The sequence below is a fragment of the Gorilla gorilla genome, chromosome 4 (assembly GCF_029281585.2).
Source record: "Gorilla gorilla gorilla isolate KB3781 chromosome 4, NHGRI_mGorGor1-v2.1_pri, whole genome shotgun sequence".
Lineage (NCBI taxonomy): Eukaryota > Metazoa > Chordata > Mammalia > Primates > Hominidae > Gorilla > Gorilla gorilla.
The window spans coordinates 41,918,859-41,981,954 of NC_073228.2; the positions used below are offsets into that span (position 1 = coordinate 41,918,859).

The 63,096-nt window shown below is 56.5% G+C and overlaps 3 protein-coding genes across 5 annotated transcripts; 2 read left to right on the plus strand and 1 right to left on the minus strand.

The window, feature by feature from the left end:
- Window positions 1–3,093: 3,093 nt before the first annotated feature.
- On the plus strand, window positions 3,094–20,336 carry PPP1R9B (protein phosphatase 1 regulatory subunit 9B). Its single transcript, XM_004041324.5, has 10 exons — window positions 3,094–4,949; window positions 8,833–8,965; window positions 10,360–10,480; window positions 12,695–12,799; window positions 13,841–13,976; window positions 14,488–14,640; window positions 14,753–14,806; window positions 17,876–18,105; window positions 18,424–18,520; window positions 18,689–20,336. The coding sequence occupies exons 1-10, from the start codon at window positions 3,579–3,581 to the stop codon at window positions 18,740–18,742; spliced, it is 2,454 nt and encodes an 817-aa protein (XP_004041372.4). The 5' UTR covers window positions 3,094–3,578; the 3' UTR covers window positions 18,743–20,336.
- Window positions 20,337–23,873: 3,537 nt separating this feature from the next.
- On the plus strand, window positions 23,874–42,733 carry SAMD14 (sterile alpha motif domain containing 14). The gene is made up of 10 exons (XM_019027244.4): window positions 23,874–24,528; window positions 29,069–29,123; window positions 35,697–35,863; window positions 36,329–36,617; window positions 37,953–38,040; window positions 38,139–38,213; window positions 38,320–38,479; window positions 39,738–39,857; window positions 39,965–40,120; window positions 40,996–42,733. Exons 2-10 carry the CDS (start codon window positions 29,081–29,083, stop codon window positions 41,149–41,151), a joined length of 1,254 nt encoding a protein of 417 aa, XP_018882789.3. The 5' UTR covers window positions 23,874–24,528; window positions 29,069–29,080; the 3' UTR covers window positions 41,152–42,733.
- A 249-nt stretch (window positions 42,734–42,982) lies between these two features.
- On the minus strand, window positions 42,983–58,939 carry PDK2 (pyruvate dehydrogenase kinase 2). 3 transcript variants are annotated; one of them, XM_004041320.4, is made up of 11 exons: window positions 58,510–58,939; window positions 56,498–56,639; window positions 48,599–48,670; window positions 47,972–48,156; window positions 47,167–47,256; window positions 46,895–46,972; window positions 45,812–45,888; window positions 45,627–45,725; window positions 45,325–45,432; window positions 44,641–44,754; window positions 42,983–44,084 (listed from the first exon to the last, which is right to left on the minus strand). In XM_004041320.4, the coding sequence occupies exons 1-11, from the start codon at window positions 58,625–58,627 to the stop codon at window positions 43,944–43,946; spliced, it is 1,224 nt and encodes a 407-aa protein (XP_004041368.1). In that variant the 5' UTR covers window positions 58,628–58,939; the 3' UTR covers window positions 42,983–43,943. The 3 variants fall into 3 exon arrangements, with proteins under 3 accessions (XP_004041368.1, XP_055243664.1, XP_063561838.1); XM_055387689.2 differs by lacking the exon at window positions 58,510–58,939 and adding an exon at window positions 58,253–58,342; XM_063705768.1 differs by lacking the exon at window positions 58,510–58,939 and adding an exon at window positions 57,780–58,147.
- Between the last annotated feature and the right edge of the window lie 4,157 nt (window positions 58,940–63,096).

Here is a 63,096-nt window from a genome sequence, read left to right on the forward strand (position 1 = left end):
GCCTTGGCACCCAGCCCGGGCCTGCGCCCAGGGCGCTGAGGGCTCAGGACTTATCGCTCATCAGGCCTCTCCCTGCCTTCATCACTATCTTTGCAGTTACACCTGGTGTTTAAAACTAGCAAGCCTTGGGGAAGAGTCCTAACAGAGCATCTTCCCAAGGGCCCTAATCAGATTTGGGGGGGTGTGGGAAAGCTGTGGCAGGGGGGCGGTTACCAGGAGGAGAGTTGGGGGTGAATTATCTCTGCCTATCGCAGCCTCTGGCCTTTTTAGCACAGGCTGGGAAAGGCGTCTCCTCCCCCACACCCTATCTTCTGTGTCCGAGCCACTCTCGTCTCTTTCTGGGCCTTCTTTTATCCTCCCAGGGCACAGAGGAGGATAAGTGACTTGTCCAAGGTCACACAGCCAGGAAGCAGTGAAGCCAAGATTTGAACCCTAGCAGCCTGGCTCCTAGGTCAACCACTCTATGCCAAGGCAAAGGTAAGGAAGGAACTTCCATCCAAAGACCACTGGGCAACTTGGCCATCAAAGTCTCTTCCATGAAGACAAAGGAAAGAGAAAGGGTGGTTAAATTATCCTGGAGTGCTTCCTCACTGGAGGATGTAGGTGAAGATGACAGCCCAATGAATGAAAATTCTATTTAAAGCCTTCAGTTTGGATGGTAACCCTCCCAAACCCTCCTTGTTCCTATCAGGTGCGATTACTGCTCCAGACAGGCAGAGAAGGGATTGAGGGAATGAGACCCCATTCTTCACCCATCTCACAGGCCAGCCGGCTTGGTGCCTGACACCAGAGAACAAGTGATGGTGAAGCACTTACCGCTCCATAAAAGCGTCTTTGGGAATTCTGGCCAGGGTGTTGCTCTGCTAACCAGGAGCCCATGAAATAATAATCCCACTGATTAGCCTCAGTCCCCCAAACTCTGGCTAGCTCCACCCTCTTGAAGCCCAAACCCCCTAGAAGGGTCTGTTAAAGGGGTTTGTCCAGAGATTCATAATCCTTTGGACAAGGGAGACCCAAGAGCACCCCTGTAATTCCAGTTTGCTCTAAGCTGCTACCGGAAATGCTGGGAGTCCGAGGGTCTCTGGGCCTAGTAGCTGGTTCTCAGCTCCTTCTCCCACCCTCAGAAACTGGGGGCTTCCCCACCTGGCCAGACGCGTGGGCACAGACCCTTTGGGCTGGGACCAGTTAAGATGACCTACCACCAAGGGTGTGGGAGATTCTGGGCAGAACACAGGGGCCTGCGCCCTCCTCCAATCCACACAAGAGCTTCTGAGTACACTGTACAAACTTCCAAACCCCAACTGGGTGAGGTTTCTGTCTTCTCTGGACTTCTATATTGGGGTTGGGGGGCCTGTGGGGAGGGGTTTTCAAGACCCAATCTTGAGTTTGGAAATCTAAGTCCCAAAGCTTGCTCCTGACAGACGCCTTCTAAGAAGGGTTAGGAGACAGACTTCTTCACCCTGCACCATCCCAAAGTGCAAAACTGGGGAGGGGTAAGTTTCCTGGGCAGCTGGGCAAAGATGCAGGTGGCATTTGGAAAGTGTGAGGTCTGGGTTCACTTCCGGCTCTAGCTCACAACCTAGATCTTCCCTCTTCCTTAGCACCAGCCTCAGGATCAGTCCTGCGGTTCCTGGCCCCTCCCGATCCCAATATCCAGGGTTCCCAGGCGGCTTCCCCACACCCCATCCCCCACGCTGTACTCTAAGCTCTTTTGCACATGGTAACGCGTTAATATCCCACAAAACCCACACACACCCCTGCAGTGGAGTGGTAGGAGGGCTCCCTTTGCCAGCCCTTCCAGGCCAGGGGGGAGAGAGTGGGAGATTAGGAAAAGGAGGAAGAGGATGGAGGGGAAGAGGGCGGGGGAGGAGGCAGAGGCCGCAGAAAGGCCTGAGATGCAGGAAGCAGCTGGGAGTGGGGGGAGGCTTTGTGCCTGAGTTGTTCTCTGGGTCCTAGGGCCCATTGTGTTCACCAGTTTCTGGGATGTGTGGACTGAACCAGCTCACCTGGACCTGTCCAGAGGGCGGACTCTCACACCCAGGGCCCAGGCAGCGCCAGCACCCTAGCTGTGTATGCGGGGGGGGGGGGGGGGGGGGGGTGCAGAGAGCATCAAACAGCTTTCTGGGTTGCCAGGACAGGGGATGTGTAAGTCACTGTCACCCTCCCCACCCCCCCACCCCAACCGGAACACAGTGGCCAGGATCCTTTAAATCAGAGACCCAAGTTACAGCTCTCACTGGGGAAACTTTGGCCCCAGGCCTCTCGAATTCCTGCTCCCAAACCCTTCCTTCCGGTTTGAGAGGCAGGAGTGCCAGGGTAGGGGCCTGAAGACGGGTGCACAGCAGACAGGCGACAGGACATCCTTTCCAGACTTCTAAACGGCAGTTTTGGTGATCCCCTGCTACTTGGATGACGGGGTTCACCTCCTTTCTTCACCACCCCTCCCCCACCATCGAAAGGTCACCAGCGCTGGGCCAAGGTTTCACACCTCCAAGGGGGCCAAAGATTGCCTGTAGTGAAGTGTTAAAATGCAGATTCCTGGGTTCAGCCTCGGAGATTCTCCTTCACAAGGTTCGAGAGAGATCCCAGAAATCTGTATTTTTACCAAGTGCCCAGAGATTCTACTGCTAAAGGCTTGAAGCACACCAAAGAGCTAGCTCCGAGGACACTGAAGAATGAACCTCTGCCCCTCCCTACAAACCCCCTCCCCTCACACTGAGACCATCGTGGATGTACTGCCTCCCCCCAATATTTCATGGAGGTGCGGTTCTGTGGGTTGTGACCGCAGTCAGAAGTTGTGATGGAAGCAGGTTGAAGAGTGCTAGCCAACGTCCGGGGGCAGCGGAAGGCTCTCCGCGAGGGCTGGGGAGGGGAGGGGATCCGTTCGGGTGGAGGGGAAGGGGAGGGCTCACAGGCTCCGGCCCCGGAAATCTGATCCCTTTAGGACCCAGAGGTGCCAGTCCCCCAGCGGCGGCTGCGAGAAGGGCAGCCGCTCGGTCTCCGGCAGCCGCCGCTCGGGCAAAGCCAGAGAAAGACCGAGGCTCGGGGCACGGGGGGGAGGGAGGGAGGGAGGGAGGCGCGGCGGCGGAGCGGCCCGGGCCGGCGGAGCAGCCATGGGCGTTGGGGTGCCGGGCCCCCCGAGAGCCGAGGCCTCCGGCCGGACTGGGGGACGCCCGGGCTGCCAGCCCCGCTGACACCGCCTCGGACGATGTGAGCCGGCGACACCGCGGCTGCTTCGCGGGCAGGGCGCGCGCTCCCACCGGCCCCAGCCGCCGCTTTGCTAATTTGGGTGGGGGCGACCGTACCAGGCCGCTCGGGCTTTTGAAGCGGGGCTGGCTGTCTTCGGCAGCTTGACTGGGGGAGGCGACCCACACACAGGGCGCTTGGAGATTTTTTTTTTCATTTTTTTTTTAAAGCGGGATTAACTGTTTTTGGCAGCCTGGTTTTGGGGGGACCCTAAAAAAGGCCTTCTGGGGTTTCTTTTATCGGGGGGAGGGGGCGGTGGTCCCGACTTGGCCAGCCGCCTGTTGAAGCGGGGGAGCGGGGAGCAGGGGCATGCGAACCCGGCTCCCCCCACCATGATGAAGACGGAGCCACGGGGGCCCGGGGGTCCCCTCCGGAGCGCCTCCCCGCACCGCAGCGCCTACGAGGCGGGCATCCAGGCGCTGAAGCCGCCCGACGCGCCCGGGCCCGACGAGGCACCCAAGGGGGCCCACCACAAGAAATATGGCTCCAACGTCCACCGCATCAAAAGTATGTTCCTGCAGATGGGCACGACGGCGGGGCCCTCGGGCGAGGCGGGCGGCGGCGCGGGCCTGGCCGAGGCCCCACGGGCGTCCGAGCGCGGCGTGCGCCTGTCGCTGCCGCGGGCCAGCAGCCTGAACGAGAACGTGGACCACAGCGCCCTGCTGAAGCTGGGCACCAGCGTGTCGGAGCGCGTGAGCCGCTTCGACTCCAAGCCCGCGCCCTCCGCGCAGCCTGCGCCGCCGCCTCACCCGCCGTCCCGGCTGCAGGAGACGCGGAAGCTGTTCGAACGGAGCGCCCCAGCGGCCGCAGGCGGCGACAAGGAGGCCGCGGCGCGGCGGCTGCTGAGGCAGGAGCGCGCCGGCCTGCAGGACCGGAAGCTGGACGTCGTGGTGCGCTTCAACGGCAGCACCGAGGCGCTGGACAAGCTGGACGCTGACGCCGTGTCCCCCACGGTCAGCCAGCTCAGCGCCGTCTTCGAGAAGGCCGACTCGAGGACCGGCCTCCACCGCGGGCCCGGGCTCCCCAGGGCCGCAGGGGTTCCCCAGGTCAACTCGAAGCTGGTCAGCAAGCGGTCCCGGGTGTTCCAGCCCCCGCCGCCGCCGCCGCCCGCCCCGTCGGGGGATGCCCCGGCCGAGAAAGAGCGCTGCCCCGCAGGGCAGCAGCCCCCGCAGCACCGAGTGGCCCCTGCCCGGCCGCCCCCCAAGCCCCGGGAGGTGCGCAAGATTAAGCCGGTGGAGGTGGAGGAGAGCGGGGAGTCGGAGGCCGAGTCGGCGCCTGGGGAGGTGATCCAGGCCGAGGTTACGGTCCACGCGGCCCTGGAGAATGGCAGCACCGTGGCAACTGCAACCAGCCCCGCGCCCGAGGAGCCAAAGGCCCAAGCGGCCCCGGAGAAGGAGGCGGCGGCGGTAGCGCCGCCAGAGAGGGGGGTGGGCAATGGCCGGGCCCCGGACGTGGCCCCTGAGGAGGTAGATGAATCCAAGAAGGAGGACTTCTCGGAGGCGGACTTGGTGGACGTGAGCGCCTACAGTGGGCTCGGGGAGGACTCTGCGGGCAGTGCCCTGGAGGAGGACGACGAAGAAGACGAGGAGGATGGGGAGCCCCCCTACGAGCCCGAGTCGGGGTGCGTGGAGATCCCGGGGCTGTCGGAGGAGGAGGACCCAGCCCCGAGCCGGAAGATCCATTTCAGCACGGCGCCCATCCAAGTAAGTGAGCCCCCCCGCCCTGCCCCCGCGCCGCCCCTGCCACGTGCACGCGGCCGCCCCCGGCTCGCCAGCCAGCCGGGTTTGGCAGGCTGAGTCAGCCCCTGCCACCCAGCCCCCTTCCCAGAAGTTCCCACCCTCAGGGGGGCGTGGGGGAGTTCCAGCTGTTTGTCAGAGAGGGATTTTCAGGTGTGCGAGGGGGGTGGCCTGCCCCGACCTGCCCTCAGGTTCCTCCGCCTGCTGCCCCGCCCCGCCGCTCCGCGGAACCCGCCCTGCCCCACGCGGGTCCTGGGACACCTGCTTTCCCTTCCTCACCCGGACATTCCTTCCTCCAGAGGCTGCCAGAGGCTGGGGTTGGGTAGTGTGAAGGGGTGTGTGTGTCTTCAGGAGAGACATTTGCCCTTCACTGGGTAGAGAGGGGACCGGGGTGCTTTCCCCCTGTATGGGAGCTGGATGAGGTGAGAAAGGGGAAAGCCAGGAACTTCTCAAAACGAAGCTGCAGGGGACCGCAGCCCTTCCTCTATTCTGTTTGTACCCCCACCCCAACTTTGCAGAAGTGAAAGAGGGAAGCAGATCGTGAGGGTGAGCTGGTCTGTGGCCATGTGACTGGCTGGCGCCGTGTTCCCTGGGGGTCCCTGCAGGCCAGCTGCCCGGTTCTGCTTGCACAGGGAGGGGCACTTTGTGTGGTCCTTGATGGGGAGAGGCCTTCTGTAGGCATGGAGGAGGAGGGGGTGGGGCTAGGATCCCCCTGGGTGCCTGGCAGTAGTGGGCATGCCTTTACTCTTGCTGCTCAATAGGACAGACTCCCATGGCCTTGGCAGGCCCCAAGTGTTCTTGCCACATTCTCTGGGAGCCCTGAAAGAGGGATGGGAGCTGCCCCTTTTGGGGGTCTCATCCCCACCGCCACTATTGGTGGTTGGTTTGTGGGTTGTGCCAGAGCTTTGAGATCCTCAGAACAGCCCTGATGGGGAGGGAACATCCCCTGGGGGAAATCAAAAACCCCAGGCCACCCCTCCCCCCACTTCCCACCACCCTCCACTCTTGGCTAGCACATTCAGCCTGCAGGGTTCTTCCTCACCGCCCCAGGCTCAGCTGCACCCGGCCCCAGGTCCGCCCCATGGAAGTGTCCAGGTCCCTGGACTCTCCTTGGCCTGGACCCTGCCCTGCCTTTACCCTTCCCTAGCCAAAGCACCATCTGTTTGCTTGTCGTTTCCATAACTACTCCTGGACTCTGAAGCTTCCCAACTTTCCTCTCACTCGCCCAGAATGTCAGCCTCTGCCCCTCTCCCACCTCCCACCCCAGCAAGAGGCCTGAAAGGTTAAAAGTGAGTGGCTCTCAGGCCAGCCCCTCCCCTGGGCTGGGACCTGCGGGGTCCTCTCCCAACCCCTTTCCCCTCCTGAAGGCAGTGGGGTTCTGAAGGGAATGGGGGACTGTAGTGTTTCTTGGGACTCTGAAGCAGAGTCTGGATCCCCCCACCCCACCCCCACTAATTTTGCGAGAAGTCCGATTCCCTCAGAGTTGGAGTTTGGTCTGGGCCTCTGACTGTCTATATTTGATGCCTTACCCTGATTTTTCAGTAAAAAATAGCACATGATTTGGAGCAGTGCTTCCCGGCTCCCTGGTGACTTTGGAGCTGGCCCGCCCTGTGTGAGAGCCAGGGTGTGTGGCGGGCCCAGTGTGGCTGGCTTTCAGCCTCACTGGGGATTTCCTCCTCCCCACCCTGGCACAGGGGCCCCACTTTTTCTTCTTCCTGCCCCTGCCTTGATGCCAAGTCCAGGGTCCCGGGCCCCATGGATGACCCAATTGTTGCCCTTCTGGAGGTGGAGGCCTCTGCTGAGGGCAGAGAACCCAATTCCAGCTTGGCCTCGGGGAGGTGGGACCTCCCCTAGGGCCCTCTGCTAGACTGGCATATCATGGTGGGCAGCCCGAGGAGGGGTAGGAGGTGGTCTGGGGCCTCTGAGCCCAGGCCTGGGATTCCTGCAGGGGGCAGGACCAGAAAGGGAACAGGATTTGATAGGCTGAGAGAAGAGGGCAGGGTGCAGCCCAGGACAGGCTGTGAGGGTGTGTTTTGGAGGTCACAGTGGGCGTGTGTGTCCGTGTGTGTCAGGGAGGGGTTTGGTTGACCCAGGAGACTGTAGAGACTCAATGATGAAGGGACCGTGTCTCCTAGAGCAGAGGGTGAGAGTCAGGGGACTCCAGTGCAAAGTGGGCCAAATCCCACTGCTGAGTCCAGGCTCACACCAGCCCTGTCCCAGAGCCTGGGGCATGTGTGCAGTGGAAACCAAGTCACCGGTGACCCACCCACCTGTCCCAGCTGGGTGCAGTCTCATCCTGCCTGGCTACAGTTTAACCCTTGGGCAGTGGGCCTGGTGCCCTGGACTATGTGCAAGGTAGGCAGCCTGTTTGTTCGAGGGGTGCAATGGACAGATGAGCTTTAAGGGCTGGAGCCAGAGTTTCTCTGATGCTGTGAAATTGAGGGCATTGAGCTAAGTGACCGGAGGGGTCCCTCCCACCTAAGCCTTCTAGTCCTATGAGCACCCCCTCCCTCTCCCACTGTGGCAGTGAGCCTCTCTGGTAGGGGGTGGGGACGACACGGAGCAAACCCAGACAAAGGCTGGGACACAAGAGTGCTGCTGCCCACCAGGATGCCCACAAGGTCTGCTCCTGGAGGAGACAGGGCCCTGACAAGGGTCCTTGGGGGAGATGGGGTCCCAGTCTGACTCCTCGGGGCTCAGACTCAGCCAACTGATAGAGCTGTTCCCCATCCCTCCCCGCCCCTGCCTGGCTCCAAGTGGTGCCAACCTGTCACTGCAGGCGATGAAGCTTGAGCATGTCATGGTACCCCAAATGGTGCTCATTAACCTCCCACTGGGGGCACCCCTGCCTGGGCCCAGAATTAGACATTCCCACAGAGCCCAGCCCCACCTTCTCTGTCCTTCTGAGAGGGTCAGAGCTGAGGAATTCCTCTTTTTGCTGAGAGACATTGGAGAGAGACAACAGAGGGGTACAGGAGATGCCAAGGCAGGGGTGGCCTCGGAGCCCCATGGCGCCTGGGTTCGCTGTGGGCAGTGTCAGAGGCTGTCCCCTCCTCAGTCTCCTGGGCCCCCTAGCACATGGACAGGGGGTGTAACTTAGAGAGCTGCAGTTGTGGAGGGAGAGCGGCCTGGGTGTGCAGGGAAGGCCAGGCCCAGCTTTTTCCCCTGCTCCTGCCACCCGAGGGGCTCCTGGGGATGGAGGGCCTGCCTCTTCTCCACAGGGATAGAGATGGTCTTTCCTGCTTCCCTCCCCTGCTCCAACATCCACTTGAGCAGCAAGTCAGAGCCAGTCCTGGGTACCTCTCCCCTTCCACCCCTCCTGCTCCCCTCCCCCTCTGCTGTCTCACACCCGCTCCCCCCTCTCTCCCCATCTGGCATTCTCCAGCATCTTCTCCATCCTCTCTCCCCTCCTCCTCTTCCCCTCTTCTGCTCAGCCTGTTCCTTCCTCTCTGTGTCTGTCTTTGTGTCCCCTCTCGCCTGTCTGGCTCTCTGGGTCCTATCTCTCACTTTCCCTCTATCTGGGTGTCTGGGTTCCTGAGTTGGACGTTTCTCCAGGATTCCCCTTCTGTGCCTATGGCAGACCATGCTCACGCTGGTTGGAGCTGCAGAGAGAATAGCAGTGCAGGTCTGCCAAGGCTGGGTCCCTTTCTGTCTTGACCCTGGGCTCCAGAACTATAAAGGCCTTTGTTTTGCTCAGAGCTGGGGTCTCAGGGGACTGGGTGAGGCCTCATCTCAGGGCTGTCATGGGGAGGCATGGGGTGGGTAACTTGGCCTGCCTCCTCGGCCTCCTCATGCCAGTTCTGCCCTTGTCCTCCTGCCGGCCTCTCTGACCAGCTGCCTCCCTTCCCAGGTGTTCAGCACTTACTCCAACGAGGATTACGATCGTCGCAACGAGGATGTGGATCCCATGGCAGCCTCTGCTGAGTATGAGCTGGAGAAGCGTGTGGAGAGGTTGGAGCTGTTCCCTGTGGAGCTGGAGAAGGGTGAGAGGCCAGGAGGCCAGGTCACTTGCGCACAGCTGGGGTTGACCCGGGTCTCATCTCTGGCACCAGCTCCTGCCCTGTGCCCTCAGGGGCTCCCACAGACTTGCTGGGCCTCTCCCTCTGACTCAGGCCCTTGGTGACCTTCCCCGCTCCTCCCTTGTCAGCACCCAGAGCAAACAGGGCCTCCAACCCAGGCCAAGCCACACTCCCACCACCCCGGTCATGGAACCACATTTGCACATTCAGTTAACAGGTCTCTGTAGGGTACTGTGTGCTAGGTCCTGGGCTCTGTGTTGGGGACACAGTGGTGGGCTGCTGGGGAGATGGATGGGGGAGGCAGACATGGAAGGCACAGTCACATCTAATCCCACCCTTAGGCGCTGGAATAGGGGCTGGGGAAGGTAAGGAGGGGCCACTGTAAAAGCGTTTAACAGGTGATCTAACCAGACTGTGCTTGGGGGCATTCTCCAGGGAAGTGAAGCTTGAGTTGCACTCTGGTGAGGAGGAATTAGGGGAGTAGTCAGGAAAGGGGCTTGGCTGCATTTGCACAGGGAGGGCAAGAAGAGCATGCAAATGAGGCCTTGCAGACCACGTGGTCTTATTGCTAAGATGGATTGGGAGCCATTTCGAAGCACAGGAAAGGTCTAGAAAGACCACACCAGGCTGTGATGTAGGGAGGGGGTCACAAGTGGATGGAGAAACGCCATTGTGGCGTGGACAGGAAGATGGCAGAGCGGGTGTGGGTGGACTGGAAAGATCTCCAGGGGTAGAATCCATAGCATCTGGGGGTCATTTGGCTCAGGTGGAGGCTGTGAGTGGGAGGGAGGAATCCAGGTGCCTCCCAGGTCTGGCAGGTGGCAGGTGGTGGTACCATCCCCCATGAGGGAGTGTTTGTGGGGGAAGGTCATTAGTTGGGACATCAGAGGGCCGTGAGTCAGGTAGGGGCAGGTGTGGATAGGGGAATGGACCTCAGGGGAGAGAAAATCTGGAGGTCTTTGGTCCTTGAAGCTGTGAGTACACATGAGACTGGCTGAGAGGGAGAAGACCAAAGGCTTAGGGCTGAGTCTCATCCTGGCTACCCCCATCCTGGCTACCCCCATGCCGGCCACACGCCCTGGTCTGCATATGCAACAGTCTTACCTGCCTGTGCCACCCTTGGCACGCTCTTCTGCCCATTGGTTCTTTGGAAGGGACAAAGGGCAGGGAGCGGCTCAGGAGCCATCCTAGTAGACTTGGCAAAGAAGGTGGACAGAACCATGTCCCTTCTTCAGTTGTGGGACATCCCCTAATGGGGACTGCTTCCTGATGGGGGGGCTGTGCCCTGGAATTCGGGGTGGAGAGTCTCTCGTCTGTCCCCTACAAGCCCTGCCATCTCACCACTCTCTGTTCCACAGACTCCGAGGGCCTGGGCATCAGCATCATCGGCATGGGCGCCGGGGCAGACATGGGCCTGGAGAAGCTGGGTATCTTCGTCAAGACCGTGACGGAGGGTGGTGCGGCCCATCGGGATGGCAGGTACCAATCCTCCCCAGTTTCGCCTGACCCTTTTTCCCTCTCCGACCGGCCATCCTTGGTGGGGTGGGCCACTGAGCAGGGGGTGCGGCGGGCCTTCCCTGGGAGATTTCCGTGCTGTGTGTGCAGCTGAGATGTTCGGGGAGCACTGCCATGCCAGGTGCTGTTCCAGGGCCCAGAAATACAACAGTGAGCACGGTCAGCCCCTATGCCCTGAAGGAGCGTGTGTTCTCCAGGAGGGGCTGGTGACCATGGGGGCTATAGGCGTGTGTTGTGCATCCTGGTCTGGAGTACGGTTTGGGCCCTGGTAGGGAGAAGACAGGCGTGGAGTATATTTGAGCTTTTTTTTCGCTGAACATTGAGTCTCTGACAGTGTTGGGCCGGTGCTGGGCCCTGGGAATTCAATGGTGAGGGCCTGGCACACTTGAGAAGTGTGCAGTGTAGTGTGAGGTAGACATTGAATAAATGGACACACAAAAGGTAGTGAAATGGAGGGAAATGCAGACTGCTGTGAAGGCATACAACAGGAGGGTTTAACCTCTCTGGGCATTAGGGAAGGCTTCCTGGAGGAAGTAGTGCTGGAGCTGAGAGCTAAGGCTGAGCAGGAGTTAGCTGTGCTGAGGGAGTGAGTGCAGAGGTTCCAGGCAGTGGAGCCACGAGCAGGCAGGTGTGGCTGGGGCATAGAGAGCAGGGGCCAGGAGGCTGTGACTAGACCCATTGATGGCAGTGGCTCTGGAGACAGGCTGTCTTTGCACATGTGAGTGTGTGTGCCTGTATTGAGCATCTGTGGTTGCAAGGGGTGAGTTCTGTAGGACAGAAGGTTCAGGGAGGGCATCCTGGAGCTGTGTGCCAGCCAGGGACCCCTGTGTTAGCTGTGTATTCCAGGGGTGTGGGGAGTGGCAGTAGGAAGGGCTGTAGGGCATCCCCCAGGGTGGCTGTAAGTTAGAGTTGACATTGGGGATCTCTTGTGGTGGTACCTCCAAACCCAGACCCCCTCCATGTGACAGAGGTGAGCAGGTGTCCTTTGGGATCTGGGTGACTTTGGGATCTTGTTTCTAGAGATGGGGCTGCCCTGTCAAGGGGCTTCTACCTGTTGTGGCCCAGGTGGCATGGAGAGGGGCCGGGAACAGGATACCCTTTCATTTACCCCTTCCCCTCCCAATGTGAACTTCCAGAGCCTTTCCCATTGTTGCCTGTGGGTTGTCTAAGGAGTGAGTGTGCATGGTGGCCGTGGCCACTCACTCATGCCCACCTGGGAGTGGCATGTGTTGGGGTGAGCTGTTGACAATAGGCCATTTCCTCCATTTCCGTGTGGGAGTCCTGAGAGAAGGCCTGGAGCTCCCAGGGAGGTGGAGTGGAGGAGGGAGGTGTCTGAGAGGCCCCCCACCCTCCATCTCCCTCGGCAGGCCAGACTGAACCTCCCCTTGTATGGAGAACACGGGCTTCAGGGGACACAACTGGAGTGTGTCGGCAGGTGCACCTGTATCAGGTGTGTGTGGGACAGTGTGTGAACTCGAGAGAGTGCCATTCGGTCTTGGGGACTTGGGAGGACATCTGTGCACTCAGTTCTGTGCAGAAATGTACACGTAAGAGGGTGGCATGTCACTTGTGTGCTGTGGGGCTCCTGGCCAGTGTGCATGGCAGAGATGAACTCTGAGAATGTCACACCGCTCGGTCAAGTATGATGAAGGAGGGGACAAGAGTGTGATTGTCACAGGAAGTGTGCCTGCTGCGTCTCCTGGTCCTGGACGCCTGTGTCTGCTTTGCTTGCCTGGCTCTCACTGCCCGCACAGGTGGGCCGCTGACACTTAATCCTCTGGCCTTGTGAATGTTACGCAGGTAGACAAAGTACCAGGTCCCTGTGAGGACAAAGTATCTGTGAGGTTTTTTGTTGTTGTTTTCTTTTCTTGTTTTTTTTTTTTTTTTTTGAGGCAGGGTCTTACTCTGTTGCCCAGGCTGGAGTGCAGTGGCACAAACACAGCTCACTGCAGCCTTGACCTCCCTGGCTCAAGTGATCCTCCCACTTCATCCTCCCAAGTAACTGGGACTACAGGCACGTGCCACCATGCCCAGCTAATTTTTCTTTTTATTGTTTGTAGAGATGAGTTCTCACTATGTACTCAGGCTGGGGAGCCTGGAGTTTCTGATGGGAGGAGGCTACCTCTACCCTCGTTCCTCGGTTCCCCTGTGACCCCTTAACCAATGTCACTCCGCTAGGATCCAGGTGAATGATCTCCTGGTGGAGGTGGATGGAACCAGTCTGGTGGGAGTGACCCAGAGCTTCGCGGCGTCTGTGCTCCGGAACACCAAGGGCCGAGTGCGGTGAGAGCCCAGAGGGGTGGGGCGTGGGAGCGGGCAGGAGGTCCTGGTCCAGGCACTCCGTTCACCTGCCTTAACAGCCAGTTAAGGTTCTGGTGGCCCAGCTCACAGAGGTTCTGCTGACTCCTTGGCTGCAGGAGTTGCTGTGCCTGGAGTCCCTCGCCTCACACCTGCCTTCTCATCCCAGCTCCCTGGCAACAGCTGGCCACCAGTACTCAGCCTTCCTGGCCCACTGTCCACCAGCCCTCCAAACTGTCCTCTAGGGCTTACTCTCCTTCCCCCTACCTGTCCCCGACTCACTGACTGAAGAACTAGGACGTCCAGGGTGAATGCTAACCATATTGGGGTCCCCTCATTGGGACCTCATGCCCCCCACCCCGACCAGCCCTGTGTCATCCTGGGAAGACTCCTCCCCAGGCCTGTAACCAAGGGGACTGGATCAGAAGCTCCCTGTGTCCACTCTACCTTTGGCTTAACATTCAGGGATCACTCCCTGCCCCCCTGCAAGAGGGGTACTACCCCCAGGAAAGGGTGGTGGAGAGAAACAGGATGTGGGTGGCCACCGGGAGGAGGGGCTGGTGCCTGGAAGTTCCACTATTTCCTCTCCATCCTAATCTCCAGTTGCCATCATCCCGCCCCTTCCTGAAGCTCAGGGGCTTGGAGCATACCCAAGAAACACCTCTGCAGCCCATCCCTGCTGGGAGGGTCATCTTCACCTTTCCCTGCCTCATTTTCTCCCCTGTGGCAGGGGAAGAGCCTCCTCAGTGCATGTCCCCTGCAGCCCAGCCTAGAGGTGGGCTGACATTCTCCCTCCCGCAATACTGGCCAGAGGGGTGAATGGGCCTTCCTGCCTCCCTTGGGAAGGAAACCTGATAAGGGCCCCCATTCCCCCATTCATTATTAACACTGCAGCCTTCGGACTCAGCCCTCTCATCTCTCCTCCCCCGGGAGGGCCTGAGTTTGGAGAGGGGAGCATCAGCAGGGAGGATGATGGCATTACCTGGCTGAGGACAGAGGCAGCGGATGATGCCGGTGCCCCTGCAGGTTTATGATTGGCCGGGAGCGGCCAGGAGAGCAGAGCGAAGTGGCCCAGCTAATTCAGCAGACTTTGGAACAGGAGCGATGGCAGCGGGAGATGATGGAGCAGAGATACGCCCAGTATGGGGAGGATGACGAGGAGGTAGGGAGTCCCTGCCTGGCTGGCCGCGTGGTCGCTCCCTGGTGGCTAGATGAAGCATTACAGTCATCTGCCTCTACTGCTTCCCTTGCCCTGGTAAAAAGCCCACAGTGCCATTCCCTGTCCTCCAGTCACACTCTTTGTCCTCAGAGGCCGGAGAAGGAATACACAGTCCTCTCAAAGAGCCCCCAGTCTGAGGGGAGAGCATAGCCCCTAATCTTGGGGGACCTAATCTGAAAGGGAGATAGATCCAGAAGGGGAAAGACAGTACAGGCTGTTTCTTCAGAGACCCAGGCTGATGAGGAACTGACCCCCTCTGTCATCAGGGGACTACCAGGCTGTTGGGGGAAGACGTAAACCGTGTCTCTGGTCCAGCCTCAGGCTGAAGTGGGAGGCACGAACCACATTCCTGGGTAGCTCTCTGTCTGGCATGGGCAACTGGTCCCAGCCCTGGTCATCAGGGCTGAGGGCAGCTGGGAGGGGTGGGCCCACAGTCTCCGGTCTCCCTTCGCAGACGGGAGAGTATGCCACTGACGAGGATGAGGAGCTGAGCCCCACGTTCCCGGGTGGTGAGATGGCCATCGAGGTGTTTGAGCTAGCGGAGAACGAGGATGCACTGTCCCCTGTGGACATGGAGCCTGAGAAGCTGGTGCACAAGTTCAAGGAGGTGGGAGGAGGGGCTCCCTGGAGTGGTGGAGGGAAAGGCAGGCAGGTCTCCTGCCCTTGGCACTGCCTGCCCCACCCTGCTGGAGCTGAGTGCCTGCCCCTCTGCCCAACAGCTCCAGATCAAGCATGCGGTCACTGAGGCAGAGATCCAGCAGCTGAAAAGAAAGGTAAGGGTGCGTATGTGTGTGTGTTTGCGTGCGTGCTTGCGTGTGTTGAGGAGCAGGGTCCCCCTACCCTCACACCTGCACATGCTGACACTTAGGCACAGGTACCCACAGAACAGGCTGCTCTAAAGCAAGATGATATGATAGATATGATATTAAGAGCTTAAGCTCTGGATCCATCTGCTCCAGCATCACTTGCTTCTCTGTGCCTCAGCCTCCTCATCGATAAAATGAGGTCGTAATAGCACCAACACCACAGGGTCGTTGTAGGATTAAATGAGATAATACACGTCAAGTCTTTAGCACAATGTCTAACATAATAGGAGCTCAATAAAAAGTCAAAGTAGGCTGAGCGCAGTGGCTCATGCCTGTAATCTCAGCACTTTGGGAGGCCAAGGCAGACTGCTTCAGCCAGGAGTTAGAGACCAGCCTGGGCAACATGGCGAAAACCTATCTCTACAAACAATACAAAAATTAGCCAGGTGTGGTAGCACACACCAGCGATCCCAGCTACTTGGGTGGCTGAGGTGGGACGATCACTTGGGCCAGGGTAGGTCGAGGCTGCAGTGAGCCGTGATTGTGCCACTGCACTCCACTCCAGCCTGAGTAACAGAATGAGACCATGTCTCAAAAGAAAAAGAAGTCAGTATATTAGCTGTGATACCAAAGCATGCTAAGTTCTGCTCTAGATGTCTCTATGTTTGTGCTGTCCCACATATGTCTGCTAGATATAGGCCCATTGATAAGTACAGACCACCCAGAAGTACACACACTGACACAGCAGCCTGGCCCCAGGCACATAGTACCCACAGACCCCCTCACCCAGACACACAGAGACACCCACTCTACACAGACACAGTCACAGAGACAATGGACCTGTGCTTCACATTACACTCGAGGCTATCAGCCTGGATATGCAGACCCACTCTGCACCTATCTGCTCTGAAACACACAGGCATGGCCATCGATCAGACCACCTGGTCTAGGAAGAGTGTCACAGGGCATGCACATTCTCATCTGGGCAAGTAACACAAAGGTGCTGATGCTGACCGCAGATGGAGACGCATGGCACACACACACACACACACACACACACACACACACACACACACATATGTAGTATACACAGATGCTTACACAAGCATGTCAGGTGCCAGCACCCTCACAGGCATGCAGATATACAGACTTCATATTAAAAGTCTGTATGGAGCCTCTGCTGGGACCTAGACTATAGGAGTCCCAGTACCTATGGGGCTTCTGCCGTGGTGGGGAGAGACAGATCTATAGGGGTCTTGCAGACATGGGAGTGTGTGTACCCTCCCACATGGGGGTATGCAGGAGAGGAGGCCAGGGTTTGGATGGCTGGGGCAGAAGCAGGGGCATTCCTGGCAGGGAGAGGAGCTCCATGGAGCTTGGAGGCTGGCTTTGAGGGGAGGCCAGTCAGGAGGTGGCAGCATGCCTGTCGGAGAGAGGTGGAGGCAGGGCTGGACTGCCAGAATGGGCTCTGGCTTGCAGTATCCTGCCTCCCCTCTAAAGACTCTGGCCTTGGTCCTACAGATAGCATGGGGTATGTGGCCATTGGGATTTTTCGGAAAGCCACTGCCTACAAAGTGGGAGGGCATGAAAGTGGGCAGTGCTGGGAGGCAGGCAAACTGGTTAGGGGCCCAGACAGTGTCCTGGCAGGGGTAGGCCAGGACTGCTCAGAGTATAGGCAGAGGGTCTGGAAAGGAAGGGTAGGTGAGCGCTGCATTTCCGGGGTCAGAGTGACAGGCCATGTTCCTGAGGTGTATGCAGAGTATGAAAGGGAGGGGCACGCCAAAGGTCTGTTAGTGCATTCTACTTACAGACATCCTCTGGGTACCTTCTAGATGTCCAGTATTGTTCTCATCACCATGATGGGCAAAGCCAGAGTTGATCGTTGTTCTTGTGCATATGCAAACTAGTGACTGTGTCATCATCACACACTGGCATGGGGCTCTGTAGGAGAGAACAGGCTTACTGAGCTGCTAAAGCAGGAGGAACCTGATTCGGGTGGAGGTGGGAGTAGGGCTGTGCTGTTGGAGGGAGCTGTGGGGGCTTTTTTGGAGAAGTGACACACAGCAGAGAGTTGAAGGGTAAGCTAGAGGGAAATAACTAGGCAAGCAGGAGGGTAGATGGGGGACATTCCAGGCAGAGGGGACAGCACACGCAAAGGCCCTGTGGCAAGTCTGAGGATCTGCAGGAAGGCCTGTGTGGCTGGGGGACAGAGAGCAAGGGATGCTTGCAGCAAATACTGGCCTGAGACTGAGTCCCAACATGGCTATGAGGTTGTGGCACCTTTTAACAGAGCAAGTCAGGAAAGGAGGCATAGGTTTGTGCAGCTGCGGAGGTCTGGTCTGGGGCATGGTACCTGGGAGGAGCTGGGAGCTAAAGCTGGGAGTTGGGAGCAAGGGTGGGCTGGGACTTGAGATTTGCAGCTCAGAGTGCACAGAGGTAATGTGGGAGATGGGCCGGTGCCCCAGGGCAGTGAGTATAGAGAGAACAGAGGATCCGGATCTGAGCTGTGGGGGACTGGAGGTCTGCGCTGGGGTCACCTGGAAGCTGGGAGAGAACCAGGATTGTTCAGGAAGCCACAGGTGCAGAGACTGGCGAGCAGGGCTGGGGCTGCAGAGAGGGGACAGAGAGTAATGGTGACCCTCATCTGCCCTTTTACTTCACATGTACTGTCTCACTGGAGCTTTTGTGAGATTGGGAGGCACATATCACTGCCATTTTACAGATGGGATAACTGAGGCTTGGGACATTAGTTGCATTGCCCCAAGTCAGAGTATCAGTGACTAACCGAAGCCTCCAGCCTCCCTGCGAGTGGGGTGCAGTGACAGGGAGTCTGGTGGGAGCTCTGAGGCTGAGCTCTACTTCTTTCCTCTCTGGGTTTCAGTTCTCAGGCTCAGCCAAAGAGGGTTAGTAGTTGGGGTGCAATGGACTCCACAACGGTAGGAATCCCCTGGCGACTCTGGCCCCAGTGCTAGGATGGGGGTACCCTTTGGCTCCTGCTGGCCCCCACCAACCCAGGACCGTGCCTTTCTCTCTCAGCTGCAGAGCCTGGAGCAGGAGAAGGGGCGCTGGCGGGTGGAGAAGGCGCAGTTGGAGCAGAGTGTGGAGGAGAACAAGGAGCGCATGGAGAAACTGGAAGGCTACTGGGGCGAGGCCCAGAGCCTGTGCCAGGCTGTGGACGAGCACCTGCGGGAGACTCAGGCGCAGTACCAGGCCCTGGAGCGCAAGTACAGCAAGGCCAAGCGCCTCATCAAGGACTACCAGCAGAAGTACGTGGCTGGGGGCTGGGCGGGCTGGGCCCAGGGAGCATTGAGAGGCTTTTGGGGACAGTCCCTCCCCATCCCTCCAGCTGAGTAGGGAGGCACAGAAGTTGGAGGGCCCCATGGTGGGGACACCCGGTCCGGAATGACCAGGCATCAGAGCCAGCAGAGAGCCAGACCCCCAGAGGCTTTGGGAAAACCTGGGGCCTCCCGACCTGAGAACAGGGAAGGACAGAGTTGCCCAGGTAAAGCTGAGGACCTGGGTCGCCCTGGATGAAAGCCAGACCACACACCCTTACCTGCCATCTGTCCCTTGCCTGTGCCCAGGGAGATCGAGTTCCTGAAAAAGGAGACTGCACAGCGTCGGGTTCTGGAGGAGTCGGAGCTGGCCAGAAAGGAGGAGATGGACAAGCTCCTGGACAAGGTGGGCCCGGGGCGCCCTGTGGGCAGGGCCCAGTGGAGGGAGCAGCACTGAAGCCCCTACCCTGTGGGTCCTGGAGGGAGGGGATGCCATGTCCTCACCGGGGGGCGGAAGGGGCTGGGATCATGCCTGGTGTCCAGACCTGACCCCCTACCCTCCTTTGTTTTCCAGATCTCAGAACTGGAAGGAAACTTGCAAACACTGAGGAATTCCAATTCTACTTAACAGGAATCATTCCATGACTGGACAATAATTAACCCCCCTCCCATTGTCCTCCCTCCCCTGTCCTCAACACCCCACCCCTCCCCCTACCAGCCTGGGGACAGGTGCCCCGACTCCCCCCACCCCTCCACCCCACCTCCCCCAGCTTCAGGGACCAGAGGGCTCATATCACAGGCCCCCTTAAGATGGCCTGGGCAGACAGAGGTGGCTAGAAGGGCAGCCTCTTTCTTGCCCCATGGGGCTGAGGCACAGAGGCCGAGGGCTGCCGAGGGCTGGCCTGGTGGTTGATGGACACAAGCACCTGCAGATCAAACTGCCAGACTTTACACACTCCAGCTTTTGTCTCTGGACTGGAACGGGGCTGGGGCTCTCCCAGCATCTGCCAACTGGGGGCTGCTCCCTGCCCGTGGGGCACCTGGGTGGCCCCTGGGCCTCTTGACTTGAGATTCTACCTTCTCAGCCCTTCCCTCTCCCCCCATCATTGTGCCGTCTCTGTTGCATTCTGACCCTCCTGCCTGGGGGGTGGGGGCGTTGCCTCAACACCTCCCCCATCCCTGTTCCCTGTCCTGGGAGGGATAGAGTCCACCCCAGAGCCCGGAGGCTGGGCCTGGCCCTGGCCCTGCACTGATTTCTCATGTGTCCTTCGGGAAAAGGGGAGTGAGAGTGGGAAAAAGGGAGAGTTCAGGACACCTGGTCCCCAGCTCCCCATTGCCTGGGGCAGCAGCCCTCAATTTCTCCTTGTGCCTCCCCTCTTCCAGGTGCCAAATAGCCATAACCTCCTCTTGGAACTGTTATGTGGCCTCTCTGGGGTCCAGGTTTCCTGGTCAAGGCTGGGAATGCCAGGGAGGAAAAGGGGGTCTGGCTACAGAGACCCTGGTCTTAGGCAAGGGGAACATTTCTCCCTGGAGAGTCAGGTCCTATCCTGTGCTGCCCTGTCTGCCCAGCCCAGGGCGATGCCTGGAAGCCTACTGACATTGCAGGGAGTCAGCCTCACCCCCACCCCCTACTGTTTTTCCAATGTTTTGACTGGAGGGCAAAATTTTACTACTACTCATCTTTTTGGAGACCAGGGCTGCCCTGCTGGCAGCCTGCCTTCTAAGTGAAATCGACTCTGTTTCCCCACTTTAACCCCAAATTGGGGCTTGGACCAAGGGAGGTGAGACCCCCTCCCCCAGGTCCCCTCCCCTTTCAAAATCCATCTCATTTTGCCACTTCATGCCCCTGCCCTAACTGGGTTTTTGTTCATTTTTTAAAAACAGACCACCCATCCCATCCGTTCTGGCTTCTTGTCCCCTGTAAATAGACCATGACTTCGATCAGTATTTCTTGTACCCACCCCTTCCTATCCCCAGATGTGCCCCCATCCCCTGAAGGAGCTGGCTGTCTCAGTCCTGGGCTCACGCACTTCACCCCGGCAGATGGAGGGGGCGGAACCGGGTGGGCGGGGCCGCTTCCGGTTGCTCGGGCCAGCGGCCACCCCTGCCCAGCCGTCGGGAGGACCGCATCTCTGTATATAATATATATATGTATGTATTGTTCCCGGTTTTGTACGGACCATGCCCTCTGTCAGGTCGTCCCCATAAAAGCAGCCCCCAGAGCCTTGCTGCCTGGTTTCTTGATTCACTGAGGTGGGGAGTGGGCAGGGATCAAGGATGCCAGGCTGCCCCAGTGGTCCCCTCCCACCAGTGCTGCCTCTAACCCTGAGGAACTTCTTACAGTGTCCCCCCGTTTCCGGTTCCAGCAAACTGCTTTTCTACCCCCATTCCAGCCATCAGCACCCATGCTTTTTGTCCAGTCCTCCTGGGCAGGGCTGAGGGTTTCTAGAGAGTTCGTTTAGTCTGCATTCGTTTTTCAGGGCCTCTAAGAAGTTCAAAGGATGGGCTAAATACAGCAAGGTGAACCCCAAGTCCCTCCCCCAGAAGGCCTTTAAACTGTGGGGACACTCAAGAGGCACCCGGTGTGAGGCAGGTAAAGGATCAAAGGATTGCTGGGGGTGGGAGGTGACTGCCTGGCAGCTTAGTACCCAGGGTCCTAGAGGATCTGTTTGCCCTTTGGGGCGGGCCAAGTGGCCTGAAATAGCCCCAGCCCCTGTGCTGGGCCAGCAGGCCTGTGTGCTGACTCACCAGCTCGAATGCTAATGGGTCTGGGAGTATAGGTGCCAGAGTTCCAGGGACAAGCTTTGGTGAAGTCCCAAAGGGGTGAGAGCCAGCAGGGAATGGGGCAGGAGCTTATGGCAGGCCCCAGGGCCAGCCTTTCCTTGCCGGGGTGCTGGTGTGCAGATGTCAGAGACCTGAAGCATGGAGGCACTTGCACTCAGTGGTGTGGCCCTAGGGGATTCTCACCTTTGCCATAAGGAATGAAGTCCCAACTTCAGAGCCCTTCAAGGTCACCTTGGTGGGCCCTTAAGAACATCCAGATGAGTGGCCAGCACCCCCAGGGGACAGTCTGCTCCAGAAGCTTCCCTTGTAGATGGCCGTGCCACACAGGTCACATTCATGCTAAGCCAAATTCTGGCTTCCCATAGCTATCCCTCAAAAACCCTAGGTCTACACCTCAGGCCAGTCCAATCCTGCCTCCCACCTGAGGGTTGCCTGGAAACCTGGGGATAGTGAATACTCTTCCCAAGGCATCTTTGCTATGTGGACGATTGTTGGAACACTCTGGGAGCCCTAAGGATGCTGAAGACCGATCAAGGTGTCTGATCCCCGAGATCAGAGACCACCAAACCACAGGGTCAGAGGTCATGGCTCCAGAGTTAGAAGTCACTGAACCCCAGGGCCACCAAGGCCCTGCTCAGGAAACCTAGCCAAGAAGTGAAGTGGCGTGACCTTCCTGTAATCTGTAGTCTTAATCTGGGTGGGGAGGCAGGCATGAAGGTTTCGAGGGTTTCTGCTGGGCTGATGGGGGCTGAGCATCCAGGGCGGGGTCCCTCTGTCCCTCCCCCACTCCCCGTCTGTCCTGTGTGTTAGGTGAGGGGCCTATACATTGTATGTTTCAAACGGTGGGCCAAGTAACCCCTCACATTTAAGCCCAAGTGTGTTGTGTGCCTGGAGGTGTGTGTGGCTTTGCTGTGAGTTTCTCAAGCCTGAGCTATGACTTGCCCATGATACACAGTATGTCCATGTTTGGGACTTTGTCAAGTAGCTGTAAGTGGGCCTGTCACCTTAAACCCTCCTTATCCCCCCACTCACTTGCCCAATTTTGGGCTTGAGTAGGTTTGCCAACACTTGCCAATAAGGCAACTTATTGCCAACCCTCAGAAGCTTAGGCCTCACTAGGAATAGGGGAACAGGGGCTCCTCCTGGGTCCTATGGCCTGGCAAACATACCCATCATCTCCCCACCCCCTTGGGATGTACAGGGTCTATATAATCAAGCCCCCCACTACAGCCCACCACTCAGATCTCACCAGATGCCTACAAAGCACATCCCCTTTAAGACAGCCAGATGCAGCCCCCACAGCTATCAACAGAAACCCCACCCCTTCCCCAGATTTCCACAATCTAGCCTCATGGCTGCCAGAAGATTCTGAAGACACCCAGAGACCCCCAAACTCCCATAAATCCCCTAAGATACCCTCAGACCCTAAAGGCTGTTAATTCTGTCCTCACTCATAGTCACAAGATTGTCCTGGTTCAATAGGCCACTTCCCGGAGGCCTCAGACTGCAGAGTCCTGTGGGCCATCAGGGAACTCTGTCCTATAGACTCCACACCTCTCCTCTGACTCTAGACCCCTGATCCAGCTTCACCACTTGCCTTTTTTTTTTTTTTTTTTTTTGAGATTTGAGTCTCACTCTGTTGGCCAGGCTGAAAGGCAGTGGCACAATCTCAGCTCACTCCAACCTCCACCTCCCAGGTTCAAGCAATTCTCATGCCTCAGCCTCCAGAGTAGCGCCACCATGCCTGACTAATTTTTGTATTTTTAGTAGAGACAAGGGTTTCACCATGTTGGCCAGGCTGGTCTCGAACTCCTGACCTCATGTGATCTGCCCACCTTGGCCTCCCAAAGTGCTGGGATTACAGTCGTGAGCCACTGCGCCTGGCCTTTCACCACTTGCTCTTGAGCAAAGCACTTTCCTTCTTCTAAGTCTCTGTTTTCTCTGAGGCAGTGGGTAATGGAAACACCCACCTTGTGGGTTTATTGTGAGGGTGACAATAGATGATCTGAGAGCGCCTGGCACCTGCCAAGCTGTGACGTGCGGTAGCTGGTTGTGGATCCCTACATTGCCTCCCTGGCTGGCCTGCCACTACCATCAGCGCACTGGGTCCAAGTCTGATCTCATCCGTCCCCACCCCCACCTGCTCCAGGGCTACCTGCCTCAAGCCAAGGTCCACAGCCATCCTAGACCCCTCCTCCCTCACCTCCTAGTCCAGCAGGTCCCCAAATCCTGTCAGCTTCTTCAGTGTCAGCTTCTTCAGGCCTGCATCCCGAAGGGCTCTCAGCTTAATCTGTAATCTTTATGCCCACTGCCACCGGCCCTCAATAGCCTCCAGCGGGTCTCCCTGCCTTCAGAGTGCCCTCTGTAACCCTGTCTCCAGGGGAGCCAAGGGTGCTTCCTAAATGCACACCTGAGCCCCTCCCTCCTCTGTTTATTTTGTGTGTGTGCGTGTGTGTGTGTGTGTGTGTGTGTGTGTGGGCGGCGGGGTGGGCGGCTGGTAGAATAAAGTGCAAGCCCCCTGCACTTCCCCAGCTTCAATTTATCTTCCCCTCTTGCCCTCCCACCCCCAACACCCCCTGGCACTTCCCTACCCTGGCCCGCAGTTGTAGCCAACACTTCACATCCTCTGGGAATCCCCCAGCCCAGCTCCCGCCGCGGCCGCCTGGACCCAGGCCGGGCCAAGGGTGCGCTCTCCCTTCCGGCAAGAAGTGCCCTCTGTTAGCTGGGCCCATGGCGCCCGGGCTCGTGAGGGTCTCCCCACTCGTCTGAGCCCCCGACTGGCCCACTGGCCTTGAGCGCACTTAGGGGGCGGGGGTTCTGTTCACCGCTGTCCCCTCCAGCCTCGGCGCCACGGCTGCTCGGCGGACGTTTGTTGAATGAATGAATTAATCGGGAGCCGTGACGGACCCGGCAGAGGAGGCGGAAGCCCCGTGGGTCCCGTGGCGGGACCGCCCCGGAGCCGCTCCCACCTGCGCAGACTCCGGTGCGCCGCGTCTCCCGCGGGCAGAGAAGTAGCTGCAACTCCGCTCCCCGGGCCCAGCCGCCTCCTCCCCGCCGCCCTCCCCCGCCCCCGCCCCCTCGCTCCCTCCCGCTCTTTGTCTCCTGGGCGCCCGGCTTCCTCGCCACGCGCCCCCCCCGCGACGCCTCTTCCCCGGAGACCCCCGCGGACCCCTGCCGACGCGACGCCGCGCGAATCGTCCCTGCCAGGCGGGGGCCCCGCGTCCGGCCAGGCCTGGCGGGCGGCAGGGGCGGGGAGGGAGGTGGCGCTCGCTCTTCGCTCTTCTCTCTCTCTCTCTGACACACACACACACACGCACACACACACGCACACGCACACACACACGGAGCATCCTCCCGTCAGGTCTCCTGGTCCAGCCCCGCCCGCGCCTCCTGCTTCCAGCGAACCTGTTCCCTCTCCCCACATCCCCCGCCCTCCATCTCCCCCGGCTCTGGGACCCTTCCCGCCGACCTCACCCCCACCCCCGGGATGGAGCGGCTCGAGCCCGCCCGGAGCCCCCCGCGGCCGGGGTGACGGTCCCCCCACCCCTCTCCTGCCCGGCCCCCGCCTCGAGCACCATGGGCCTGAGGGGTTCCCGGGGCGCCAGACGCTGAAGATGACCGATGCCGGAGGTGAGGGGCCGGGCGCCCTGGGGTGGACAGGGAACTGGGGCTAGGGCCACTCGGGCCCGCGGTGGGACCCTGAGTGGGGTTGGGCAGGGCCAAGCGACAAGGGCCTTTCTTCCCCTATCCCTAGGGGGACCGCACGGGGCTGGGGTGCCGGGCTGTCAGGGGAGGGGGCGGAGATAGGATTTATGGCCCTAATCCCCTCCCTCCCGCCCGACGCCCGGAGAAATTAATAAAAAGCTGGTGTGGGGGGAGGGGGAGAGGGTTTAACTCTTTCTTGCCCGGCGGGGAGTTGTGCTGATGGTTTGGAGAGAAACTAGCCACCGGGCTCTGACTGGGGAGAAGGGCTCTGAGAGTGGAGTAGGTGCCCTGTCCCCAACCTCACCCCATCTCCAACAGTGCTTTGAGGGGGTGCCAGACTCCTGAGGACTACCCCAAGCCTGGGGCCAGTGGACGGCCGGCGATATGGGAAGGGGGGACCACCTCTCTGGCTCCACAACTGCCTCCCCGACCGCTAGTCTCCTTTCCCATCCACCTCTTCCCGGCCTCTCCCAGTTGCACTTCTCTCTGTCGCTTTCTCCTCTTCAGGGGCCCTTTCCTATCGCCTGCCCGAAGGGCTTCTCCCTTCTCTCCCACCCTCGGGCGTCACTTAGAGCGGCGGAAGCCCTTGTCCCCAGTGCCAGTTCCCGTGGCCCCACTCTCGGTGTGATCTCTTTCTTCTCAGCAGCCCTGTGGACTCTCCGCCAGTTTGTGTGTCTGTCTCTGCTTCTTCCTACTCCTCACTTCCTTCCGCTCCCGCTCCCGCTCCCTCCCCAGGAATTGTGCGCCCTTTCTTCCTTTCTCCTTCTCCTGGGTCCCAAGAGGCTGTGAGCTCACCTGCCTCCCTTTCTCCCAGAGAAGGGTCAAAGGTCATTGGTGCTCCTTCTCCGGGATTGGAAGCCTTGGGGGGAAGGGTATCCAGAGGAACCGGTTCAATCCCACCCTTGTGCAGTTACCTGGCTGAATGGGTGTGGGTGTGTGTGTGTGAGTCTGCGGGGTGTGTGTGGGAGTGAGAGTGGGGGCGGGGTTTGGTGTCTAATTTTTCTAGGCTCAGTTTTGGAAGGAGAGGGTTGGGTGGGAGGGGTCTGGTGACCCCCTGGAGACAATGTAGGGAGGGTCCCCCTACACACCCCAGAAAGTTAGTTGTTGAAGGGAAGAAAAGAGAGCAGTTTGTGCTGAATCAGGATGGACCAAGAATGGCTTTGAGCAGGAAACCCCAATCCAGCCCAGAGGGTGCCTGGAAGAGGAGGACTCCAGCCAGCAGAGGATCTCGACCCTGGAATGGGCTCTTGAATAAAGAACACAGGATCTTCATTCTCAGAGGCAGAGAGGAGACAACACTACTGCCCTCAGAGAGCCTCCATTCTGATGGGAGAGGCAGTTCCTGTCTTCAGAGTCCCTAGTCTGACGGAAGAATACGTGGACCCTTTCTTCTCTGGGCTCCCATCTATCTGATTGGTGGGGGGGAGATGAGACCTATTTAAGGAATCAGTGAAGTATGAAGAATTCCCCATTTCCCAGTAGTTGGAGAAGGGTGGATTTAGAAATTACGAAGACAAATGAGAGGAGGGAGGGCTACCTAGGACAGCTTCCTGAAGGAGGTGGCGGCTGGGTCCTAGCCAGATAAGGCTTTGTGGTTGAATGAGGAAATGTGGTTAATTCTTAGGGTCAGCCTCCCTTCCCATCTGGCCTGTCAGGACAGGAAGAAATGTTCCAGATCTTTGCTAGTAGCCCCCGGAGTTCAAGAATGGCAGGAGGGTTCTTGGAGGGTCTGCTTCCCTGATGACCCCTTCCCACACCTCATTTTCTGCTTTCAGCCCCAGGCATTTATGGAATCTGGAGGTGGTTTTGTTTTTTGTTTTTTTTTTTGAGACAGTTTTGCGCTTGTTGCCCAGGCTGGAGTGCAATGGCACGATCTCGGCTCACTGCAACCTCCGGCTCCCAGCTTCAAGCGATTCTCCTGCCTCTGTCTCCCGAGTAGCTGGGATTACAGGAATGTGCCACCACACCTGGCTAATTTTGTATTTTTAGTAGAGACAGTTTTTTCCATGTTGGTCAGGCTGGTCTCAAACTCCCGACCTCAGGTGATCTGCCCGCCTCGGCCTCCCAAAGTGCTGGGATTACAGGCGTGAGGCACTGCGCCCAGCCTAGAGGTGGTTTTGATGCTTCTCCCAGTCCTGGTCAGTGTAGAGCAGCTTACCTCCCTCTATGCTTATCTCTTCCTCCACCCCTAAACTGAAGATCATCACCTAGGATAGTGCAGAGGGGCAGGAGCCCTGGCTCAAGGCTGAGTTCTGCCTCTTTTATTATTATTATTATTATTATTGCTTTTATTTATTTACTTATTTACTTAATTTTTTTTTTTTTTGAGATGGAGTCTCCCTCTTGTCACCCAGGCTGGAGTGCAATGGCACGATGTTGGCTCACTGCAACCTCCACCTCTCAGGTTCAAGTGATTCTCCTGCCTCAGCCTCCTGAGTAGCTGGGATTACAGGTGTGCACCACCACACCCAACTAATTTTTGTGTTTTTAGTAGAGACGGGGTTTCACCATGTTGGCCAGGTTGGTCTCAAACTTCTGACCTCAGGTGATCTGCCCACCTCGGCCTCCCAAAGTGCTGGGATTACAGGCGTGATCTATCACGCCCAGCTACTTACTTATTTTTGAGATGAGGGTCTCACTATGTTGCCCAGGCTGGTCTAGAATTCCTGGGCTCAAGTGATCCTCCCACCTCAGTCTCCTGAGTAGCTAGGATTATAAGCATGCACCAACTTTGCCTGGCTTCCTCTCATCTCCTGTTTCTCAGTTTTCACATCTGTAAAGTGGCGATATGTATCTGTAAAGTGGGGATATGAAAATTCCCGGGCCAGGCGCGGTGTCTCACGCCTGTAATCCCAACACTTTGGGAGGTCGAGGCGGGTGGATCATGAGGTCAGGAGATCGAGACCTCCTGGCTAGCATGGTGAAACCCTGTCTCTACTAAAAATACAAAAAAATTAGCCAGGCGTGGTGGTGGGCGACTGTAGTCCCAGCTACTCGGGAGGCTGAGGCAGGAGAATGGCGTGAACCCGGGAGGCAGAGCTTGCAGTGAGCCAAGATAGCGCCACTGCACTCCAGCCTGGGCGACAGAGCAAGACTCCGTCTCAAAAAAAAAAAAAAAAAAAAAAAAAAAAAAATTCCCAAGGCTGGCCACAGTAAAGGTAGATGATGTCTATGTAATAACAGAAAAGAAGAGTTGGAAAAGACCCCAGCAGGCATGTGGCCTAGCCTTCCTACATCTGACACATGTATGATGTAGCTCAGTGCCTTGCCATTCTCCTGGGGACCTGAGTGTTAGAAGTAATTGGAGGTCATGTCTCAGCCATGCAGCGTCCCCTTGCCTTAAACCATCAATGGCCCCTAGGCTTCCTCACTCTCCCCCCAGCCAGTATCCCCTGGCCAGTGGGCTCCCTAGGGCTACTGGAATCCTACATCTGCTTGAAAGCCTATTCAAATGGTTTCAGCTATATATATCCTTCCCTATCTGCCCTCTCTTCTTGCTTCCCACCAAAAAACCTTGAACCAAAACAAAAAAAACCCTACCCATTCACACTTCTTCCCAGAACATAGTTGCATCATAGAGGTTTGGCTGTCCATTGTGTGCTGTGTATATTCCTCGTACCCTCCTACATCTATGAGTCTGTCAAGAACTGTGAGAACTGTGTCTGGAACCGTGGCCCTGCTGATGGTGCCAGCTTCCTGAACAGCTCTTGTTCAGAAAGGCAGGTGGTGAGGGCACCAGTGATGGGGGTGTAGGGAAGGGGGAGGCAGGATTGGAAAAGAGATGGAGAATTGATGGATGCAAAGATAGGTGGATGGCCAGATGGCGGCAGGTGTTGGGTGCATGGGAGCAGATGTGGGATGGACGGATGGGTGGACAGATGGGTGAGTGAATGGATGATGAGTAGGCAAGTAGATAGGTGGATGAGCACATAGGTGGGTAGACGGATGGGAGAACCTGGGTCCTGGTCCTGATTTTGCCATTAACTTGCTATGTGATCTTGGGCCAATCACTCCACCTTCTGTTTCTTCATTTGTAACATGAGAGGACTGGATTTAATAATCTCCATGACTTCTCCCAGATTTGATTGGACAGTTGATGATTGAAAGCTTTTAGGGGATGCTAATGATGCGAAGGCCCAAGACAGTGAAGGGGAGTTCAGTGACCCACGTGAAGGCACACAGCAAATCAGTGGACCAGGATACCGGGACCACAGGGCTCAGCCTGTGTCTGTGCCTTGGTTTTGCGTCTGCCCCCACCCTCCTACTATACCTCCTGCCCCGGCGCCCACCATCAGGGTTATGATTCCAATGGCTTCTCTTCCAGGGGACAGAAGAAGGGTTCTAAGGTAAGGGGAGGGGCCAACAGGCCTGGAGCAGGTAGCCTTCCACATCTCTTCTGCCTCGGTCAGCCTGAATCTCTAACCCAGGCTCTCTTTTTCTTTCTCTCCCCTCTTGTCCTTCCCAGCTCTCTTGAGTCATGGCTTCTTCAAAGCTCCGAGAACCCGTGGATGAAGTTTTTGGTAAGTTCTGTGTGGCTCTATCTCTAGTCAATAGACACAGCCATAGAGTACTTCCTTCCTGGGCCACCAGGCATTGAAGGGGATAGGGTGCTTCTTGGCAGCTTCAGTGTGTGTGTGTGTGTGTGTGTGTGCACACGTGCAGGTATTGTGGCCTGACCCTTTGTCACCACTATCTTAGTGGACACACCAGTTATAACAATAAGGGTCTCCATTTATTAAGTGCTTATCTTATGCCAGATACTAGGTTAAGCACCCCCATCTCACATGCACTGTGTTAGTTAACCCTTACAATAATGTAAGCCCAGTTTACAGACCAGGAGTGTAGGGTACAGAGGGCTGAAGTGACTTGCTTTCAAGATCACATTGCAAGTTAGTGGCAGGGCTGGGACTAGAACCCCAAACTGCCAGACTTCCTGCTCTTAGTGACTATCCTATACGTCTGTAAACTCCAGCCCAGATGACACACGTTACCTCCAAGTCACATAAATAAGTGCAAGGGACCTCACCCTGCTTGGATGTGTGCTGAAATCAAATGCATAACATACACAGCCTCAATACCCCCAGGCTGGCCCCCTCATGCTGGCCTGCACGCCCACGTCCTCAGTACACACTGGGGTGCATGCACACACCACGGTACCATCATTTACCCCCTGCAATCTTCTCTTGTGTGGACTGGAGAAAGAAACCACCCCAGCTGGGCAGAGTTCCCAGCATGCACTGGGGCGGAAAGCCGGTTTCCCAGCGGGATTCCGGTGGAGGAGTCAGGAGGAGCCCTGAGCAAAGGAACTTGGAGGAATGAGGGAGAGGGTGAGAGCGGCCTGCTCCTCGAGGGACTCCTATGCCAGAGGGTCCCCAGCTTCTCCTCATCTCTCCCTTCTTCCCTCTTCCCCTGGCCATGCCAGAACTGCTGCTTCCCATCCCAGTCTCCTCCAGCTCCCCTAGCCTTGAACTGCCTCAGGGCCTCAATCTCGAGTGTCTGTCCCTACTCAGGCCTGACTTAAGCCCAGGCCTGATGGAAATGAGCTCTCCCTTCCCTGGGCTTTTCTGCCCCTACTCCCCCATCTCCCTACCCTCTACTCCCTACACCAACCCCTGCCTGTTTTCCTCACTGCTGAGGTAGCTGGGTCCTCACTGCTTCCTGATGTGAAAGGCCATTAAATATTTATGAATTCCCACTGCCCAGGGCTGGGAGGAGGAGGAAGAGGGAGAGAGATGGGGGAGGAGGATAGGGAAGGAGGGCAGGAACAGAGAAGAGGGAAGAGATAGAAGCTGGAGGGAGAGCCTCATAGAGCACAGGACCCAGGACAGGCTGGCCCACCTTGCCTCAAAACCACCAAGCCCCTTAGGAGTCCCCTTGCTCCCCAGCCCCTCCAAGGTAAGATGGCCATGGTGCTGATATGGCCCAGAGTCAGGAGCAAGGGACCCCTCTCCCTGTTTTGAGTTGGCTGGGCACCAGCTAGGTGCCAGAAGGGTAGAGGATGCCAGATCCCTGGCCTGGGAGCCACTCTCCTTAACTCCCTCTGTCACCTTGGCCAAAGGTGTCCTCCTGTCCTCCTTGAGCCTCAGTTTTCCCATCCATACAATGAGAGGTTGGACTCAAAATTCCTTCCCATCTCTGCTTCAGAGAGGGTGTAGCATGCTTAATGCTTACCAACAGAGCTAGACTGTCTGTCTGTAACCCTGACGGCCTCCTCACCAGCTTTATGCCCTCGGGCAAATTAAGGCTGCCCTGGGGATTCCTGGAGTCCCTTCCTTGTAGGGCTGTGGGGAGGCTCAAATGAGCTAGTAATTGTAAAGCACTTAGAACAGTGCCTAGCATAGTAAGAGCTCAATAAGGATTAGCTCTTATTTTTCTGTGGTTCAGCCTTCAATCCTTGCTGCTGCTTCCAGGCAGTGCCTAGAGATTCTGTGTCAGGGGGCTGGGAACAGAGGGCTTCCTCCCGCAGCTCAGCCCCAGGGGCTGGAAACACCAGCAGGTTGCCCCCTGGACAACTGCAATCTCCTCTCAGTGTCCACCCTCCCTTTTCAACCAGACCCTTCCTTCCCCTCGCAGGCTGTGCTGGCCCCCTCGCTGCTCCCCAGATGTTCCAAGACCAAGGCTGCACCATTCTCTCTCCTTAGAATGCTCTTTTTGTTCCTTCTGCAACCTCGGCTCTTTATGGTTACCCAGACCTCAGCCTGGCTGCCATATTTGAAGTAGTAGCTTCCCAGTCTCCCCATCTTTTCATCCATTCGACAAATATTTATAGAGCTCCTAATATGCATCAGGCTCTGTCCTTGGCTCTGGGGAGACAGCAAAGAACAAGCCAGACAAAATCACTGTCCTCATGGAGCTCAAATTTTCGTGCAGGGGCAAGTAGGGGGACAGATGATCAAACCACACATAAATAAACAAGGAACATACTAGATGGTGGGGAGTGCTGGGCAGAGGATTGAAATGTGGACGTGATGGGATGTGGGCATGGGCATGGAGGTGACCTTCATCAGCACCCGTGTGTGTCTGGAGTCCATCTCCGCCAAAGCATGCACTGGTCCATGGAAGTGTGACTTTGCTTCAACACTTCCTGAGCACCTGCTCCTTGTCAGGTGCCACACCAGGCTCTCATGATACACAGTGGACAGGGAAGGGTTTCACCCTCTGCAGGTTGCAGGCCAGCATGAGGAGACAGTCATTGGCGACCATATCCCGACCGTATCGTGACCATATGGTAGTGTGGTGCGGCTGTCAGACGGTGCTGTGTCAGAGTTGATTAGCCGGACAAAGAAGGGCTGGAGAGAGATGGAGCATAGGGATGGAGGTGGGAAGTGAGGTAGAGGCAGGTACACATATAGGTATCAGTATAAGCAATCCAGTTGATCCCACAGACGCCATCACCAGCGAGCGCCTGTTGAGCTCGTACTAAGTCATAGCATTATGGCGAAGTACTGTATATGGATTATTTTATTTGATGCTCACAACCACCCTATAAGGAAGATAGTGCTAGTATAATCCCATTTTACACATGAGAAAGCTGACACCTAAAAGGAAGTAACTTGCCCAGAGTCACCCAGCCGGCAAATGATAGAACTGGCTTCAGCCTGGCCATCTGGCTCCAGGGCCAGTGCTCTTAGCCATAGTCATGTAAGAGGAGGAATCTGTGGGGAGCACAGAAAGGGTGGGCTGGGCCCCTCAGGCCTTGAATAGAGAGCTGAATAGCATGGACTTTATATTGTTAGCTTTGGGACCCCTTCTGCTAGAGTTTCAAAAGCAGGAGAGTATGGGACATGGTCAGAAATGTGTTTCAGGCCGGGCGCGGTGGCCCATACCAGTAATCCCAGTACTCTGGGAGGCCAAGGCGGGCAGATCACTTGAGGCCAGGAGTTCAAGACCAGCCTGGCCAACATGGCGAAACCCCATCTCTACTAAAAATACAAAAGTTAGCCAGGTGTGGTGGCACACACCTGTAGTCCCAGCTACTCGGGAGGCTGAGCCAGGAGAATCGATTGAGCCTGGGAGGTGGAGGTTGCAGTGAGCTAAGATCATGCCACTGCACTCTAGCCTGGGTGGCAGAGCAAGATTCTGTCTCCACAAGAAAAAAAAAAAAAAGAAAGGTGCTTCAGAAAGTTTCTTCTAGTCACATGGAAGGTACGAGGAGAAGCCAGACAGGAGGCAGGGAGCGAAGGAGGGATAGTTGCATGTTTTGGGGTGGCAGGGGGTGGGAGGTGGGGGCAGCTCCCCTTCACTCAGGTGAAGGCCTGAGCTAAGGCAGTTTGGTCCAGAGGAGAGGAGAGCCCAGGTTCCATGGGTGTGAGGAGGCCAATCAACAGAACATTTTTCTTTCATTAAAAGGGTATGCTAAGCACCTACTGTGTGCCAGGCACTGTTCTCTGCCTGTGGTAGAGCAGTGAACAAAGCAGAAACCTGTCCTCATGGAGCTGACATTCTAATGGGTGGAGAAAGACAATAAATGATATAAGCAAAATATATAGCATGCCAGAGAATGAGAAATGATATAGGAAAAAAATGGGAGTGGAGTTTTGGAGTGGGGGGGGCTATTATAAATTGGGTGGTCAGGGAAGGCCTCAGTGAGAGAAAGCATTTAAGCAAAGACTTGAAGGAAGTGAGGGAGAGAACCACGCAGAAATCTGTGGAAAGAGCCTTACAGAAAAAGGGCAGAGGAGGTGCAAAGGCCCTGCAATGCAGGCTGGCTTGTGTGAGGATGAGCCAGGCGGCCAGGATGGCTGGAGTGGAGGGACAGGAGTAGTGCTCAGAGAGGCAAGGGAGCATAGGCTGACTCTGGAAGGCCACTGGGAGAACTTTGACTCTTAATCTGCATAAGATGGAAGTCACTGGAGGGTTCTGAACAGGGGAGTGATATAAACTGACATGTTTGATCAGGATCACTCTGGCTGCTGTGTTGAAAATAGACTAGATGGGAAAGGGAGGCGGAAGGAAGACCAGCTAGGAGGCTGTTTGTAATAATCCAGGCTAAAAGATGATGGCAGTTTACACCCTCTGGTCTAAGAGACTGTGAATTCTCCCTCTCACTTCCCTCCCTTTCCTCCCATCCTCTCCCCTCTTTTTCTTTCCTCTCCCTTCCTCTGCTCTCCTCCCTTTCTCTCCATATGTACGCATGTATAGGAGTATGTGTATACATTCGCATACACAAACAATAATTTATTAAGGAAAATCTCAAACAGATTCAAAATTAGAGATTACAGCAAAGTGTAGTCTATCATGCACTCAAGAACTCATTACCCAGCCTCAACAATGACCTAGTCATAGCCAGTCTAGTTTCATATCTATCCCATCCACGCCCTCCCCCTATTGCCCTGGATTATGTGGAACTTAGTCCAAAACATCATATCCCTTCACCATAAATATTTCAGTATGTCTAGCTATTTTTTGAAAGTAGAGCTAACTGGAATTGTGGATGAATCAGTTTGTAGGATGGTAGGGAAAGCAGTGAAGAATGACTCCAGGGGTTCAGCTGAGCAACTAGAAGAATGGAGCTACTGTTCACCAAGACTGGGAGGAGCAGCTCTGGGGTGGGAGAGATCAGGAGATTGCAGCACCTGTAGGCTGAAGACCCCTGGTGGACATCAAAGTGGAGGTGTCAACTAGACAGTTGGACATATGAATTACCAACCGGGTCTGGGGCTGAGAGAGAAGAAGGGTAGCTTAGGGCTGTCTGACTCGGGCGACTTGGGTGGACAAGGGAGCTTTTCACTGAGTCAAGGAAGAGAGTAGAAGCTGGTTTGAGGTTACATGATCGGTTCATTTTGATGAGTTGAGCTTGAGACACCTTGGGGTCTTTGACGTGGTAACTTCCTTGGCAGGTGCCTGAGTGCCCACACTCAGAATTCAGGGGAGGGGGTCAAGGCTGGAAATAGAAATAGGTGGTAGTTAAGCCAGGAGAGCAACTGGGGTGGGTGGCTTAGGGGTTGTCTACAGAAGGAAACAGGAGCAGACAAGGCAGGGTGGGCATGAGTGACAGAATAGGGCCCCTGAGATCATGCTGGGTGGAGTGGGGAGGAAAAGTCTTGACCCATCTTGAAGCCTGGGAAGACTCTTTCTGTTTGGAGACCCCAGTGCCAAGCTCAGGACTGGTACAGCATGAGGGCTTCATTCCAAGGTGCAGCACATGACAAGTGGAGCTATGAGCAATAAGGACTTTAACGCTGGACCCACTGGGTCTGCCCACTCTTCCTCCATGTCCTCATGCAAGACCTAGCACAGGGCCACAGACCCAGGACAGAAGAGAGGTTTCGGGGACTATGGGGCTTTCCTTCCTGCCACTGCCAGTGGATTCTGGGGGTGTCCCTTTGCTCCACTCCCACTGCAAGCCCTCTAGATGCTCAGCAGTGCTATCTCTGAGTGAGACCCTGCGCGTGGCACAGCAAGCCAGTGTCCCCAGTAGGGCCAGTCTCTAGAGCCAGCCTAGCCAGGCTCAAATCCTGGACCATTGCTAGCTGGTGGCTTTAGTCAAGTGACTTAACCTCTCTGAGTTTTAGTTTGCTCAGCTGTAAAGTATGCATAGTAACTGTCCTAACCCCACCGGGTTGTTTTGAGTGAGAGATGATGTATGTACACTGTCTGGTGTGTAGTAAGTGTTTCTTAAATGGCGGCCATTATTTCCATCATCGCTCCAGCCTCATCCCTCAACCCTTCTCTCCACAAAGCTACCCTCCAACTGTCCCTGGAGGTACCACCCTTGTTTCCCTACTTCCTAGCATTGCATATACCTGTTTTGCCCACCTCATCTCTTACAAACTCCTACCCAGACCTTAAAACCCAGCTTTGGTGTTTCCTCCTCTGATGCATCCAAACAGGGCTGCCGTTCCTCCGTGTCTACATGAGGGTTCATCACACGGCGCTGTATTTTAGCGCCGGCATTTCTGCTTCCCCTGCACACCCGCCCACTCCCACCTGAGACGGGGAGACACCCTGTTTTTCATCTGTCTGTACTCCCAGCGCTCAAGAACACGGGTTGAATGCCTGGGGTGTGGGTGCAGGTGGCCCCTGAGGTGGGCCTCTGGGCTTGCCGTCACCTCTCATGTGTCTGGTCTCTGCTCCCTTCCCCCGGTTCGCAGACCTGGACTTGGCTGTGCCAGAGACAGCCAGACTGGACAGCAGTTTACACAAGGCCCGGGCCCAACTGTTGGCCAAGGGCCGGAGACACCGGCCGTCCCGCTCCAGGCTTCGGGACAGTGCCAGCTCCGCGGAGGATGGTGAAGGCTCCGATGGTCCCGGAGGCAAGGTTGGGGCAAGTTAGGAAAACACACATACACCCTCCCACCCGTCCCTCTCCTCCCACCCCTGGATAATCTCTCCAGAGTGCTCTTCCAGGGAAACCACATCCCCAGACTCCTGACCTAGTAATGCTGCCAAGTGTTAGCTGCAGTTCACTTCTGGCTCATTTAATCCTGTGTAAAGAAGATATTATTAGCCCCATTTTACAGCTGAGGAAACTGAGGCCCTGAGAGGTCCAGTAGCAAAGTCACAGTAAGCGAAGGAGGGGGAATTCAGCCCCAGCCTGTGTGACTCAAAGCTCCTGTTTCCCACCTCTCACTCTCCAGCCACCCCGCTGCCTAAGTCATGAGGAAACCCTCCCTCTAGGCCCCGGAAGGACCCTCAGGGCCCGCAGTTTACAGGGTGAAAGTCTCCCAGCTCCTCCGGGAAGGGAGGAGGAGGGTTCTCGGTGAGCGGCTGCCCCCTCGTCCAGGTGACCGATGGCTGCGGGAGCCCCCTGCACCGGCTGCGCTCGCCTTTGCACTCAGGCCCGGGGTCCCCGGCCGGGGGCTCTTTCTGCCTGGATCCTCCGGGGTTGCGGCACAGCCTGGACGAGGACGAGCCGCCGCCCTCGCCGCTCACACGCTACCGGCCCCTGCACAACGCTGCGTCGCACGAGGGCCTGGCCGCTGCCTCCTGCTCTCCGCCGCGCTCCGCGCCCTCCTCCGACAGCTCCCCCAGCTTCGTGCGCCGCCACCCACGCGCAGAGCCGCACAGCGAAGGTGAGAGGCGGCCAGCGCCGCACCTCCTGCTGGTCGCTCCCGGGCGCAGCAACCTTCCCGGTCTCGGCGCGCACCGCAGCCGCGGAAGGGGCAGCTGGGCAGGGTGGCTGGGGGAGGTGAAGAGTAAACGCCGCCGCTCACTCATTCTTTACCGAGCGCCTACTAAGTGCCAGATCCTGTGGGCTCTGGGACACCCGGGTGAGCAAACACATGCAGTCTTTATCATCATAGTAGTTTAGTGGAGAAACAATCAAATCAGGCCTGGCTGGCGGCTCACGCCTGTAATCCCAACACCTTGGGAGGCCGAGATGGGAGGATCGCTTGAGCCCAGGAGTTCGAGACCAGCCTGAGCAACATAGCGAGACCGTCTCCAGAAAAAATTAAAAAATTAGCCCCGCGTGGTATGCACCTGTAGAACCAGCTACTTGGGAGGCTGAGGCGGGAGGATGGCTTGAACCCGGGAGTTTTGAGCTGCAGTGAGCTATGATCACTCCTTGCCTCAAAAACAAAACAAAACAAAAACCCAATCAAATCATCCCTTAACTAAATGTCTAGTTATAAACTATAACAAGTGCTATTTGGGAAATGTGTGCGGCAGCATGGCGGGAGAGCATACACCAGGATGCTTGGCCTGGCTAGGAACATCCTGGAAATGACATTTGAGCCAAGATTGGAAGGTTGGTTAGATGTTGGCCAGGATAGGCCGAGTGCGGTGGCTCACGCTTGTAATCCCAGCACTTTGGGAGGCCGAGGCGGGTGGATCACCTGAGGTCAGGAGTTCGAGACCAGCCTGGACAACATGATGAAACCCTGTCTGAACTAAAAACACAAAAAATTAGCCGGGCGTGGTGGCGGGCGCCTGTAATCCCAGCTACTCAGGAGGCTGAGGCAGGAGAATTGCTTGAACCCGGGAGGTGGAAGTTGCAGTGAGCCAAGATCACGCCATTGCACTCCAGCCTGGGCAACAAGAGCAAAACTCCGTCTCAAAAAAAAAAAAAAAAAAAAAAAAAAAAAAAAAAAAAAAAGTTGGCCAGGATAAAATTGAGTAAATGGTAGTGGTTCCTACCTTTTTGGAACGTTTTATAGTTTGTAAAAGGCTGTCATAAGCATCCCATTAGGTCCCATGAAGTAGGTAGATGTTATTATCCCCATATTTAAAATGGAGGAAGGCCAGAGAGGTAAAGTGGCTTGTCCTAGGACACCCAGCTAGTGAAGGCCACCAGAGCCAGGATGCCTGATTCTAAGTCAAGAGAATTTCTACCACCCCACACTGGCAGCCGAAGGAGGCAGGCAGGGCAGCAAACAGGCAATTTCCTTCCTTCTCTCCCTGGAAAGATGACAGCCGCGACGCCAGTCCTCCTGAGCCCGCCAGCCCCACCATCGGCCTGGATAAGAAGACTCGCCGAAAGTTCCTGGACCTGGGGTGAGTGGAGGCGGGGCTAGATCGCAGGGCTTGGAGCTGCTGGGGTAAGGGGTAGCACAGTGGGCAGTCCTGCCCCACTTCCTGCTGCCTCCCCACAGGGTCACCCTGCGCCGAGCATCCACGGGCAAGAGCCGGAAGGAGAAAGGCAGCAACCGACTGTCCATGGGCAGCAGGTGAGAGGTGCCCATGGCGGCCCACCCACAGCTCCCGCCCCTGGCTCCCCATGTGCCCTGGTCCTCCCCTCTGTACCCACACCCATGATGGACACTCTCTCTGCAGGGAGTCAGTGGAGGGGTCCGGCAGGTCAGGGGGCTCCCCGTTCCTGCCTTTTTCCTGGTTCACGGACAGCGGCAAGGGCTCAGCATCCTCGGGTAGCACCACCTCCCCCGCCTGCTCCCCTAAACACGAGGGCTTCAGCCCTAAGAAGTCAGCTTCCCAGGTAAGTCCATGCCTTTCTTGTCCCCAAAATGGCCCCCAGTCTCAGGTGACATGAGGGCACACTTCACCTTGGCTCAGGCTGGGATTCAGACATTCCTGGAATCAATTTGTCCATCCATGGAGCCATGCAGTGATCCGTTACTTCATGCATTCTCTGAATTCATTCGTTCACTCTTCCACTCCTTCATATTCTGAGTAGTTCATTCCTTGATTCAGTCAATGCTTCATGCATTCAACAAATCACTAAACACTGATTCCCTACTGTTCACCCAGCTGGAGACTTCCTTCATTCCTGCTAACTCTTCTGCCTGGTTAAGTTCTAACCCCACTCCTGTGTGAGGAGCTGGGCCACCTGCTTGGTAGGGTGAGGCCTGGGGGATATAGAGACAAACAGGACCCCAACCTAGTGGTCTGAAAGCTTACAACCCTATGTGATGTGAGACGAGTAAGAGAAGCAATGATGAGCATCTGCTTATGTTCAGAGCGCCCTCTACAGTTTACAAAGCCCCAAATGCATTTCTGCTTTACTCCCACAAAGGCTCAGTGAAGTAGGGATGGAAGGCATGCTCATCTCCATTGTACAGATGAGCAAAGGAAGGCCCAGAGAGAAGGGGCTTGCCCACAGACTGGCACAGATGTAGGTGCCAAGCTCTACAACCCCCAGCCCAGTACTTGTTCTATGGTTCTGTTTCTTACGTGCAGCTGGGCAGAGGAGAAAATCAGAAGCTGGGAATTCTGGGAAGAAAGAATCCCTTCGGACCCGGAACTTCCTTCTTTCCTCCTTCTCTTTCTTCCTTCCCTTATGCTGGTCACTGGGACACCATGATGAACAAGATACAACCCAGGCCCTCCTAGAGCTCACAGTCCAGTGAGGATAAAGACCTCTAATCAGGCACTTATTAGCTGGGGTACTAGAGGCCAGGCAGGAGGCACATAGCAGAGACACCTGACCCAGCCTGGGGGAATCCCGGTGGTCTGCCTGTAGGAAGTGACACCTTGCCTGAGACTGCCTCCATTCCTACTAACCTGGCTTGGTTCTAGCCCCATGTCCTCCAGATGGCTGCCTGCTCTCCCAAAGGCTTCAGGTCCTGATGCCTGACATGAGTTATCATGTCCTGTGTGCGGGCCCAGCTCCTGGCTCATGCACAGGAGGCACTGAGCAACTCCTGGTGCCTAGTCCAGGACTTCGGCTCCACCCAGATAGGGATGGTGGGTTGGGGGTGAACTCTCCTCAGTGGCATGCACCTTTTTCTGTCTAGGAATCCACTGTGAGTGATGACTCCACGCCCCCCAGCAGCAGCCCCAAGATCCCCAGTGGGCCCCGGCAGGAGGCCAAATGTTCTTACCCCTACCACACGCTGTCTCAGTCTTCAGATGAGGTGAGCAAGGCTGGCCCAGGGTGCCCACGGAGTCCTGACCTCTGACTCTGCAAGGTGCTCAGGTCACAGGCCAAGCCTCCCCCTCACTCTCCTTGGTCTCTGCCCAGTTCCTGGATGAACCCCTCCCCCCTGTCCACCACTGGACCAGCCAGCAGGTGGGCCAGTGGCTGCAGAGCCTCAACCTGGAACAGTATGCTGCTGAGTTTGCTGCACGGCAGGTAGACGGGCCACAGCTGCTGCAGCTGGACGGAAGCAAACTAAAGGTGGGTCAGAGTGGAAGGGCCATGACCCAGCCCAGTTACTTGAGGTGACTTTCAAGGATTTGAAGTCCGTCGTCCTGACCTTTGACCCTCAACCCAGCCTCCTGGGCTGACCTTTTCATTCCATCTGTGGCCACCACCCTGACCTCTGACCTCTAGGCAAGGTCCTTGGTCTAATCTTTTGAGTTGTAGCATGAATCCCTAGTTTGACTTGAAACTCTAGTCCATGATTTCAGTGTGACCTTCAAGCTCCAGCCCTGGTCTCCAGGCTGACCTTGCCCTCTAGGATGACCCTTGATGCATATGAGTGTCCTGGTATCATGGGAAGCCACATCTCCCCCTGGTCAGCTTCTTCTGATTCTGTCTCAGAGGCTAGTGGTAATAGTGGGCAGGGGGAGGCTGTAGGAAGGGGGTGGTGGCCTCTGACCTATAAGCTGGGAGGTTCCTGGCCTGTCTCCTGCTCTTTGCTGAGTTGCTTGGGGCAGGGATGGTGAAAAGAGCCCCCAGGAAGTCTCTGGAAGTGAGGAGGGTCCTTGGGCACTAACTGTGTGACCTTGGGCAAGTGACTCCCCATCTCTGGGCCTCAGGAGGTTGGGCAGGTCCGGGCCAAGGCTGAAATACTGAGTGGAGGAATGGTGGGGGAGGAGGAGGAAGCACCTAATACCCCCAACCCTCATCTTTCCCAACCACACTCATTCCAAATTCTTGCTCTGGGGGTTCTGATCCATGGGCAGGTCACGGTGTGGGAGGCGGAGGCTCCACTCCAGGGAGGATTTGGAGCTCCACAGAGTACACCTGGGGCAAAAGGAGCCTGGGCGTGGGAGGCCAGGACCGGGAAGGTTCTGGGACTCTCTCCCTCACCCCGGACTCCTCCCCAGAGCCTGGGGCTCAGCAACTCTCATGACCGGGCACTGGTGAAGCGCAAGTTGAAGGAGATGGCAGCGGCTGCCGAGAAGGAGCGCAAGGCCCAGGAGAAGGCTGCGCGGCAGCGGGAGAAGCTCCGGCGCCGAGAGCAGGAGGCCAAGAAGAGCTAGGGGAGGGTGCACAGGCACTGGCACCCAGCAGGGGCAGCCACTGGCTCCGCGGGCACAGGCCTCACCAGGGAGGCTGGACCTGGGCGCTGCACTTGGGCTAGCCTGGTCCCACGCTCTCAGGGGGGACATGCTCTCTCTTACCCTGTCACTTGGTCTAGACCCAGAGCCCCCAGAAAGGGAGACCCCAGGGAGAGGGCCTAGTAATAAATCCTATTTTGAGGACTTGTTTGGCACAGAGTTCCTGGGGGAGGAGCAGATGAAGGGGAGAGGGCAGAGAGGCCAGGGCTGAGGCAAGTCTGGCAGCCTGGGTCAGGCTGTCCCATTGCCCTCAGGCCATCGTGGGGCTGGGGTGGAGGGGAGCTAGGAGGCCTGCCTGCCTGCTTGCCTGCCAGAGGCCCTGAGGCCGGGCCCCAGGGCTCAGAGCTGGGCTGGGCATTTCAGCAGGAGCCCATGTGGGAGCGGCTCCTCTCCACTCTTCCAGGGGACTGTGTGGTGGGAGAGCTCTGTCCTGCTCCCCCAAGAGGCCAGTGGGCGCTGCAGCAAGTCGCACTCAGGGTAGACTCCCAGCCAAACTCCTCAACAGGAGCGCAGAGAAAGCAGCCTGGGGCGAGTGCAGTCTTTGCCAGGACTCAAGAGGGGAGGATGAACACCCCCTCCTCCCTCTCCCCTCCTCTGTCTTGTGGGTCCCAGGGGGTGAGATGACACCACACAGGTCTGCCTCTCCGGGCCCATTCAAGACCTGGTCTTTGACCCATTCTCCAAGCCAGGACTCCCTTCACTTCCTGCTGCTTCCTCAGAGGGCACCTAAGCCCTCTTTGGGAGCTGAGCAAACAGGAACTGATAGGGACAGAGGACACCACTTCCACCAGCCAAGGCCTAGGAGCTGCTGACCTGGTCAGCCCTCACCCTAGCCAGGCAGAGAGGCAAAACCTGGGGGTCTCCGGCAGCTACGAGATTGGAAAGGTTCATCAGCCCTCCCCCATCTGCCCCAGGCATTGTCAGGGAATCAGTGGGCTCAGAACTGGCAGGCGGTGCAAGCTCTGCTTCCCTGGGCCACACTGAGGGCTGGGGCCAGCTCCCTGGATGGGGGGTGGAGTTTACCAGCAGCCTGGGGACAGCATGTGTCCTTTTTAGGAAATGTCCTTGGAGGAATTGTTCATGTGTGGCGCTGGTCAGCAGCTAGTCCCGCTTCCAGGACACTGGTCAGTTACCGATGAGGCCGGGGGCTCCTGCTTGGAAACCCCTCCAGCTCCTCCCATCTGCCCACACAGAGCGACAGATGGCACCAATGCATGCTGGCTCCCTCATTCCTGTCCAGGGGCTGTGGCTTACGGCCAGCACCCTGTACCTGGGACTCAGCCCTTATCCCCCCTCTGCTATCTGTGCTGGGAGAGGGGCTTCGGAGGGAAACAGATATGAGGACACTGGCACCATCTGGGCCTGGTGGCAGGGCCATGGGAGGTTGGAAGGCACCCACATCCTTAAAGCCATCAGTAGCTATAGTGGGTGCCCACCTGCATGTGAAGGGGAGGCAGTTCTCAATTTATTTCAATAAATACTTATGATGTGCCAGTGACCAGAATTTCTGTCTGCTCCAGTTGTTGGGTTGGCCGGACTCTGCTGGGCCCTGAGTATGGTGGGACAACAGGTCTGTCACCAGGTGCTGGGCCATCCGGCGTTCTGAACAGATGGCTTTGCCCAGTGTTTTACTCACAGTCCTGAGCTGGGCCGGACGTCCCCAGTGCATCATGTGGTGGTCACAGGGCGCTGCAGTGTGCGTGTGTACGCGCGCACGTGTGGGTCCCCTCCCCCAGGGATGCAGCCAGGCCAGTCTCATTCAGTCTCCTCTTTACTGTGGGTGTGGGTGTCACCGTCACTGCCACAGCCACTGGGAGGGACACACAGCTTTAACCCCCGTGTGCTTAGGGGAAGGGTGGGGGCATTCAGGGTTATAAAACTAACTATATACACAGAAGGTCCTAGGGAGAAAGCCACCCTGAGCACACGTCTGGGCACAGTGGGGGCTGGGGGCTGGAGCTCAGGCAGGAGGGACTAGGCTTGTGGAGGAGCGGGTGGGCATGAGCATGTGAGGACATGCTGGGAGGGCTCAGGAGGTGGCACAGACATTGCCAAGGCCACTGCAGGGCCTCGAGCAGCTTGGCTGGATGGCAAGCTCTCGGTCTAACAAGGTTCTTCCACTTTAGGGTTGGGCCCTGTGAGATCCACCCCCTCCGCCACCGACCTTCAAGCCCCGAGTGGAGGGAGAGGCTGCAGGACCAGCCTCATTCCCCACTCACGGGTGTAACTCCTTTCCCCACTCAGTCCCCAGGTCTGGAAGGCACCCACCCTCTTCCTAACACTTCAACAGGCCAAGGCCAGGGTGCCTTTGTGGGCTGGGGGAATAAGGCAAACGGGACATCCACTTGGAAGGCCTGTGCTGTGGAGGGTGCTGAGGGGGACCCAGTACCCCTGGCAGAAAAGTGACAGCCCTGGTCTCAGAGAGGAGGACTGTCATGGGAAAATGTCTCTGGGACACCCCATCAGGGTGGAGACATCCCCAACCCTCAGGCATCGCCCACAGAGATAGGGAGGCCACCGAGGGGTCTCCACAGAGATGGACTGGCACTTAGGGACCATCACAGACCTATCACCGCAGTGACTTCCATAGAGACAGAACCTGGTCATCAGGGAGAACCCACCCCCTGCTCCCCCAGGAGGATGGTGAGGGGCACCACGGTGGGGGGACCCAGAGGCGGCAGTCCGTCCTCTCAGGTGCAGATGCGCGGCGGCCCTTAGCTGACGCGGTACGTGGACGTGTTCTTGGGCTCCGTGCTGGGCACACACCAGTCGCCGGCCTCCTGGATGGTCTGGTAGTGGCGCCAGGCTGACTTGTTGTAGACAGGCAGGCGCTCCACCGAGTCCGTGGACAGGGCCTGGGGAGTGTCAGGGTCAGCCCCTCCCACCTCCCTGTGCCTTGTCCACTCTTCAGCAGACCACCTCACCCCAGCTCAGCGGCAGCCCAGCTGCCAGACACAGGGGCCTGGAAAGACCACAAAAGGGTGGTCCCTCCTGTGTCCCGCTCCTGCCCATTCAAGCAAGCAGCTCCCTCTAAGGGAGGGAGAGGGAGGGGGAGGAGGCTGGGCTGTGAGACCCTGAGCAAGTCACGGACTCCGGGCCTCAGTCTTCTCCTCTGAACTGAATGGCAAGACCTAGGGTGTCCCCTTCCTTTTGGGTCTAACAAGTCAAGGGTTCCCAGCACAGGGGTCTTAATCATAGACCACAGACTCCCCTAAATTCCCTGACAAGCAGTGCGTGTCTGGGGGTTGAGGGTTCTTCAGGTTGAGGAACTGTAGCTTTGCTTGGATTCTCAGAGTCTGGGGCCAGGGAAGGATTGGGGGGATGGAAAGGAAAGCTCGCAGCTGGCCAAGGCTGCCCAGGTCCTATCAGCAAAGCTCTTCTCCAGCTGGGCTCTGCGGGAAGGGCCCTCACCTTGAGATAGATGACAGCATCAGTCCCAAAGCCTTCCATGGAGAAGAGCTGTAGGTCTCCCTGGAAGTACTTGGCGTAGAGGCGGGAAATGGGGAGCCCGTAACCAAAGCCAGCCTGCAGCGGGGCAGGAAGGCAGTGAGGATGAGGAGGCTGGCAGGGGCCTCCTGGAGCTGCAGGGACTGACGCAGGGAGGGAAGGGTGTGGAGCTGGGGTCACATGGCAGGGGTCCCAGAGCTGGGAGGGGACATGTGGGAGGGGACACTGAGGTAAGAAGCGTGTGTGGGGTGAATGGGGGAATCATGAATGCGGGAGGGAGGCTTGGGCAGGGAGAGGAGTTCCGCTCAGGGGCCAGGAAGTCAGAGCAGGCCCCACAGCTCCTTTGAGTCTCAAGTTTTTTAACAGGGAGGTGCTGACAAGTTGGACAACACCAGGAGAAAGGTAGAAATTGGGGGTTTGGGAGCTACAGAGGAGAGGGAAGATGGGGGAAAGGTGACAGAGAGACATCCGACAGGTGAGATCTGTGCAGACTGGGGAGATGTGGGAGGTGCGGGGGCCCAGATTCAAGACAGGTGACTGTCACAGACGGCCACACAGGAGCTGAGTGAGCAGGGAGATAAGGAAGTGAGTGAGGAGGAGAGAAGCCTCCCTCAGGAGGTGGGAGGGGCTGGGGTGAAGCCATCTCACCAGCGGCGTCCCCCCGGTGCCAGGCTGGGGGGTGGGTGCTGTGGAGTACATGTAGCTGAAGAGTCGCTCAATCTTCCTCAAGGGAACACCCCCACCTCGGTCACTCATCTGGGAGAGATGGGACGTGTCAGGGATTCTTTACAGCTCATTTTCCCCACCCCGTCCAATACCCCTGACCTTCTCATGGTCTTCCCCACCCCCAGGATCTGCCCACCATGTAGGAGAAAAGGAGAGCCCATCTCCTGGCAGGAGGGAAGCCCCCACTACTGCTCCCTGGTCCCCAAGGTCAAAGGGTCACATACCTTGATGGACAGATCTTCCTCGCCCAAGGCCACCATGACCTTGATGGGTGGGAGAATGAGGCTGGACTCATGGCTTTCCACAGTCGCCCGCATGGCATTCTGCGGAGGGGCAGAGGTAAGAGATGCATGGGAGAAGCCAGCCCTACTCACGCTCCCCGCAAAGCACCGGCTCCCAGCCTCCTCACCTTGAAGAGCTCAAAGAGCATGTGGTAGAGGTGGGAGGGGACGTAGACCATGTGAATCGGCTGTTTGGAGTTGGCTGCTACAGGGCAAGTCAAGACCAAGGGTCAGGAAACCGTCAGGAGGTCACTGCTCAACCACCTTACCCAAAGGAGGCACCCCCTCCCACAAAGTTCTAACTGAGTACATGGCTGCCCAGCGAGAGACTAAATCCCCAGCCTCCCTTGAGCTGGGGTAGCTGGTGACTCATGGAAGTGATGCATTCAATTCTTGGGCCCTGCTTTCCACACCCTTGTTCCCTTCCTCCAGGCTAGAACTGAATCAGGGGTGGGGAGCCAGCCCTGACCTGTCCAGCAAGAGGCTGGCGAGAGGGAAACCTCCCTCTTAAGTAAGCCACTGGTATTGGGGTTCTAGGAAAGCAGCCAAGCTGATACACCATGTAACATGCCCCTCCTCCCCACCCCTGTTGAGTTACCCCATTTTATTTCCTTCCTGTCACTTGTCATGATCTGAGATAGTCTTGTTTATTTACTTGTTAATTGGCTGAAGGCTCCATTCTGCAATCTCCCTAGCACCAAAAATGTAAGGTCCACAAGAACGGGGACCATTTCTGTCTTGCTTACTCTTTCATTCATTCGTTCACTCAATTTCTTATTTGTTTGAGATGAAGTCTTGCTCTGTCACCCAGGCTGGAGTGCAGTGGTAGGATCTCAGCTCACTGCAGTCTCAGCCTCCCAGGTTCAAGTGATTCTCCTGTCTCAGCCTCCCAAGTAGCTGGGATTATAAGCATGTGCCATCACGCCCGGCTAATTTTTGTATTTTTAGTAGAGACAGGGTTTCACCATGTTGCCCAGGCTGGTCTCAAACTCCTGACCTCAAGTGATTGGCCTGCCTTAGCTTCCCAAAGTGCTGAGATTACAGGTGTGAGCCACTGTGCCCAGCCCAAATATTTATCAAATGAATTAATAATAAATAATAACTGCTTCTCCCCTGTCTAGAAAACAGTCCATCTCCTGACTCCCCGTCTCACCTTGCCCTGCCATGTCCTCAGCCCCAAGACAGACACACACACAGCCCCGCTCACTCACCATTGATCTCCTGGATCTCCAGGTCAGGTGAGGCCATGTAATACTTGTCACACAGGAGCTTAGCCATGTCGTAGGCATCTGAGAGAAGATGGAGTCATTCAGGGCATGGGTGGCCCACCCAGCAGGCAGTCCTCTTGACATTGACACTGAGGACCACCAGCATTAAACCCATGGCACCCCTTACTGAGGAACGAGTCACCCTCTGGCCAGGTAAGCTTTTGGAGGGGTCCCTGGGGCTCCTCTGCGGGCCAGACACCGTGGGAATGGCTCACCTTTGACCACCTCAGAGACGTTGCAGTTGGGGTCGATGCTGCCAATGTGTTTGGGATGGGCTGGGTTGGTGCTGCCATCAAAGATGAGGGCTGCAGGCAGGCAGGGAGGATGCTGTTGGCTGGGCTGCAGTCTGTCCCAGTGCTCCCTCTTCCCCCGGGCTCTCCTCCTCTCTCTACTTTCACCTCCAATGCCTCTGTAGGCTCCAGTCCTAAAGCTGCCCCGCTCTCCCACTTCTGTCCTCCCTTCCCTGACCCCTCCAGCCCTGGCTTAGGCTGTTTTTAAACCTTTGCAAACCTGAAACAGACGTCTTTTCAGAGGTCTCTCCCCACATCACATCTCCACATTGCATTTATTCTTTTCTTTGACTATAACATTCTAAGAGAACTCTTACCACCTTGCTTTGGAAATTATTTGAGCATGAGGAACTTGTTTAATTTATGACTGGCTACAACTTCTCAAAAATCATAGTGAATCCTCCTGGAATAAGAAACTCTAAACAACAAATTGTTTTTGAACATAATGAGAGTTTTTATAAATACTAAATTAAACATTCTTTTAAAGATGTGACATAATTTTACATTTTGCAAACATTGAAAACAAAATGTTTTTGAAATGGAAAATGAATGAGAAAGAAAAATTTTATTTTTCCATGTTGGAGCCATTAACTCCATAGTTACTGGAGTAACTATTCAAAGACTCCCTTTGTGGGGTTCTGAAGAGTGGTCTAGGTCCCCTCAGCAGCCCGGCCCTGGGCCCCAGCACCGCCCCCGCCACCGCCCGCTCCCCGCCGTGGCCGGCACCCACTGTGCTGGTTGATGAGCATGCGGATGGAGATGCGGCTGAGGTAGAAGCGGTCCAGGAAGTACTGGATGTTCTGGTTGGAGACGGGGTCATCGCCGTAGGTGTCCTTGTACTCAAGCACGCCTTGTGCCATGGTGGGCACCACGTCGTTGTGCCGGTTCCGGATGGTGACCAGGGCGTCAGTGAACCTGTGGGGCAGGGCAGGTGTTCACATGGGACACCCCCAGACTCTCCTCCGCTTCTGACTCCCCTCTCCACAGTGTCTTCACCCGCTCTACCCTTCCCAATCCGATGGACTCCCAGTGCCCTCCCTGCTCCTCCCAAAGCCCACTCTGATCTTTTAGCTGCCTGCCGGCAGGCTTCCCACTTGAAAGCCAAGAGTTCTCATCCTCCCCAGGGCAGGGCCTGGGTCTTGCCCACCGGGCTCAGGGAACAGTGAGAATGGAGTCCATGTCTCTCCCATCAAACTTGGGGCTCCCTGAAGCAGAGTCTGTCTCCCCCCTCAGACTGGATGTTTCTGAAGGCAGGGGTCTTTTCTTCCATCCTGCTGTACTTCCGCCCCAGGGGCTGCAACCCCAGATGCCCCTGGCCAACACCTGCCTTCCTGCCCCACCCAGGGCCCCCACTCACTGGCTCAGGGTGCGATGGTCCTCGGGATCCTTGTCCAGGAACTCCATGATGTCCAGGAGGCTCTGGACATACCTGTGCGGGGGTGGGAGGGGACACAGCCTCAGCTTCAGGTGGCTAGCCCCTCCTCATCCACTTCAGCTGGGCCTCGCTCTTGTCCTGCTCCTACGCGGGCCCCACACAGAGCTGCCAACAAGCCGCCTCACTATTTTTCTCCATCCATTTCATTTGTATGTGAGTCTCCCTGACAACCCAGTCAGTTATGCAAGAAAACTTCAAATTTGCTGGTCCCCCGTTTAGCACCTTTGCTTTGGAATCCTAGAATAGTCCTCTCAGAAGGGGCTTGGAGATGATCCCATCCAAGAGGCCTCACAGATCAGGAGACTGAGGCTGAGATGGGGCAGGGAGACTGGACCTAGCGCCTGCAGTGGGGGAAGGCAGGGAGGTGCATCAACTTCTCTGAGCCCCAGTGTGGAAACAGCTCCTAATGTTTCTCCCCCCCGGGGTGTTGTTGCATCCAGTGGGCACAACGGCAGAGGGGCCAGCACAGGGCCTCCCGGAGTGACCCCCGGCAGAGGGGACAGCACAGGGCCTCCCAGAGTGACCCCTGAGCTAGGGTGATCTGGGCCAGGCACCTGCCTAGGCAATTGGATTCTAAAATGGCAGGTGGGAAGGACCCAAAGGTGGGGTGGGCGTGCCTGGCTCTGTCCCCAGGTGGGGCTGGGGCCCATGGAGAGTCCAGAGAAGCTCACTCTACTGCAAAAGGCCAGGTAGCAGTGGGTGATGCCCTGCCACCTCCTTCCATCTACAGGCCTGATGGGGAGGCCAGTTTTCCCTGGGCTATGAGAAGAGCTTGATGCTCTAAAAGGAGCATCAAGAATTCCTGAACTTAGCCAGGTGTGGTGGCTCACACCTATAATCCCAGCACTCTGGGAGGCTGAGGTGGGCGAATCATCTGAGGTCAGGAGTTCAAGACCAGCCTGGCCAACATGGCAAAAACCTGTCTCTACTAAAAATGCAAAAATTAGCTGGGCATGGTGGTGCATGCCTGTAATCCCAGCTACTCGGGAGGCTGAGGTAGGAGAATCACTTGAACTTGGGAGGCAATGGTTGCAGTGAGCTGAGATCGCTCTATTGCACTCCAGCCTGGGTGACAGAGCAAGACTCTGTCCCCCCCAAAAATAAGCCTTGAACTCAGGGACAGCAGCAGGCCTCCTTCTGCAAGGGAGTCAGGCCCACCTGTGGTGGCAGATGGTACCAAGCTGGAGCCACTGTGCCCCATGCCCTGGGGAGCCATGACCTGTTTCCCTGCTAACATGCCCAGTCTGTGGCTTGTTCCTTTGGGGAAGGCAGGAAGAGCCTCTTTCTGGCAGAAACACTTATAACCAGGAGGAAGCGGGGGGCTACCTAGAGCCCTGCAGCGCCAAGGGCCCCAGGGGCCCAACAGTATTTCTAGAAAAGGCCCCTCCACACGAGGACTCATTCCCACGTCCACAGTGCTCTGGCCTTCACTGTAACCTGTAACAGGTAGACAGGCAGGAATCAGCCCCACGCACAGCCTCCCCCAGGGAGGCGTAAGCAGCCCCATAGCTAGTAAGTGGGATGATGAAGCCCCCGAGTCTCCAGCACTCTTGCCACTCCAGAGTGCTGATTCTGCTCGACTCTCACCTCCACGCTTCTGTTCACACAGTGCCCTCTGCTAGGAATGCTCTTCCCCTTAAACCTAGTATTGCTGCTCTTCTCGCTCTTGCCTGACAGAGAAGAGAGTGAAAGAACCAGCTCTGGACCCAGACCTGGCTCTTTAAGCACTTGGAGCTGTGTGGCCCTGGGTAAGTCACGGAACCTCTCTGGGCCTGAGTTTGCTCATTAGGAAAATGGGGATTGTTATATCTATTTATTACTGCTTTGTGGTGAGAATTCCATGTGATGATTAGCACAGTGCCTAGCACATAGTGAGCACTCTCCAAATGCTTGCTCTTATTGTGGCTGGTGGCTCAAACACTGTCAACAGCTGCATGCATCCTCTGAGCCCCCAGGCAGCATCTGATACTCTCCCACTGCTTGTAGGCTCTGAATCACAGCATGTTGGAGCCCCTATGCCCTGGAGACCTGCCCCACTGCCACACGAAGGGGGCTGTCTCAGGCCCAGAGCTCACCGCCCACCCCTCCCTACCCAGAGCTCTGCACAGAGCCCGATAGGAGGAGCTGTGGCTGCTGATGGGGCTGGGGGCCCCGACAGCAGAAGAGATCAGCCTTTCTCTCAGCCCCCATCACCATCCCTGCCACCCCAGCAGACAATCAGGCTGGCACTCCGAAGACCTCACCTGTCTCCCTGGAGAATAACATAGCGACCACTAACACCCACTTGTGCCGAGTCCCACACAGGGTCTCTCACCTGCCAACAGCCTTGATGAGCACAAGGTATTTCCCTGTTTTTGCAGACAACGAGACCAGCACTGAGAGGTTAGTGATATGCCCCAACCACACAGTAAGCAGCAGGTTGGGATTCAAACCTAGCTCTTGCAGACTCCAAGTCTACACCACGTGGCCAACGGCCGACACTGGCCCTGACGGTGATGCCGCTGCTGATGGTGATGGTGGCATTTACTGGGTACCAATAGCCAGGTCCACCCTGTGCTTCCCTCCTGCCCCACTTTCACCTCCGCAAGAACCCCAGAGGTGGGCGCTACTGCTGGACCCATTTTACAGATGAGGAAGTTAACACACAGAGCTGAGATTCTCTCATCCAGGCCTAGTGGCTCCGAATCCCTTGCTCCCTAAATGCACCCAAAATAGACCTTCATGCTCATATGATTCTTAGGGGAGAGAGAGCCCGCACACAGGCAGTGGTAGGGGCAGGTGGGGAGAGGAGGGGGAGGAGACCCACTGCAGAGTGGGGCCTGAGGCCCCTTCCCAGGAGGCAGGTGGGGATGAAGCGGGTGGGAGCTGGGAGGCTAAGCCACTTCCTGACTGTGCTGGGCAGTGGGTGAGGGTGGGCATGGTCAAAGTCCCAGTCTCACTTAGGGAGAGTGCCCCAGCTGCTGGCACCACCCCTTTTGTGGCTGCTCAACAACCCTAGAGGGCAGGAATGGGGCCTGGTCACATGGCCACTGAAGTGGAGCAAAGGGCACCGGCATGGAGTGACAGTGGGCAGCGCCTGCCAGCCTCCCTCACAGGGCCAGGGCTCCTCCAGGGCAAGGGGCCCGGGCTACTCTTGGAATGGAGGGGAGAGGATGAGGATTTTCCCAGAGGTCCCTGGCCTTGCCCTGAAGCCCCTCAGGGGCCTGGTGCACCAAATGTCAACCTTGGGCCGGTTCTTGGTCCTAAGAAGAGAGATTGGGGACGAGTGGCGCTGGCCTCTGGGCTGCCCACCCCTTGCAGGCCAGAGAGAGAACTGGGCTTATTATAAGGGAGGCCTGAAGCAGTGGTGCAGTGACAGACAGGCACCAACAGGCGGGAGAGGCATTGCCCCCACCCCTCCCCAGGACCTGCAGGGAGGCTGGGGTCTCTGGGCCTGCTGACCTCTGCAGTAATCAAGGCCCCCAGGAGTCCCTTAGTGAGATCCGGAGCTCCCAAGCCCAGCCCAAGGTAATGTGGAGATCCACCCAAACCCTGCTTTCCAGGGCTCCAGAGCCAGTCCAGAGCCCCAGGATTGAGAAGAAGGAGGGGTGGATGCAGGCAGAAGCCAGGAGGCTTGCTGAGAGTGTGGGGCTGATAATGGGCGGTGGGGGCGGGAGGAGAGGGTGAGTGAGTGGGAGGAGGGCCCTGCAGCCCTGTGTGGGAGCAGAGGGGGTGCTGAGCCAGCGGGGGAGTGTGTGTAATTGTGTGCATGTGGCATGTGCGTGCCTGTGGGTGTGTGCGAGGGTGTGCCCTGTGCACTCGTATCCACAGCTGCTGGGGAGCAGGGTGTAAACAAGGCAAAGGCTGGGGAGGAGGGTGCTCGCTGCACTTGGGGGAGAGGTGGCGGTGTCCCGCCTCTGGAGCCTCTGAGCCAGGCAGGTTTGGGTTCCGCTGCTGATTGTGCTCTAAAGAGGCCACCGAGTCCCTCAGGTCCCCATTTGCAAAATGGGGTTCACGGGAGTTAAGCACCTCGTGGGCCTGGGTGTACAGAAAAGGAGATGATGCCTCGAGTACATGTGCAGTAAGTGGTCGGTCCTGCTCGGTCATGCAAGGAGCAGCTGACGGGTTTGGAGAGCTCGTGTGGCTTTAGCAGGTCCTGGGCACCCAAGCCACACCCCCTGTATGGGGTCCACACACCTTGCTGACGGGCAAGGGAAGTTTGTGCCAAGGTGCCGGCCATATCGCCTCCCACCTACAGCCCCCACAAAGAGCCTGTTAGTGACAGCAGTGAGTCATTGTCATTTGATTCTACTCTGCAGCTCCTGCTTAACCCTGCATTTTCTGGAAGCACATCCCCACAGACTCCACGCCTGGAGAGGAGCCGGGGTTGTCCCTTTCTGTCTCTAACAACACCGGCTGTCAACAATTTTGTAAAGTGAGTTCTGCTCTCCCACAGACTTGCACCATGAACTTGGAAATCTCTGACTCCACATCACTGCCCAGAGTGCAGGCTCCCTCCTTTCCCTTCAAGAATCCAGTCTCCAAATCCAACAGCTGGGTTCGAATCCCAATTCCACCACCTAGTCCCTGAGTGATCTCAGATAAGGTTCTTCACCTCTCTGAACCTCAGTTTCTCATCTAGAAAATGGGATGATAGCAAAGACTACCTCATAAGGTTGTGAAGATGAAATGAGTTAATACGCGTAGACACTTAGGACAGCTCCTGGGACACAGCCAGCCTTTGGAGGTGTTTGCTTTTGTTATTATCATGATTTATTACTACCTTGCCCAAGAAGCCACACCACAATTACATCCTCTGTGGGCTGGAGGTGTTGCTGCCCGGCAGCCTGGGGACATGGCTTGTATTGGTAGAGTTCTGCACACTTTTCACATCTAGCACTGGCCTTTGGCCCTTACAAACACAATGGGTCCCCATTTTACACATGAGGAAGCTGAGGCTCAGAGATGCCATGTGGCTTGCCCAGGATGAAGCTTCAAAGTCACACATGCTGAGGCCAAACCTGGGACTTTCCCTCCCCGTCCAGTCTCCACCAAAACAGGGCCCACTATCACAAGTCTGTTCAGTTGAAATAATGTGTCAGGTTTATTTAGAACCAGGAATTCTCACCTTGCCCAGTGACTCTGCCTAGAACCTCTCCCCAGCTGAGTAGAAACTCCATTTCTATGACCACAGATGAACCATGACCACTAATAACTGCATCTGCCGAGGGCTCTTGTGTTTTCCAGAAAGGAGGGTTTGCTCCTTACTCATCAGACTTAGGCTAGAGGCCCTCTTGCCAAGCTCCCTGGTAAAGTCTCCCTGCTCCTCTCAGGCACCTAGAACCTGCCCATCTCCATCATTCCAGCTGGCAGGCTGTTGCTCCTGGAGAAAGAGGTCTCCACTCTCTTACAGGCAGCCACCTCAACCCTGTCGGGAAGTCCTTCTTGTCTTCACACCTCAGTCTCTCTTGCTGTAGCCAATGCTCATTCTCTCTGGAAACATTCTTGGCAGGCCGTCTCTTCAGCGCGTTGGGATGCTTTAGCAATCCCTCGGCCTGCTCTCCTCTAAGCTGAATCTTTCTTTCTTTCTTTTATTTTTGAGACGGAGTCTCGCTCTGTCGCCCAGGCTGGAGTGCAGTGGCGCAATCTCAGCTCACTGCAAGCTCCGCCTCCCAGGTTCACGCCATTCTCCTGCCTCAGCCTCCCGAGTAGCTGGGACTACAGGTGCCCGCCACCGCGCCCAGCTAATTTTTTATATTTTTAGTAGAGATGGAGTTTCACCGTGTTAGCCATGATGGTCTCGATCTCCTGACCTTGTGATCCGCCCGCCTCGGCCTCCCAAAGTGCTGGGATTACAGGCGTGAGCCACCGCGCCTGGCCTAAGCTGAATCCTTCATTGAGGAAGTGTTCTCTCTTGTCTAACTTCATTCCCTCCTGCTGTTACTTGACATTACTTGCAAGCTTTGCGGAAGAATAAGTCAGGCCAACCTCTTATCTGTGTCACTGAGTTTCAGGAAGGGACTCTGCAGGGGCCCCTGGGGGAGACATGGGAAGCTCAGCAGCCCCCTGCCCTCCTCCTGCATCCCTCAGCTCTCCCAGGAACACGGTGTCCAGGGAGGGGCCTGAGAAGTCCTGCCCTGGAGTCAGGGACCAGGTGGAGAGGCAGCCAGGTCAGGCAGCCGGATAGAGCCGGAGGAGGGCCAGGGAGAACAGATGGTACCTTCTGTCTCCTTCCCACCACTCCACACCACCCACGGTGGGAAGTGTTGGTTGGCTCAGAGGTCCTGGACCTCCGAGAGGCAGGGCACAGCAAGGGGTGACCTGGTCGGGCTCCATGAAAATCAGGCTCTGTGCCTCATGCCTCCACCCCTTCCTCACAGCCCACACTAACAGCACAATCTCCAGAAAGTCAGTTCTCAGCTACCTTAGCCAGGCCCCTTCCTGTCTCCACACCTTTGCCCAGGCTATTCCTTTAGCCTGGAATGCCCTTCCCTTCCTTTTAGCTCTCAGCTTGCCTAGGTACCCTGTAAGGTCCAGTGACAAGTCACCTCCTCTGCATGTCCATAGCAACTGCCCCACAACGTGTCATTCAACCAACATTCATGGTGCACCCACTACACCCCTAGCCTTGTGTGTACAACACTGCCCCTCACCATATCTCATTTAATTAGAATAAGCCCCATATCCACAGGTCCGTGCACAGAAAACAGCGCTGGAAAGGCACCACTACATCTGACGAAACTGAACTGTGTTCGGTTAGGGGGTGGAGGGGAGTGGTTGGCATTTTCTTCTATCTCCTATTGTGCATTTTCCAAGTGTCAAGTGAACCTGTTAGACTTCCACAATGAGGGAAAAATATCAGTGTTCTTTTAAAATAATGTTTGGATTCCTAATTTAAATAAAACGAACTCTTCGGCAGCTCCCTGCTCCTAGCACTATGTTGGACTCAGTTCACCCTGCCTGGGTGAGTATTATTTTTCCCTCAAGATCCCAGGCCTCTGAGGGCAGCTGCTGTGACTTCGCATGGCTTTGAGCTCAGAATACATGTGGGCACGTGCTCCTGAGTCTACAAGGAAATCACAACTATATCATACTGCAAGTCCAAAAGAACCAGCCCAAGATTTCTGCAAGGGTGCCACCAAAGTCAATGAGGATTAGCTATTTACATGCCCAGTGACAAGGGACACCCTTGTTTATTTTTCACGTGACTGGCCTTTGGCTAATTTCATCCAGTTACTTAACTTGAGTTCTTGAGTGAACTCTGCTGAGCCTTTCCCTCTGTTCCTGCTGCAGTGCGCGATAAACGTTTGGTCTTTGCCCCTCCAAAGCTCTTCGGGAAGGTACTGTGCCATCCTTGTGTGTATCTGAGTATTTTCCAACATCCAAAACAGTCTGTCTTGCAGCTTGGGTTATATAATGTATTTGAAAACTTACTTCTTGTTTCTGCTTCCCAAAAAGTTACCCCCAAATAAATACTGCCTAACAGCTACTGGAGTTCCAGGTCTGGGCTGCTGGCTAATGCTGACATCAGCCTGAATTGGGGTTTTGGCTGTGAAAACCATGCTTTCCTAGGTGGATCCTGTGTTTCCAGAGAAAGGTGGGTGGTAAGAAGAGGGCTAGACACAGAGACTAGGAGCTTGACCTCAGTCCTGCTCTGGCCTCAGATTCCCACGTGACCCTAGGCAACTCCAAGCGCTTGGGGCTTTGGTGTCTCCTGTCTGTCCCCACCCCACCCTCAAAGCTGCTAAAAGCTTGGAGACGCCATCCCTGAGCCCAGGGACACTGGCGTGTGCAGGCGCAGGGACTGAGTGGGAGGTGCAGGGACTGAGCCAGGGGTCTCACCAGCTCTGCACCAGCTGCACAGAGGGTGTGCTCAGCACTCGGTCAGGAAGCAGGTTGATCTCTTTCATGATGTTGGCCAGGCGCACAGGCAGCTCCTGCCTGAGGAAGGTGAAGGAGGTTTTCTCACAGGCATTGCTGGATCCTGGCAGGAGAAAGAGGGGTGAGCCACAGAGCCACAGACTATGAAAGCCAAAGGATGTCTCGGCCAGGTCAGCTAAACCCTTCATTAACTGGGGGCTCAGAGAGCAAGTGACCTGCCTGGGGCAGGCACACAGCAAGGCTCCCCATCCCCTGCAGGGCTCAAACACCTACACCCCGTGCCTAACACTTCAGGAGGTGTCATCCTCTCCTCATCCCCAGCTGAACCCTGCTTGCCTTTAACCACAGTGGACAGGGCCACTCCTGGGCCCATTTGGAGCTGCCTCTGGCCTCAGTCACCTCACTTCTCTTTCCTTCCCTCCCAGCACACTAACTTTGAGGGGCTGATTCCAGGGGGCAAAGGAGCCTGGGAAACCCATCCCTACCTAGGACTGGGCTCTGGCTGAGGGGGGCTATGGCTAGACCACCACTGCAGGCTCCCAGTGTTGTCTCTGGCCAGCCCACCTCACCCAGCCTGGCCTGAATGCCCATGTGGGGCTGCTGTGTCTTAATGCCCATCCGTGGGGCAAACGGGCCTGAGAACAGGAGTCCAAATGCCTCGGTCCTTGTCTGGCATCAAGATGGAAAGGGTGGGGGACCGAATACGGCCTTGGCCCAGGGTCAGGGGCCCTGGTTTCCAGTCCATCAGGCTCTGCTTCCAACTCTGTCACCCAGGCCATGCCATCATCCTTTTGAAGGTCTCAGTTTCCCCCATAGTACTACAAGTTGACCAAACTCTACTGTGAGCCCCCCACAGCTGTGACGTTTCTGTAATTAGGGTGCAGTTTGTGGGGACAGCTGCTGGGGGCTAGGGGTGGCCCCAGGAGGCTTTCCTACATGGGGGAGGCTCAAGACTTAGGCAGGGCAGGGGTGCAGGCAGACAAGTCCTGAGGAACAGGTGCCTTATGTCTCGGCTGCCACCTCCCTGTTCCCGTCTCATCATTGACGCAGCTGCAACCCAAGCTAGGCACTATCAACTCAACTCCTGAGAGACTGCCCCCCACCCCCAGTCCCCAGCTGGCACCATGGAAATACCACATAGACAGACAGGGCCCACACAATGCCCATTTCAGCCGCCACGTTGGCACAGCCTCCCTCCTGCCCCAGGGCCACCCCCAGGATGCTGGTAGTGGGCGATCCTGACCTAGCAGCCCTGGGGCAGCCAAGGGAGGTATAGGCGGCTTGACTCCACATCACGGTGCCTGGGGCCCCTGCCCAGCTGGGGAGGGGCTGCCAGGCCGGAACAGATTTGATCTTCAAGTGTCCTTGCCCACTGGGGCAGCTAGGGTCCAGCTCCTTCTGTGGGTGGATGTCTACCAGTCAGGGCACTGTCTCCCAATGGCATCTTCTGAAAGAGCCCCCTTCCCCAACTGCCCCTGGCTTAATCTCACCCTCTGCCCAGGGGTGTCTGACCCTTCATGCCCAGTCCAGGTCTCTCTCCAGATGGCTGCACCTCTCAACCCTGCCTCCTCACTCCCACCAGCAGACCCCCGGTTTCCTCTGGTGGGAGGAGGGGCCCCTACTCCTCCAGTCATGAGGACAACTCCCATTAACCCTTTAGCGTCTGGATACCACCCTACTCCCTTCCTGCAGTATCACAGCTTCACTGCCCCTTACTCTTCAAGACCCTTCATGAGGCCCACGAAGAAACCTCGGGACCGTCCTTGTAAATGTCCCCCATTCCCATCAGCAGCCCCGTCGAGAGGCCCCGGCCGGTTCCCGCTTCCCCATTAACTCTTTCCTGCCTGTACCCTTCCAAACAACCCTTCTCTGTCACTCGGGGCCTTTCTTCTCCTCCGTCCCCCTAGCCCCCGGCTGCCCCTCCCAGCGCCCCGCGGGCCTCCGCTGCCAGCCGCCTCCCGCCCACTCCGTACCGAAGTCCAGAAACTGCTTCATGGACAGCGGGGACGGGGAGAACTTGCTGAAGTGCTCTATGTACTTGGGCGCCCCTGCCAGGGACGCATTCTTCAGCAGCGCCCACACCCAGCGCATGGCTGCGGCGGCCGCGACTTGGGTTGTGGTCCCCGCGCGGGCAGCGCTCGCGCACCTTTCGGCCCAGCGACGCGGTTCGGCCGCCTCCTCCCTACCCTTGCCCTGGCGGGCATTCCAACGCCCAGCCAATCGGCTCGTCACGGCGCCTCGACGTCGCCAATGGCCACTCACAAACAACTCCGGGCGAACCAATAGCCTTCCGCCCCGGCACGTGGCTTCCCCCGGGCCCGCCCCCTTAACCCAAGCTTTGCCGGCGCGGCCTGTTGTTTTGGGGAGGCCGCGCCGAGATCCCACCTCCCCTGTGTTCACTCCTCCCTTTCCTCCGCGGGGCGAAGCCCGGGTTAACCCCTTCCTTCCCAGAGCCCCGCCAGCCCTTTCGCTTCCTCTTCCACGCCTGCCTTTCCCTTGCTACCCCGTCGTATCTCCTTCACCTGCAGGCTCCTTTTAACCCTTCCTTTCCAGAGTTGTCTAGGTAGCTTTCAACCAATCCCTTTTCTCCAACTCAAAGGTACCTGTTTCACCTGTCATGATCTTTACCTATCCTCCCTTAACGGGTCTTGGGGATTCCCAGTCCGGATGACAGTGACCCAGACTGCGAATATTTGCAAAATTCGGAACCAGGGTGCAAGCCTATACGAATCCGTCCTGTATATGTGCAGCCCACCCGCTTCCACAAAGATCCAAGCGGCTCAGGAAAAGGCGGAGTTTGCTTTTCCAATTGAAAAACATCCAGAGTAAAAACCATCACTACTAGTGGCGGTGGAGGCAGCAGCTATCGTCCATGCCAGTTAACACTTTCATTTTATTATATAGCTCATCTGACCGAACATAAAGCCTTGGACATCTAGCGCGACCACCTGAGAAAGCCAACTCCTTCGCACCGGGCTTCCTTAGAGCAAGATCCCAGGAGGTGAAGTGTCTCTGGGAGGCCCGGAGCCCGTCCTTCATCAGCAGCCCCGCTTCTCTTGGAGAAAATGTGACGCGCCCTCTTGTGGCCGAATGTGGTATCTCCCATCGTGGGCTTAGGGCCCGACCCGCCACTTTGATGCTTTCTTTGCTCGGTGACATTAGCCTAATACGTGTTAGGCTTTATGCTGGGAACAGGGAACACAGACAGGATCAAGAAATGGCCTTTTTCCTCGATGATTTCATTTCTAAGTTTCAGAGATAGCTACATAAGTAAATAATTAGCTATAACTGAATGTGATTGTAATACAGACCTCACAGAGCAAAGCTTCACAAATGGAAGGGCCTCTTAGCTGGATGAATAATAAGCTATATGCCAGGCACTGTTTACAGACATTATCTCATTTAATTCTCTATTTTATTATTCTTAGCCTCATTTCATAGATAAGAAAACCGAGACTCAGGGATCATTCTCAACTGCAAATCTGACCTTATTACTTCCTTGCTCACAGCCTTTCAATGGGCTATTTTTTTTTTTTTTTGAGATGGAGTCTCCCTCTGTCGTCCAAGCTGGAGTGCAGTGGCACAACCTTGGCTCACTGCAAACTCCTCCTCCCAGGTTCAAGCGATTCTCCTGTCTCAGCCTTCCAAGTAGCTGGGATAACAGGCATGTACTACCATGCCTGGCTAATTTTTGTAATTTTAGTAGAGACAGGGTTTCACCATGTTGGCCAGGCTGGTCTCGAATTCCTGACCTCAAGTGATCTGCCCGCCTCAACCTCCCAAAGTGCAGGGATTACAGGTATGAGGCACTGTGCTAGGCCATCAATGGCTCTCTTCTTCTTACTGGAGCCTTTCCGGTTGTCACACAATCAACTTTTGCTTAATTCTCCAGACTCCTCTCTCTACATTCCCCCATGCAGCTCCCAGCCATACCTGTCTGCTGCCTTGAACCAGCCTCTAATCTCTAAGCCACTGCAAATGCATCTCTTCTGTCTGGATCATTCTTTCTTCCCAGCTTCACCTGCCCATTCTTCAGGTCTCAGCTGCTTAGTCATCCCTTCCTCCTGGAAGCCTTCCTTGATCCTACCAAGCTGGGTTATAGGCTCCCTTCAAGGGCTCCTTAGATCTCCTGGTCTTAGCAAATATTCGCAGTCTGGGTCACTGTCATCCAGACTGGGAATCCACAAGACCCCTTAAGAGAGGACAAGGAAAGATCAGGACATGTGAAACAGGTACCTCGTTGAGGAAAGGGATTGGCTGAAAGCTACCTGGACAAATCCAGGAAGGAGGGGTTAAAAGGAGCTGATGGTAGCTCTTATCGATTGAGTGAAAATTGTTTGCCAACTGATCTGTTTTCCTGCTAGACTTTAAGCTCCATGAGGGCAGGGCAGGGGTTGTATCTGTCTTATTCACTGCCCTATCTCTAGCATCAGGCAGTACTCAGCACCTAGTAGGGAGGACAGGGTGAAAAAGAAGACAGGGCAAGCAGGGGAGCATACCACAGAGATATTCCAGAGAACCACCAAACATCCACTGGGCTAGCAATTAGGACGTGATTGATGATGCTGGTGAGTGCAGTTTTCAAGTGCACAGAATAATATATAGAATATTATGTACAAAAAAACCTGGCCCTCACTTTGGGAGGCTGAGGTAGGAGGATTGCTTGAGCCCAGGAGTTCGAGACCAGCCTGGGCAGCATAGCAAGATCTTGTCCCTACAAAAAATATAAAATTAGCTGAGTGTGGTGGCATGTACCTATAGTCCCAGCTACTTGGGAGGCTGAAGTAGGAAGATTGCTTGAGCCCCAGAGGTCAAGGCTGCAGTGAGCCAGAGCCATGATTGTGCCACGGCACTCCAATCTGGGTAACTGACTGAGACCCGGTCTCAAAAAAAAAAAAAAAAAAAGGCTTATTTCTGTGCCTAGCAATAAATGGTAGCTATTGCTGTTATTGTCAAAATTAAAGTAACAAGGAAAAGGTCGTGGCCTCTAAGGCTAGGTGTAGGAGAGGGAAAGAGATTTCCCATGACCCTCACCTTAGGCTGGACTTCCATAATGTGGGCTCTGTGCTTGGATAAGAACTCTTTCTGCAGAGCCTGCTGCAGGGTGCTAACAGCAGTGGTGTGATGTGGTACATCGTAGTCAAGTTTGGTTAGGTGATGCCGAGGTAAACCACACCCCCACCGATTCCCAAATCTCCCACTATATGTACAATGTGGGTTGGTGGGGGGGACTCTCCAAGGAGCTCAAGAAACTTGGCATTGCAGAGGGTTCTTTTACAGTGGGCATTGCTATATTTCTGCCAGTTATGTTTCTTTCATAATATATAGCTTACGCTAGTTCTGAAAATGACCTATCCTCAAGAGTGTGTGTGGCGGGGGGGGTCTTCCTCAAGCAGTGGCTCACAGGAGACTGGGGGGTCTGTGAAACTGGCCAGAGGGATGTGTCAACACCCCTGTCTTAAGCAGGAAGTGGCTGTAAGGACAAGACTGGGCCGAGCTTTGACAACCCACACATGTTATGCCCAAAGAACTGGATCCCAGATTCTAGAAAATAAAGTGTGGTCTCCACTCACTGGGTTCTGAGAGCTTGGCAGCTCCGGGTAGGGGCTAGGGTTTTCCTTGGGAAAGTGGACATTCCATTGTCAGTCACCCTGGGAAGGGGCAAATCCCGGCACAGAAAGTGAGGAGGGGGAAAGGGGCGGACATTGGGCCCAGAACCCTGTTGTGAGCTGAGCGCTGGTGGAGGGAGGTGGGGCAGGCAGCTGCCACCACAAGGAGGCTGGGAGGCACCCAGGCATCAGGTGGGTCTCCCAGAACAGCCTGGGTCTGTGAGCTCTGAGCATATCTGACCTGGCTTCTACCTCTGCGCTTCTCTGGGTAGCAATTTCCAGCCTCCAGTGAAGTCTTGCCAAAGTTCACAGCCTTAAGGAAAATCAACAGAAGGACCTAGGCCACATTCCAGGTCACAGGGGGAACAGCCTTACTCCATTCCCCAGGCCTGTGTGGAGGGGACAAACCGAGGGCAAAGGAGGAAGCTGCTTTGGGAACCCAGGACATGGCAGGAAGCAAAGCGAAGGCTTGATCCACGTGCTGTTGCCATTTAAGCCAGGCGCTCAAACACTCCCAAGGAGCTTCTGAAAGACCAGAGCTCTCAGCTCCTGGAGGCTGGACCTTGTGACAGTTCAGTCTCTGCAGCCTTGGATCAGTGGTTTACCTTCTGATCTCTTATTGGTGCCTGGTGGTGGTTGTGGGGAAACCAAGGCAGAAAAGCAGGCTCTTATCTGAATTCAGCCCGACTAAGGGCTCTCCTCTCTCCACCCTTGCACCCAGCCTCCCTCCACAGCCTGCCAGGACTGCCTGTTCCTACAGTTGAGTAGCTTTTACCTCTTCCCGACCCTGCACGCTGCCATCTCTGCCTGCTCGACCCTCCCCAGGGTCAGCACACTGTCCTCCAAGAAGGCGTTCTGGGTTTCATCCAGGTCTCCCAAGGCTTACCCCTCATCTTCTGTTCTGGATCTCTATGACTGACCCTTAGATGGGAGGATTCCTGAGAGCAGGGG

Coding starts and splice junctions, on each gene's coding strand:
- PPP1R9B (XM_004041324.5), top strand. CDS start 3,579: ATGATGAAGACGGAGCCACGGGGGCCCGGGGGTCCCCTCCGGAGCGCC. Junction 10,481..12,694: donor GCGGCCCATCGGGATGGCAG/GTACCAATCCTC, acceptor TCACTCCGCTAG/GATCCAGGTGAATGATCTCC. Junction 13,977..14,487: donor ATGGGGAGGATGACGAGGAG/GTAGGGAGTCCC, acceptor CTCCCTTCGCAG/ACGGGAGAGTATGCCACTGA.
- SAMD14 (XM_019027244.4), top strand. CDS start 29,081: ATGGCTTCTTCAAAGCTCCGAGAACCCGTGGATGAAGTTTTTG. Junction 36,618..37,952: donor CGCAGAGCCGCACAGCGAAG/GTGAGAGGCGGC, acceptor CTCCCTGGAAAG/ATGACAGCCGCGACGCCAGT. Junction 38,480..39,737: donor CTAAGAAGTCAGCTTCCCAG/GTAAGTCCATGC, acceptor TTTTCTGTCTAG/GAATCCACTGTGAGTGATGA.
- PDK2 (XM_004041320.4), bottom strand. CDS start 58,627: ATGCGCTGGGTGTGGGCGCTGCTGAAGAATGCGTCCCTGGCAGGGGCG. Junction 47,257..47,971: donor CATGCTCATCAACCAGCACA/GTGGGTGCCGGC, acceptor GCCTGCCTGCAG/CCCTCATCTTTGATGGCAGC. Junction 44,085..44,640: donor ATGCTGTCATCTATCTCAAG/GTGAGGGCCCTT, acceptor GACACTCCCCAG/GCCCTGTCCACGGACTCGGT.